The sequence below is a fragment of the Schistocerca cancellata genome, chromosome 1, assembly GCF_023864275.1.
Source record: "Schistocerca cancellata isolate TAMUIC-IGC-003103 chromosome 1, iqSchCanc2.1, whole genome shotgun sequence".
NCBI lineage: Eukaryota > Metazoa > Arthropoda > Insecta > Orthoptera > Acrididae > Schistocerca > Schistocerca cancellata.
In genome coordinates, this window is record NC_064626.1 from 684,762,813 (window position 1) to 684,823,760 (window position 60,948).

Sequence of the window (60,948 nt, forward strand, 5' to 3'; positions counted from 1 at the left end):
CAACGCAGTGAAGAGCCAGGCAGTGATCTTCAACCGAAGAATGCTGCTGCCAGATCTCCCTCCCGTCGAAATCATACCCCACGGAGCAAGACGGCTGTCACCCTAGAGCGAAGGCTCTCCTGGGCGCCTCATATCCGAGACATCAGATTCAGAACCACAGGGCGCCTTCGCCCTCTCTACCCGCTTCTGAACACGCAGTCGACACTGCCGGAGCAACATGGCATCAAGCTGTACGTAACACTGGTCTGACCAGTGGAATACGCACCTGTGGTGTGGGGGAAGGCTGCAGATTCGCTCATCGCAACGCTGCAAAGGACCCAGAATCGAGCTCTGAAGGAATACACTCGCCTGCTGCACGTGGGCACAGGCATCCCGCTCCTGCGGGACAAATTGAGCATCATCGCGAGATCTTTTTATGAGAAGGGGGGATACCCTGTAAATGGCCTGGTCCACCAACCACATCACAACACGTTGGCCTGACCTGCTGCGACAATAATTTTCTCGTAGCAGACACAGGATATCATCACCCAAGGACAATTCGTATAGGTAAGGCTGTTTCCTTTTCTCCCCACAGGAGCAGCTGGAACATCGTTTTTATGCTTAAACTGCTCAATGTACCGAGCAAGGAAAGCTCGCCAATGCAGCGTCAGCTCAGAAAACCTGACACTTCGCCTGAAGATGACAAGTAGGAAACTTGTTGAAACGTGGCGACAGAACGACGGCTTTGCTCTGCTCGTAATATGATCTGCTGAATGGAACGAACATGCTAATGAAATATGGATCGAGAGCAAATAGAAGAAAGCCACAAGTCATAAAAACTAGCAGAAGTGAGAACAGCGATAAACCTAACATCTGGATTAATGATCACGAAGCAGATGAAGTTAAGGAATTTTGCTACCTAGGCAGCAAAATAACCCTTGATGGATGGAGCAAGGAGAACTTAAAAAGCCGACTCGCACTGGCAAAAAGGGCACGCCTGGCCAACAAAATGGTTCAAATGGCTCTGAGCACTATGGGACTCAACTGCTGAGGTCATTAGTCCCCTAGAACTTAGAACTAGTTAACCCTAACTAACCTAAGGACATCACAAACATCCATGCCCGAGGCAGGATTCGAACCTGCGAGCGTAGCGGTCTTGCGGTTCCAGACTGCAGCGCCTTTAACCGCACGGCCACTTCGGCCGGCCCCTGGCCAACAGAAATCTCCTAGTAAAAAACAAAGTTATTCTTTTGAGGAAGAAATTTCTGAGAATGTACTCATACATTTGGAGCAAAGTATTGCATGACAGTGAAACACGGACTGTGGAAAAACCGGAACAGAAGAGAATCGAAGCATTTGAGGTGTAGTGCTACGCCGGCCGAAGTGGCCGAGCGTCTCTAGTCTGGAACCGCGCGACGCTACGGTCGCAGGTTCGAATCCTGCCTCGGGTATGGATGTGTGTGATGTCCGTAGGTTAGTTAGGTTTAAGTAGTTCTAAGTTGTAGGGGACTGATGACCTCAGAAGTTAAGTCCCATAGTGCTCAGAGCCATTTTTTTGTGGTGCTACATGCAAATGTTGAAAATTAGGTGGACTGTTACGGTAAGGAATGAGGAGGTTCTCCACAGTGTTGGAGAGGAAAGGAATATATGGAAAACACTGATAGGAAGGAAGGACAGAATGGTAGGACACCTGTTAAGACATCAGGGAATAACTTTCATGGTACTAGAGGAAGCTGTAGACAATAAAAACTGTAGAGGAAGATAGAGACTATAATACATCAAGTAAATAACTGAGGATGTAGGCTCCGAGATGAATGTGTTGTAATAGGAGAGGAATTCGTGGCGAGCTGCTTCAAACCAATGAGAGGACGATGACTTAAAAAAGTTGAGAGCAGGGTGGATGTCTGTTGTGTTTCGTGATGACAGCTGTTTCTGCATTGGTGCCTGTTGTGGACTGGCAAGACAGCCAATCCACTAGGAGGAAGCCGAATGGCACGCGTTTAAGCTCACGCAGGCTGGCGCGAGGTCTGGAACAGGACAAGGAATTTATAGTAGCAAAGAACGTACGTAACTACTGGAATACTTAACTTTAATCCATAATTGGTGAACATAGCTCTTGACGGTGCATGTTTTACAGCATCAATAGTTACTGGTAATGGCGCCTTGCTAGGTCGTAGCAAATGACGTAGCTGAATGCTATGCTAACTATCGTCTCGGCAAATGAGAGCGTATTTTGTCAGTGAACCATCGCTAGCAACGTCGGCTGTACAACTGGGGCGAGTCCTAGGAAGACTCTAGACCTGCCGTGTGGCGGCGCTCGGTCTGCAATCACTGATAGTGGCGACACGCGGGTCCGACGTATACTAACGGACCGCGGCCGATTTAAAGGCTACCGCATAGCAAGTGTGGTGTCTGGCGGTGACACCACAGTGCCAATGATGGTGGTGCGCTGATTAGACGGAGGCCAGTTGAGGGCTTGCCACCAACTTACCTGCGTGCTAAGCACGCTGCACCTATATCTGGAGTTAAGGTCTGGGGTCGGATTTCGCATGGCAGCGGTAGCTCTGTCGTGGTTATCACACGCACCCTGCAAATTTGTACGTCAGTCTAGTGATACAAGCTGTTGCCCTGCCTTTGATGAACAGCATTCTAGGGAGCGTTTTTCAACAGGCTATCGCTCGCCCACATATCGTGGTTGTAAGCAACATGCTGTACAGAGCGGCCTGCTCGATCACCAGATCGGTGTCCAATAGAGCACATGTGGGACATCTTCGGACGACAACTGTAGTATCATCCATAAACAGTTTAACCGTCCATGTACTGACCGACCAAGTGAAACAGGAAAGGAACTTCATCCTCCGTCACCTGTAGAACACAATGTATGCACATTCACATGCTTGAATTCAATATTCTGGCGGTTATTAATGTACCAGAATTTCACATCTGCAATGGCTTTTCTCGCGCTTACATTAACCTGTGATCTGACAATCTTAATAACTAAAGGGTGTTACTTAGACAAGTGTATTCACGAAATTTCATTAGTCTACATTAGATATTTTTCGTGTATTGATTTTTTTCCCGTCAGTCTATATATAACGCGCGACTGTCAATGCGACAGATTTTGTTTACCCCCTTGTTCGATTACAACAAACAGTTGCGCTTGGAGCGTTGGCATCGCTTCACACGATCAGAAGATATTGAAAGCGGTGGTAGCTTTTCCAGCACGAAAAGGAAAATGTAATTAAAATAATAGCCGGTATCCTGTTAATGTCAACATACAAAATAAAATAGTGCAATGTAATATTAGTATATATGATACACAGTAGCAGAGTCGAAATCGTTTAATACGGGAAGTGAAAACTGACCTGATCTGTTAAAGTTGAGTGGAATTGATAACGAGTATATCCGTGTGCTTAGACGAAGTTTCTGAATTCTGATGCTTTGCGTCGATTGTAATTAGTTTCAAAAGTTTTTTGCCGATTTTAGACACATCCTGATACATTTAAAACTAGACACGTTTTTTTTACAATCTTCGAAATATTTTTTTACTGCCGCTACAGTTCAAAGAGGCATAATTAAATTCGAAATGCTCATTTGCGTTTTGAACGTGCTTCTACATTCAACATACGCGATACACAAGCGTTTCGCAGTGTGTTTATACGTGCCAGACGCTTGGCAGCGCTGCAGTGGCGGTTACAAAAAAATTGCGAGAGTTTCGCGACTGTTTCTGATACAGCATCGTTGACAACCGAACACCTAATATCAGGAGTCTGCCAAGAGATGAGTGAAGCCGGTGCAGTGTTGACTTGTACTACTCTCACTTGGAGTGAGTTAATGCCGAGACTGTGTGTTGTGGAAAGTTGTTTACAGTTGGGACCGTCAGGTATGGCCGAATCACGATTGTAGGAACTGCGCGGATTGTCAGAGGAAGAAATGTGTGAAACTGGGCACAACAATGAGCAATATTGACTTCTCATTCCAGTCATATTGTACCAAACGTCGCAAAAGTCTACTATTGGAAAAAACAAGTGGTTTGATACATGTAAATTAACGTTGCAGCGAAGTGTTATTTTAGTGTCTGGCCGGGTTAAAGAAAATACACTGCCGCATTTCACACATTTTGATACATTAAAAACTACACACGTGAAAACGTCCAGGGCGAAGATCTGAATAACGAGTAAGGTAAGTTACACTGAATTTAATTCCATCACTGTGCGGAATTCATCTTTTTTTGTTGTTGTTGTTGTCAGCGCTGTAAAAAAACTATATAGTTCATCTTTTGTCGTTGTTGTTTCCAACGCTGTAAACATAATCCATATGTGACGCTGTGACAATTACGCATTCGATGTGTATCGTTTGCAAGTGATCTTAGAAATGACCTACGACTGTACCATTTCAATACTTGGAAACGTATAAGAGTTTCCAGTGTCGTAGAATCATTTTATTAAATAACGTAGTGTGTGTGTGTATGTGTGTGTGTGTCTGTATGTCTGTGTCCGTGTGTGTGTGAGAGAGAGAAACTTCAATAATTAGCTTGTGTTAATGGTTTTCCTACATTATTAATAGCCTACCAACAGTAGAATCCTTTTCCTATCATGTTCTTAAAAGAGAAATAGACTTCTCTATACAGCGTGGCAAAAAGTAAAACTGAAATCTTGCTCTTACAATGAAAAGATTAACTTTACTAGCTGAGTGAAAATATTACGTCACTTTTATGTTTTAACTATATTCATTGTCTTTTTGAGACGAAAGTTCGTTAAGTAGCTAAATCAATAATTATGGCAAACTGTAGCAAAAGTTTATACAGTGAATCAACTGTTTTATTCAGTTGTATGTATTTATTGCTCTTCTGTTTGCTCTCTGCATTTGTACTTCCGGTGTTGCCTTATCTAACTGCTGCTGACTGCGACCTTTTTTGTGTTTAAATGTTATACTTCCTGGTAACGAACTTTAATCATTAGGAAGAGATGGTTAGGGAAACACGTTACCAGTGAACATTATTCTGAGATCAAGTTTCGTAATTATTATCGCATCACGTGCTGCAGTTGGTAAGTCGGTTTTGGTTTTTGATGATTTTTAATGTTCAATGTAATGGTAATTAATTATGAAAAATCTTCTAATCACTTGCAGATTTAGCTGAGCTCCCGTATACTTAATGACTATTGTCACCGACGTACTTTCATTAATGGTTACGTACGTTCACTTTCAATTAACACAGACAGTTTCATGACTATTGCCTCTAACCGGACTGGTGACCGTAGTATTTCATTTAATAATTACAGTTTCACTATATTTCAGTTTCATAATTAACATAAAACTTCAGCAAACTAATCAAAGTTAATCTTCAAATTATACAGTTTTGTTTCTGTTCACTATCAACACATTATATTCCTTTATCGTTATAACGGTCAGCAGTCAGTAGTACACTAGTCTGTATTATGTCGGTTCGTATTTTAGCGTTTTCGTACTTTATCGGATAATTACATACGTTTGAATCACGGTCGATCGTTAACATACGGAAAAGTGCAGGCAGATTACACACTCTTAGCTTCCCTGTTTGTTCCACAACAGTTCGCCCAACTCTCAGGAGTGAGTACTGCTTCACACCAGATACGTTTCGCTAGTTGAAAAACAACGATGATGTTACTTTAAGCGATATTTTATTTTATGGAGATGTAAGGTTTCGCAGGTATCCATTCATAATCGGCGATTTCCTTTGTAGCAGGCTGCCAACGTTTTGTTATATCTGCCAACGAACTGCCAGTGCTCGTTCATTGGAAGACAATGTACCCTAATAGGTGCCGAGTGGCACGTCTTCACTGGAACATGTTAAACAGTCTTTGGCATCACAATATTTTGCGTGACATGAATTACCGATAAAATTGGCGTCAAGTTTATCGCAAAGTCTGTATTGGATTCTTCGAAAGCACACAATTATTTGAGGAGTCAGAAGTATCTTTCCACTGCCGTTCAGCGCTCCAAACATGAAAGACAGAGCATAACTATAGGAAAAGGAGAACTGTCGAAGACCTAAGAAATGGTCACTTTCGATTAAAAAGGTTGATAGTCGAACAAAGTATACGTGCTACTGTGATGCGTCAGTTGATGGTGGCACGCGGAATATATCTGGCAACCAATATATTACGCATACTACGTTACAATGATAGCGAGTTCTTAAAAAGAATAATAAAAGTAACGGAAGGAGCTGCATTACGTATTGTAGCTGTGGTTTATGACTTCTGAGCAAAAAAGTTAAGTGTGGAAGCGGCTTGTGCTATCGACAAAAAACGTATTTTTCAATCCAAGCTAATGGCGCCAGAATAGTATCAGTATCCTGTTTCCCACTCATTGCTGGAATTGCCAAGAAACCATCTACGAGACGAAGGGGTAGTATTTTTCAGGTTCTTGTATTTTTCCTGTTTTGTTCAGAAAGTATAAAATATAATATGTTTAAATGTCGACCGATGTTCTATTACTATAAAGAGTATATAGACCAACAAAAAGCAGAGAAATTTCAGTTTTTGCTAGATTCTTTGTGTAATTTCTAGGGAATCTTGTTTTTGCGCCGCTCAAATATTTGTCAATAGTTCAATATCGTACTAATGTAACTTCCTATTGACAATTGACAAACTGACATTGGTAGCAGCAGCTGTTCGTGAAATATTTCAATATTCCCTCAAATTAGTAATTAAGAAATTAAATCTCTTTTTGCAAAACTATATTTTGTGTTGGTCAATTCATACCCAGTTTGTCCATTTCCCAATCTCCATTTGGTGGTGAAAATTCGACAAAATTACCTGAGATCAGTAACCACGTTTTTCTTAATTACTCTGATAATATTCAAGCATTTAAAACAGTTCTTACTTACAAAACTAGACCACACGTTATTCACTTTTACACTCCACTTTTCCATTTCTCACTCTTCGTTTTCCTATGAAAATTAGGACAAGAATCCATTGCATAAATTCTACCTAGACTTGTTTTCGCTACGCTCAAATATTTGAGCAAATAAAAAAGATGTAGAAAATGAAATCGACGAAAGGGAATACAGACGCTTAAAAAGCATTGTCGGGAAGTGCAAAATGGTTAAGCAGTAATGTCTAGAGGACAGATTAAAGGTTGTAGAAGCATACATAACTAGGGAAAAGACGGATGTCGTTTATAGGAATATTACAGAGACCTTTGGCGACAAGATAAGCAACAACATGAGTCTCAAGAGCTCAGATGATATGCCTGCAATAAGCAAAGAAGGGAAAGCTGGAAGGTGGAAGGAATACCCGAAGAGGCTCTACAAGAAAAACTGACTGGAAATTATATTGTAGAAATGGCAGAGGAAGTAGATGAAGATGACATGGGAGATAAGAAACTAAAAGAATTTGACAGAGTAGAGAAAGATCTAGGTAAACAAGGTCCCTGGACTGCACGAATTTTCCTCAGTATTATTGGGATCCTTATGAGAGATAGCCAAGGTAAAGCCATTCAACCTGGCCTACAAGATATATGAGACAGGTGAAATACCTTCATATTTCTAGAGGAATGTAATAATTCCAACTCCAAAGAAAGCAGGTGCTGAAAGGTGTGCATACCCACCAAACCATCAGCTTAATAAATAAAGCTGCAAAATATTGGGACGAATTAGTTACAAATCAATGGAAAATGGACCGCCTGTAGAGGAAGATTAATTTGGGTTCCGCGGAAATCTGGATACATGAAGGGCAGTACTGATCCTACGACTAGGTTGAAGAAAGACAAACTTCCGTAAGTAGCATTTGTAGATTTAGAGAAGTCGTCAGAAACAACATAGATTGGAGGACGCTCTTTGAAATTTTGAAAGTTGCAGCGATTAGATACAGGGAGCAGAAGGCTATTTAAAACTTTTACAGAGTCCACACTGCAGTTATAGGAATCGAAGAACATGAAAGCGAAACCGCAATTGCGAAAGAAAAGAGTTAAGATTGTAGGCTACATCCGAGGTTATTCAGTCTGTAAATTCAGCAGCCTGTGAAGGAAACCAAGAGGTGATTTGGAAAGAGAATTCAAGTTCAGGGAGAAGAAATAAACTTTGATATTTAGGTATGATATTGCAGTTCTATCAGAAACAGCTAAGGACCTGGGAGAACAGTGGAAAAGATGGATGCTGCCTTGAAAAGGGATTATAAGACGAACAACAATCAACGTAAAAAAAGGGTAATGGAATGTATTCCAATTAAAGGCAGGTGATGATGAGGAAATTTGATTAGAAAATAAGACACTGAAAGTAGATGATGAATTTTGCTGTTTAGGGAACAAAATAACTGATGTATTGTAAGATATAAAATGCAGAATTGGAATAGCAATAACAGAATTTATGAAAACGTGGAATTTCTTAACATCTTTTACAAATTTATACGTTAGGAATTGTGTTGTGAAGGTATTTGTGTGGCGTGTATCCTTGTACGGAAGTGAAACACGGACGATAAGCAGTTCTGACAAGAAGACAAAAGCAGCTCATGAAACGTGATAGCATAGACGAATGCTGAAGATTAGATTGGCTAGATCTAAAAAGAAACAAGGAAGTGCTGAATCGAAATGAGAAAAAAGGAATTTATGGCACAACTTGACTAAAAGAAGGGATCGGTTGATAAGACAGCAAGTAATTGTCAAAATATTAGTGAAAGGAAGTGCGTGGAGTAAAATCTGTAGAGGGAAATAAAAGACTGAACAGAGTGATCAGATACAAGCGGATGTGAGCTGTAGGTGCAGAGATGAAGAGGCCTGTACACGACATACCAGCATGGAGAGCTATATAAAACCAATCTCTAGAATGGCGACTATACCAATAACGACTTGTATAAACGAAGAATTGCAAAATCGTGTGAAATTAAAGAGACTGATCCTAGATAAATTGAAGGAATCAGAGGCTGCTCAGGGTTCAGAAGGAGCGTTAGGCATTGAACTGAAGCAGAGGAAAGTAATACAACAGAGGACGAATGGGTAGCTATGAGAAATGAAGTGTGAAGGCAGTTGAGGTTCAAAGGGGTAAAAGCCAAGGCTTAGTAGAAATTGAAATTAACTGGTGAAAGGAAGAAATATAAAAATGATGCAAACAAAGCAGGTGAAAAGGAAAACAGACGTCTAAAAACTGAAACTGACAGAAACCACAAAATGTCTAAGCAGGAAATGTTAAAGGACACACGCTGTAAAAGCAACTTGGCTAGTGGGAAGACAGATGCCGTCTACAGAAAGGCAAACGATATTTGGAGAGAAAAGGAGTACCTGTATGAATATTAAAATAAATATTAAATAATAAATGTCGTATGACTAGGGCCTCCCGTCGGGTAGGCCGTTCGGCGGGTGCAAGTCTTTGGATTTGACGCCACTTCGGCGACCTGCGCGTCGATGGGGATGAAATGATGATGATTAGGTCAACACAACACCCAGTCCCCAAGCGGAGAAAATCTCCGACCCAGCCGGGAATCGAACCCGGGCCCTTAGGATTGACATTCTGTCGCGCTGACCACTCAGCTATCGGGGGCGGACAAAATAAATATTAAAATAACGTGAATACCCCATACCAACCAAAGAAGGAAAGGCTGAAAAACGAATCAGTATGTAGAGGAATATATAAGTGAAATAAACTTAAAGACAACATTGCAGAAAGAGAGGAGGAAGTAAATGAAGATATTGTGGAAAATTTCATACTCTGAGAACAATTTAACAGAGCTCTGAATGACCTAAATTGTACTAAGTCCGACAGAGCAGACGACGATCCCTCAGAATTACTGAGATACTTGGTTGACCCAGCCATGACACAATTGTTCCGCCTTGTGTCAGATAGCGGGAATAACCTCAGACTTCAAGAATAGTGCAGAAATTCCAATCCCTGTTTCATCAATTAATAAGTTAAGGTTGCCAAATAATGACAAGAACTAATTACAGAAGAATGGAGAAACTGACAGAGACCGGACATGAGAGAAGATCAGTTTTGGTTCCGGAAAAATGTAGGAAAACACGAGCTGTACTGACCATAAGATTTATCTTCGAAGATAGGTTAAAGGAAGGCAAACTTCGTTAATAGCATGGGGAAACTTAGAGAAAGCTTTTGATTGTGTTTACTGGAATATACTCTTTAAAATTCTGAAGGTAGCAGGGGTAGAATACAGGAAGCAAAAGGCTATTCACATATTATACAGGAAGCAGACTGCTGTCACAAGAGTGGGAAGACACAGAAGGGAATAAGCGGTTGAGAAGGAAGTGAGGCAGGCTTGTAGCTTATCTCCAATGTTAACTAATCTGTACTTTGAGCAAGCAACAAAGGAAACTAAGGAACATTTAGAACGCAAATTTAAATTTAGGGAGAAAGGATAAAAACTCTGAGATTTGCTGATGTCATTTTAAATGTGTCAGAGACAGCAAGGTCTTGGATGAGCTGTTCGGAATAGTCTCGTAATTTTGCTTCTCATATTAGCTACATACATCGTAATGTTTATTTTTGCGCAACCTCCAAATGATTTCATGTAGCCAAACAGTATAACAGAAAACAAGCAATATGGACAGTTATAAGTGAGTGCTTAACTTGCGTAATAACTGTCTGAGCAATTTGTGATTCTTTGAGCGGAGGAATGTTATAAATAATTTCCGGTGAAAAACTAAGAGCAAGCATAATATTGTGTTGTCACTCACTGGAGCAACGTGGTTTGTAAAACGCAGGATGTTATGTTTAGACATTTTCTGGAAAATATGGATGTATTTACCGTTTCAGCCGCATTAATAATAGAAAAATAAAATGAGGATCACAGGCTACAACTAGTAACAGTTAAGTTAAAACTCTTTATCTCATCATATCTTCCAAAAGTACAAAATGAAATAATATAGTGTTAGTAACGACATACAGCAATTTTGACAGAGTATCAGGACAGGTTCGATGTTTATTAAGAAGGATTAAGCGTTTTACGTAGACCACTGTGTTTTCCCTTTGTTCATATGTCGATGAAAGTAAAGACAGATTTCTCACTTCTTTTCTCAGCAACTATACCACCACCAGAACCGAACGTGGCCCACTTCCGGAGTTATGAGGACATCCTGTTCTTTTACTATGAATGTCTTGGAACTGTTGCGGAATATGCCAAGACCACGAACTCTGAAAACACAATCATAGTTAATCTTGACTAAACCTGAGAGTCAGAATGCAAGACGCTTTCATATTCTTATGTCGTTAACTAGACGAATGGCTAACTTCGGAGATGTAAAAACTCTTTATTAAAATGCTTCGAAACTTTACTTTGCCAATACAATCTAATTTATGGCCTTTACTTCTCGTTTTAACAAGTTAACTACTCCTGCGCCAGTACAATAACCTCGAGAAAGGGCTCTCATCACCACGCTGTTAAGCGCCCAACAATTTTTATTCTATCAATCTATCCATCCGCTTCACTGCTTTCCACTATATCTAACTTCATGCTATCAATTCCCTCTCTTAAATTCTCTAACCCACCTATCACATTAAGGGGTCTAACATTAAATGCTCTGGCCCGTAGACTGCCAGTATTGTTTTTTCTGATGATAACCGCTTCCCGAGTAGACCCGCTGGGGGATCCGAATTCGCTGTTATTTTAGTTCCGGAATATTTTACCGACGAGGATACCATCACCACAAAACCATACTGCAGTGACACACGCCATCGGGAAGAAAATCACGACTGTAGTATCTCCTCGCTTTCAGCTGTTCACAGTACCAGATCAATGAGGCCCTCTTGGTTTATTTTCCAAGGCCACATCAGTCAGTAATCCAGTCTGTTGCCCCTGCAACTACTGAAAAGGCTGCTACCCTCTTCAGGAATCACATATGAGTTCTGGTCCCTCCACAGATACGCCTCCTTTGTGGTTGCACCTTAGATACAGCTACCAGTATCGTCGAGGCATGCATGCCACTCCATCTTGGAAAAGTCCATTCTTCATGCTGGTTGTAGAAGTATAATCTGAGAAAAGGACAAATTATGCATTCTCTGACAGTTCAACTGACTGCTCATGTATGTACATCATAAGCAACAGATAGCTCAAACTGGACGATTTTAGTAAACTACTGTGATTGGTTCGCATTCCATCTTTTGTTATGTACGCAATTGTAACAGAACTGATACACTAAGGTTTACATAGTATAGATATGTTGAAAACCATGAACCTGCTTTACTTACTGTTCCGGAAGAGGTTAATTCTGACATAATGAAATCATGTTTCATAGAACCATAAACTTCAGCTCTATAAAAATGCAGTCCCAATTGTAATAATTTATAATTCAGTGATATCATCTGTGAAGCCAGTTCTGCTGTCTGCCCTGTTTGAATGTTTTCCTGTACTAAGTCTGTATAAATTCTACGGTACACGATGTTGACGAAAATTTTTGGAACTATTGGCGATAGTGAAACGTCTCAGTAATTCTTTACTAGTATTTTATCTCTCTCTTTGTGAACAGTATGTCTAATTCAGTCTGCAAAATGACATTTATGAAAAGACAAATTACATAACATATCTCAAAGTAACCTAATTAACCTACAAATGAAGACCTAAGCTGTAAACAATGAGAAGGAACAGTCGATGATAAACATAGTTATTACATGCGAAACATGTTAAGTCATGTGCTTTATTCATATTAGCTGTAGTACCACGATAAGCTGAAAAAACGACAGCTTTCTCTCAAATGTCAGATTTTCCTAATTGTAACTTTGTCAGAACGTGTGCATGTAAACAGTGATAAATGGCAAAAACATGTCTGCTAGTAGCAGTAATGCGTTCATGCCAGGAAAATGCTTTTCAAGGACGATTTGTATAAATCCGAGTATGATGTAACTATGACTCAGATGAAAATCTTGAACATGTTCCTCTAAGGAAATGAGACTAAAAAATTGTTACTAATAAGGGAAATATAGATAAGTCTTTAAGGAAATAAAGAATGTTAAGCTGTGTCCCTTAACACTGTTTATGTGAATTTACGTGTCAAGTTGATGGCCGAGATGCTAAGGGCCTTGGTTAACATTGTTCATATGGAGTAGCAGGGTATCTTGTAAGAATAATTTCGTTTTCTGCTGAATCATAGATTAATTTTTGGGATTGTCAAACTTTATTATTGATATAATTATCTATTCAAATCTTAGTATCAGAAACTGAAACAATTTGGGCCTTTTAAATTTGTATTTTTGAGAAGTTTTGTGGTACAGCATCATGATTCGCTCAGCGAGTCAGTGCGAACTCATTTTAATTGCACGCAGTTTGCTGGTAAACAATGTTAAATATAGATTGACAAATTTTGAAGCATAAAATTTTTGGTAGAATTTACCATTTTAAAAATATATTGTTAGTATAAATGTATTTATAACAATAACTTATCTCAATAAAAAAATCATATTGCATGTACTTGACATATCTTATTTATGAAATTTTATTGATACTTTACTGCGCATTTTTTCAAAACAAGCAACTTAACTCTTACCATTATGCAACTACCACTTTTTTATTATAACAATTAGAACACTTTTTAAGAGATTACATTGAAAACTTGTTTTGGAGGTTTTTGGCGTTTAGTTTAATATTACTAATGTAGTTTTGGAATCCTTTTCTTAAAAATTATCCACTATCTACTATGAAAATGTTCAGATATAAATCATTGGCTTTATTGCAAATATAATGAAAACAGCAACTTACAGTGTACGTGAAAGCATACCATTAGTTGGTCACGTCGACAAAATCTAGGAGATCACATAAAAAATGTCTGCAATTTTGAGTTAGATCACTCATTGTTTACCTGTAAAGAAATTTATTCAGTTTTCCTGATTTGTTTTTTCTTGTCTTAATGCTTACTATATTGCAAATAGTACTTACTGTGTTGCTGGAGGAATTTATTATTTCTTCAGAATGCGTTATCTTGATGCTTTGACGATTTTGCGGATAATTTTACAACACAATTTGTGATCTTGTCGCCATTCGTGTTTCTTGATGCTAGGTACAGTTGTTACATGACACGTTATATGTTTTGTGAGCACTAAATATGTTGTGTACATCTTACCAGTCCATTATTTGCAAATACATGATTAATTCCTCATTTACTTTTTCATTTATTGTCCTTATAGTTTTCATGTTCTTTTTATTTGTATCATGCACGTAAACAGTTCAATATCACCACGTGAAAGACAGTGCCCATAGAATTTTCACAATAATTTAATGATCTCAATGTATCTACAAAAAAGTTATCACTAACATTGCTGCTGGTTCTCCCAACTTTTGTTGCTAAATGTAGAAAGGGATTTAGATTATTGAAATGGCAGGGGACTCAAGTACAGCTCTAGAAAATTTAACTTAAGATATTAAGTAAAGTTATTTTTATTCAAATGGACTGTATTTATAAGTCTATCATAATCGGTTGGTTGAGGCATCTGTGGCCATTATCAAAGGAAGAATATGTTATAAAAATTCATGTAAAATCCAGATTATGAATTTTGTTGATTCCAGTCACCCTTCAGGTCAGGAATTTTAGTGGATGTGGAAGTTGAGTAGGTGAGATGGTGATGCTGCTAGTGTAGGAGACTGAGCTCTTGAGCTGGTGTGGATGGCTGTCATATGCTCTAAGGTGCTAGTGAAACATCTCTATTATCAGTGGTTTTACGGTACAGATTGTCTTCTCCAGCGCCGCAATAGGTGTGCTTATTCGTCTGCTCGACTGCGACAAGGAAAGCAGACATAGGAGTCTTGCATGCTGCACCTGTGGTGCATGTCAGGATCCAGCAGCGATGCGATGCAGTGGCCAGTACAAGAGTCACTACCAGCTAGTGTTGCCTTCTCCAACGATCTTGAACAGTAATATGCGCTTAAGCGAATGTTGATAATAAATCACAGACAGCGGATGTCGTGAAAGTTGAAGCCCAGGACCGTGTCAGCAACACAACATACAGCCAGAGAGGCAGTTTTACGTGCAGTGAGGGATGAAGTCTCTGGTGCCACGCCCAGCAGGTTGTAGGCGTTAGTTTTGCAGTCACTCGGTACAGCCTTTCTGCAAGGGAAAGCCCAGGTTTGCCCACATCTTCTTCAATCACAGTGGCGACCAGACAGCAGTGGCAGCTTGTAGTGGGTAAGTGTCATTACAGTGGCTGGTTGTGGTCTCGGAGGCAAAGTCTTCTCTCGGCAGCATGGAGCACATCATGATTCGCCAGTCGGGTTATCCCGTACCTAGCGAGACTGTCAATCCGTCAGAATAAGAGTTGTAGACTGAGTGATCAAACACGAGGACTGAGCTTCAGAAATGGTCGTATTTAAGCTAGCCTTAACGTTATTGTTATTGTAGCTGGAGATGCAGTCATTTGATCTCATTATCCGGAGATGTTAGCGGACTTTTCCCCACTGTGGTGTCTCAGTTATTGTTATTTCTCCTTGCCTTCGCAGTTTCCGCTCGTGCTAGTAGCTGTGTAGCAGGCAGCTCGGATGTTGCATGTTATGTCTCTGCAAGGCAAGGCTCGCAGAATGACGCATTCGGTGCCGTCATGCTGCGTCACTTGCACTTGTTGACTACGGCTCGGATCCATGTGACAATATAATCGTTATACGAGCGGCGCCTCTCTCCTGCAGTAACGCAGGTTCAGCGTGCCCCAGATACGCTGTGAGACGGATCTGATTCTCTGCCACCTCCGCCAAGTAATAAGTTTAAAAATTACTGGGAAATTGAATTTGCTGTGCAACAATTCTCCCTTATTCAAGAAATTCGTCCCGAATATTACTTCTACATATATACTCCGCTAGCCACCAAGCGGTGTGTGGCGGAGGGCACAATTCGCGCCAAAGTCATATTTCCTCCCCTCTGTTCACTGGCGGATCGCGCGTTGGAAAAACGACTGCCTGAACGCCTCAGTACGTGCTCTTATTTCCCTTATCTTTGAATGGTGATCATTGCGCTATTTGAAAGTTGGTGGTAATAATATGTGCTCTACATCCTCGGTGAAGATCGGATTTCGGAATTTAGTGAGCAGCCCCTTCTGTTTAGCGCGCCGCCTATCTGCAAGTGTGTCCCAGTTCAAACTTTCTATGTACCAATAACGATTGCAGTTTACTTAGATTACATTGACACTAGTTTATACCGAGAAATCCCAGTTAACAACTCACGAAAATCAATTACGTTACTTGTTCCCGGTTAAATCTATGTTTTACTCTCCAGTATTGTCGAGATCTGTCTCATTCTACTTGCTATAATTTAATAACAGTTATTGGTACAGTCGGTTTCAGTTCCTTTATTACGGTGTCAAGCCATTCTGTGGGGATCTGGTGCAAACGTAGGTATAAAGGATTGGCAGCTTTACATATCAAGTGTAAGTAGCGTACACAAGTTGCTATAAGAAACATGGCAATGCTAGTGGGAGATACACTTATAATTATGATCGTCTGACGTCGTTTTTCCTGGAAATGTAGGATGTGTTCAGACATCTGTTCCATACTAATACGCTGCTTTTCTGATGCAATTACGTTATCACTGGAGTGTAGGAGTTTCAGATTCAGAGTGGCGTTAAGAACGATTAGATTTTGGGTAGCTAGCATATTCGAACGCTTTTCTGGCTTGTATAACACCGGCATTGATAACTATATCATGGCCATACCGGTAATGATATAGCCTAGGCTATATCACAAGTTGTGGTAATGATCAATATACCGCTGTTCTGAAGTTCCATTCTTTCTATACCCCTAGGTTTTCCATCTTCATAACAGTTGATGATTACGGCTTGCGGATCAAAGACTAAGTAAAGGCACTGACATTTTTGAAAATGTGGCTTAGATTCTTGCACTTCCATGTGGCATTGTCCTGTGTCAAGTCTACAATTATTCTTTGAGCTGTCTGTGCTAGCATGTGAGCTGCGGGAAAGGAACCTCCATAAATTCCATCTCTTTTTCAAAAAGAGTGCCCACACGCCAACACTAATGAGTGAATGACTTTCATGCTCACCCCTAACACATATTATAGTATAAATGTAAAAGTACACAAAAATGAAAACAATAAGGAAAATATACTTAACATTACGTAATTATGATCTAATTGTTTCATGACCTCAGTGTGTATGTGCTTGTGCACAGCACAAGTGTTGGGTGGCGTATTCCTCTTAACCTTCCTTGGATTCCTTCTCTGCTGTGGCACTGGTACCCAAATTTGTGGTAAGGCACGGTCTATACCATGATATGGTTTTACCCTATCGAAATTTACAACGAATGTTTCAACTACCAACTGGATCTTAATTCTGACTGAGGAATCCATTTCTATGATTTGATATAGACTACTGTACTTCGTCAGAAATCTTTTGGTTTTCCCCTTCATTGTTTTAAGGATTGATAAGCACACCCACTGGCTGACCCTACAACGTGGAAGTGGTTTAGCGGCAAGATGGCCCAGTGGACAGCCCGTCAAAAACTGAACACAAATCAAGCATGAAAGCCATGAAAACAGGAAGGGAGTGAAAAAAGAAGCAAAATAAAATCAGTGAACGGTCCACACTCAAGATAAGCAACATCGAGTGATTACAAACACCCACGGCGTTGTGGTGATGTGGGCGCGGTGTTGGACTCCGAAGGGGGAGATCCGTGTTCAAATCTCCCTCGTACTCCATATATATATATATCTGCTCGCTGCATTCAGATTTGCGTCTATGCCGTGACGAAACGTCCAAACGTCCGTTTGCCACAGCAACATATAAGGAATTGACCTCCAGAAGCACGACCTCCTATTTGCCACATGTTATGACCATTGTGTTCCGTTTAGGACGTTTAGACCTTTGAATTTCTTTGTTGTAATATATTTCACACCCTTTTTTTGGTTGCTCCCAATTCTGTAAGAGACCTATGCGGCATCTCACCTGCTCACACTATTCATCACATTTATTTGCGACAGTACATCTACATCTACATTTATACTCCGCAAGCCACCCAACGGTGTGTGACGGAGGGCACTTTACGTGCCACTGTCATCACCTCCCTTTCCTGTTCCAGTCGTGTATGGTTCGCGGGAAGAACAACTGCCTGAAGTCTCCGTGCGGACTCGAATCTCTCTAATTTTACATTCATGATCTCCTCTGGAGGTATAAGTAGGGGGAAGCAATATATTCGATACCTCAGAAACGCACCCTCTCGAAACCTGGACAGCAAGCTACACCGCGATGCAGAGCGCCTCTCTTACAGAGTCTGCCACTTGAGTTTGATTAACATCTCCGTAACGCTATCACGGTTACCAAATAACCCTGTGACGAAACGCGCCGCTCTTCTTTGGATCTTCTCTATCTCCTCCGTCAACCCGACCGGGTACGGATCCCACACTGATGAGCGGTACTTAAGTATAGGTCAAACGAGTGTTTTGTAAGCCACCTCCTTTGTTGATGGACTACATTTCCTAAGGACTCTCCCAATGAATCTCAACCTGGTACCCGCCTTACCAACAATTAATTTTATATGATCATTCCACTTCAAATCGTTCCGCACGCACACTCCCAGATATTTTACGGAAGTAACTGCTACAAGTGTTTGTTCCGCTATCATATAATCATACAATAAAGGATCCTTCTTTCTATGTATTCGTAATACATTACATTTGTCTATGTTAAGGGCCAGTTGCCACTCCCTGTACCAAGTGCCTATCCGCTGCAGATCTTCCTGCATTTCGCTGCAATTTTCTAATGCTGCAACTTCTCTGTATACTACAGCATCATCCGCGAAAAGCCTATGGAACTTCCGACACTATCTACTAGGTCATTTATATATATTGTGGAAAGCAATGGTCCCATAACACTCCCCTGTGGCACGCCAGAGGTTACTTTAACGTCTGTAGACGTCTCTCCATTGAGAACAACATGCTGTGTTCTGTTTGCTAAAAACTCTTCAATCCAGCCACACAGCTGGTCTGATATTCCGTTGGCTCTTACTTTGTTTATCAGGTGACAGTGCGGAACTGTATCGAACGATGTTCTTTTCACACGACTCATGTTCTGTAACAGATGTATGGCGTGACAGTTGCCAAGACTACAGAAGGAGAACAGACACGTCAACGACCGGACGGAAAGTTCATAATTTTGTGAAAAAAAAAAAAAAAAATTGGATACGAGGGAGATTTAAACACGGATCTGTCGCTTTGCATTCCAACACAGTTCCCACACAACCATGACACCACGGCGGAGAACATCCGCTAAATCTTGCACATCGTGAGCTTGTACCGTTCACTGTTTCTATTTTGCTTCTTTTTTTGCAGTTCAGTACACCTTCTTCCTGTTTTCATGTTTTATTTGTGGTCAGTTTATGACGGGCTATCCATTGCGCCATTTTACCACTAAATCTCAGGGTGGTGCGATGCGAGTTAGGCTTGTAAGAGCAATAGCCAGCATTACAGTGTTGTAGCGTGATCAGAGTTGAGACGTAAGACGCTATTGAAGACAATGTCTCCTGTATCGAACCATGTTGATTGGTCACCAAGTAAGAGGAGTGACGCAATATCACAACTTGGAGAAGGTTATACTTACGCATAAACAGCAAAAAGTTTCGGTGGAGGCGCTACGAAGTAGGGTATGAGGAAAATATGCAAGCGGTTCGAAGAAACTAGGTCAACCTAATTCCTCCAACAACCGCAGAAAACCAGTACTGACTGGTCAAGACTGTCGCCTTTCTGTCGCTGGCGTACCGCAAAAGATGGAAACTCGACGTGCAGCGCGACCTTCAGCTGGGGTGTACCGCATGCCAAAGGAGAAAATCGCAGCGCCGGAGACAAACTGGTGGAAATTCAATGACTGCCGAAATGGAATGGCCAGAGAATAATACACGGTAAAATACCACTAGAGCCATTTCAAAGATAACTTTCGATAATTTTGGTGTAAATAAAGCCCTCTTTCTACAGAAAGTATTCTAGAAGATGTACACGTTCGAAAGATTGAGGGAAAAATATGAACTTAAAAACATCAAAATCATAGTTATAAATACACTCAAATATAGCTGTTAAGACATGACATAAGAGTATATAGAGGGGTAACTCTTAGCGATCATTATTTGGTAAATTCCAAATTTTTATTCCCCTTCAGAGGAAAAAGCACTGAAGAAAATCGAAATTGTCCTATAGAAAATATACAAACAGAAATCAAAATTCCTAAATATAATCTGAATATTTTGGAGAATGAAAGCACAATATTTTTATATCAAAAGAGATTAGATGAAAAACTGGTAGAAACAGAGTTTGATAATACAGAAGATCAATATCATTATATTGTAAATAAACTACATGAAGCCACCAAGGAAGCTTTAGGAGAAACAGAAGAAACACGTACAAACCATCCATTATACTACTGGAATGAAGAAATTAAAAAGGAAGTGAAATTAAAGAAAGAAAAATATTTAAAATTGTTAAATACCAGAAATCTTCAAGATAAAATAGAGCTTAATGCACAACAAGCGAAAATCCGGAAAAAGGTTGCAGAAGCAAAAAACAAAGTTTGAGAACAGTCATGTCAAAAAATTGAATCCTATATTGGTGGTAAAAGAAACACAGAAGCATGGAAAACTATAAAAAATTTAAGAAGGAATTCCAAAGAAACAACACATATTAAATATATTACTCATGACTCTTGGGAAAAATATTTTAAAAGTTTATTAACAGAAAACAGGGAAGAATACTTGGGAAACCCTGAATATAATGAAATGATAGATCTACAAGCAGAGAATTACATCCGTTTGGAAATAGAGACAGTAAAAACTGCAATAAAATCTTTAAAGAATGGAAGGGCTGCAGGCATTGGAGGTATTCCTGCAGAATTATTAAAATTAGGAACAAAGAAATTAATGGAAGATGTTTAAATGGGGAAGATGTCCCAAATGATTTGAAAGTAGGATATATTTCAGTGATACATAAAAAAGGAGCGAAAGATGAGTGTAAAAATTATAGGGGAATAACAGTGACCAATACCTTCAGTAGATTATATGGAAGAATTATTAAATATTTGTTAGAACAAGAATACAAAGAAAAGGAGGCTGAAGAACAAGCAGGTTTTAGAGCTGGAAGATCAACAATTGATCATATCTTTTGCCTACAACAAATTATTGAAAAAAAAATGGTTCGGGCACAACCTATACATTTAGTATTCATAGATATAGAAAAAGCCTATGATAGTGTGCCTTTATCCAGTTTATGGAAAGCTTTAATATCAATAGGAATAAATCCAAGAATAATTAAAGCAATTCAAAATTTATATAAAAATTCTATTTCAAATATAAAAATTGGTAAATATCTATCACATGGATTACAAGTCACTAAAGGATTACGTCAAGGATGTAGCATCTCACCTACATTGTATAAAATATATACAGAAGTAACTTTACAGAATTGGAAGAAAAAATGTCACGCTATGGGAATACCAATAAATGATAGAACAATATACTCGTTACAATTTGCAGATGACCAACTGATTATAGCCCAAGACTATGAGGACATAGAGTATATGACCAGAAAATTGATTCAAGAATATAAAAAATCAGGTCTAAATGTAAACATGAATAAAACAAAGTACATGGTAATTGGTGGAGTGAATGGAGACTTAATATTAGAAGAAGGGATGGGAACAATAACGGCTACTGAGGAATATAAATATTTAGGTGTAAAAATTACAAATGATGGGAAACAGGACAAAGAAATTAGATCAAGAATAAATTCTGGAAAGACGACAATCTCTTTATTAAATGGAATTCTCTGGGACAAACACATAACAACTGATAACAAAATAAGGATTTTTAAAACAATAGTTAGGAGCATTATTACATATGGTTCAGAAGTGTGGACAACAAAATGGCAACTGAAATCAAAAATATTAGCCACAGAAATGGATTTCTGGAGACGTTCAGCAAGAATATCAAGACGAGAAAGAATAAGAAATGAAGTAATCAGAGACAAGATGAAATGTAAAAATTCAATTATTGATTTCATCGAGCACAAACAACTTAAATGGTATGGACACATCAGACGAATGGAACAGGAAAGGCTACCAAAATGCATAATCGACTGGGTACCAGTTGGAAGAAGAAAAAGGGGACGACCACCTGATACATGGAAACAGGGAGTTCAGTCAGCAATGAGGAAGAACAACATTCCTGAAGATTTAGGGACAAATAGAGAAGAGTGGGGAACAATAATTAGTGACTTACTGTAATCTAGAATAGGTGCTGGAAAAATGTAGTCACATTGTAAATCCAGAATAATAATAATATACCTGTTAAGAAGCGCTATCAAATGTCAGTTAGACAAGCACCTTAATTACAACAATTTAGCAAAGAAAACATACAAATAAATATTCAAGTTAATAACTATTTCCATAATTAACATTGCAACACAATGCAGATGGTAGCAGTGATCAAGATATATCAATGAGAGTTAATGCTTGTTATGGTTCTTGTGTGGTGTATATTTTTTGATCATATGACTATTTTCCTAATTTAGCAAATGGATGAATTAAAAACAGTAGCAAACGAGATAAAACCAGCTGCTTTCCCTGTTAAAGTTAATGGACCAGTGCAGCATGCAATACGAGGGTAAGTCAATTATTATCAGCAATTCAGTTATATTTTTGTTCATTTTGGTAGTACTCTCGTTCCACGTTGGTGACGCATGCTTTGTTTATTTGTTATTATATCTTTGTAAGTTTCAAGCTGTTAGGTTAGTTTCGATATCTCTGCCGTGTTGTTAATCATGGCTGCTCCGCTGTCTATTTGCACCAAAGAAGATCCGTTTTTTGTGTATTTGCATCAAAGAAGATCCGTTTTTTGTGGTCGGAAGGCGTATCAGGGGCGGTAATTCATCGAAGACCTTCGGTGCAGTACGGGATAAGTGTTTTGCCACAACGGAGTGTCTACGAATGGATTGAAAAATTCCGAAATGGTCGCACAAGTGTTACGCACAATGAAGGAGCCAGACGAACGTTTACCGTCACAAATGAAGAAACCATTGAGCTTTCACGTGAAATGATTCTCTTGCACAGACGATTAACTACTCACGAAGTGGCATATAGTCTGCAAATTGGTCACGGTTCTGCCTACGAAATCAGCCACAACAGACTTGGGTTTCATAAAGTTTGTGCAAGATGGGTCCCAAAACAACTCACACAGTTGCATAAACGAACGCGCTTGGACATCTTCAGAAAACATTTGGATCGCTATGGTAACGAAGGGGACAACTTCTTAGACAGGGTCATTACTGGTGACGAAACATGGATCCATCATTATTAGCTGGAGAGTAAACGGCAAAGTATGGAATGGAAACATTCAAATTCGCCGTGCAAGAAAAGTTCAAGGCTCAACCATCCGCAGAAAAACTGATGCTTACGGTTTTTTGGGGCGCACAAGGTCCAGTACTGGAACATTATGGGAAAAGGGACACAGCAATAAATAGTGTACGTTACAGTGAGACGCTTACTGCCAGGCTAAAGCCTGCAATTCGAAGCAAACATCGAGGATTGCTGTCAAAATGTGTTGTATTGTTGCACGACAATGTCCGTCCGCATACTGCTGCCCACACTGTTGAAACGCTCCAGAAACTCAAATTTGAAGTACTGGATCGTCCTCTATACAGTCCCGATCTTGCCCATTCTGACTATCACTTGTTTGGTCCACTCAAATAGGCATAAGCAGCCGTCGATTTGCCTCGGACGAAGCATTGAAAGAAGCGATGCATTCCTGGCTCACAGCTCAGCCGAGAACCTTCTTTTATGAGTGCATCAGAAAGCTTGTACAACGATGGACCAAGAGCGTAGAAACGCAAGGAGACTATGTCGAGAAATGATGTTCTTGTAAGTTTCCTGTTTGATTACAATAAAATTTTATGACTTCTTTGCGGATAATAATTGACTTATCCTCGTAATAAAATTTGGAGCGCCGTTATAGTACAGTTACTGAAACGTGAGTTACCGTTTACATCAGTATGTAAGAATGTTTACCACAGTGGTTTTAGATTATGCGTAGCTGAATTAGCATTAATTTTGTGAAATGACTGGAATCTGCTTGAAGTCAGTTAAATATCCTGTGTACAGTGGATGTGCATGAGGGCGTGTTGAAGGACCGGCGCTTATTTATGAGGAGGCAGTTCTTTAGGCAATGTTTGGACGAGGCTTGAACGTCCAGTTGTGGAGCTGAGTCGAACCTCTTGCATATATCTTGCGGTAATCAGTTAACAACACGTAGAAAAATTCGAGTCTGCACAATCGATTTTTCGAAAGATTTCCCCGACCGTTCTGCACTTGTGAATTTCACGTCAGGAGAGTGCACACATAACAAAATATGTGAAGATAAGGCATTCGACTTGTACGATGTTACTATGAGTAGTAAGGAATGCTTGAACTATATTGCAGAGTTCATGCAGATGCATCGAGTGATGCACTGTGGATCGAGTTTGGCACCTTTCCACTTTACTTTCGACTTAACGGAACATTATCATATGTTTAAAGGAGACTTTGATTTGCCACGCCTAATCTGCGAATATTTGAAGCAATCAACTCCATACTCGGTCCTGTATGAAGAGATAATTTTAGCGTATTCAGTTTGAGAATATGTGTACCATTTGTTAAAACTGAAAACACCTGTTTAAGCGAACATTACTTGGTGTAAATAGTTCAGGAACCTATTGTATGAACGTTTCAGTGATATCGCTGTTTGAAGAATTTCATTGGGGCACTTTGTGGCAGTTTGTAGTCAGCTTCACGTCTACAGTAGAGGCAACTAATTTTGCAGGCCACGCTTCGCCTCACCTGTACGACAGTAGCTTCGATATTTTGGGGATTATAAGATCGTGAATGGGTTAAAAAAGGCCGCGACAACACCAAATACACCTTGTTAACATACACTTATCAGTTAATTACACATCGTATGCTTGGTTTTGAAAACTTTTTAGGTTCTCAAAGTACCCTTGCTCATGTTTACTTTCACGTTCCCTTATTTCGCTGACCATCCAGTTGTCTTCAGCTGCCCTAAATACAAAACTCAACATCTAATTCTATGACTCCCTTGCTGATCTGTACAATAACCCTGTCTTTGCGATCACCGTATATTATTTTAGTGGACGGCCGGGGTGACCGAGCGGATCTAGGTGCTTCAGTCTGGAACCGCGCGACCGCTACGGTCGCAGGTTCGAATCCTGCCTCGGACATGGATGTGTGTGAAGTCCTTAGGTTAGTTAGATTTAAGTAGTTCTGAGTTCTAGAGGACTGATGACCTCAGATGTTAACTCCCATAGTGCTCAGAGTCGTTTGAACCATTTTTATTATTTTAGTACTATTATAATTGAGTGTTATGACTACATTCAGTAGACGTAAGAGAAATATAAATTTATTTGAAGTACAATGAACTTATTAGATACATTTTGACTATCTCCTTTAGTCATAAAAGAGGACTTCTTTTATTAATGGCCTAAATGTTCAAAATATTTAGTATGTTTTATTTACAAAAAAGTGAGCTTGTTTGTTCGACTATTAAGTTAAAAACTATTTCAATTGTACAGTTAGGTATAAATACAATGAATAATACAAATACACTATCTACATGCTTCTGATGTCACAGAATTGGCAGCAACGAAGCTGTGAGAGAACGTTTTCTAGTGTTGAGATCGCTTATCTTCTTCGTTGTGTTGACTGTACGCCAATACCTGTAACATTGTGAATGATTACAAATACTGGTTTTGTTGCTCGTTTATGTTCGCAACGAGTTTTACTGATACGACTAAATCACAATAGATAATTTATTGTATAAATATTTTCTACGCATCACTGCTGATTAAGCAGTGTCAAAAGATGCAGAATAATAATAATTAAAAAAAAGAAAAACAGAACACATACCATATCGTTAAGCGCTGCTCGTAACAACCTTGACACTAATCTGGAAACATGCCATCGGGTCTGCATTATCATCTTTCAGTGTTAACCGGACGGGAAGAGTCAACTGGAAAAAAAAAGAAAACAGAATTTTCGACGGAGTCACAAACAAATGTCGTATATGTTGCCTTCTCCTTTCATACTTCCATGTTTCACAGAGAAATAATGGAAACCTGGAGATTATTTCCTTGTTAGGAGCGCTCTCTTAGAACGAAACTAAACCGTTTTCAAGAAAATATCACATTGTTATCGCTACAAAGGAGAGTAAAATTTCTCATAATTGTTCCTAACAAACTGTACTTGTATGTCGGATCAGGATTCGAACTCCTTTGTTGCTTATTGTGAGCAGAGAACAGCATCTGGACCACCCGAGTGCATATCTGTAACGACTCAATAATGTCTCAAAAATGACTCAATAATTAGCTTATAGTTATCTTTCTCTAATTTCTTCGGAGTAAGAATAATAAGGGTTCGACTATCATGATTTTTAAACTGCTAGGAACAGCACACACTCTGCTCATAGCTACAGCTACATTACGCAAATGTCACGTTCTTTCAAGTGCTAGGCCAGAACAGTGATTGTGTTCTTTTCGAAATCCTTATTTTCTAGTACCTAAGTTGTACATAAACAAGGAAATCAGTCTAATTCCACGATTAATGCAAAGGAAGATGTGACGCTGTACAAAGAAAAAAAAATTGTTCCGAGTCCATCACTGTTCTGTCAAGACAATAATATAATATTACTTTTACCCATTATAGACATATAACATAACACGCGACTATGGGTTACAGTTTTAGATATTAGTATTGTTACTTGTTTCAGATTCGTAACTAGGTTAGTGGATAACAGTTGATCTTCAGCTGCTCAGTAGATGTGAATTTTGCACAGGTTATTGTTGTGGTCATCAGTCCGAAGTGTTGTTTGATAAGCTCTTGACGCTACTCTATCCTGTGAAAACCTCTTCATCTCCGAATAACTACTGCAACAAAAAATCCTATTGAACCTGCTTACTGTATTCATTTATTGGTCTTCCTCCATAATTTTTACCTTCCACATTTCCCTCCAGAATTCAGTTGGTGATCCCTTGACGTCTCACAATGTGTCCTGTTAATCGATCCCTTCTTCTAGTCAATTATGCCACAAATTTTTTTCTCCGTAATTCTATTCAGTGCCTTCTCTAATCTTAAGCATTCTTCTGTAGCACCACATTTCAAAAGCTTCTACACATATCTGTCCAGAAATTAATGCTAATAACAATCCCACAGGACGAAATCGGGAAGAGTCAAACATTCACGTGTTTAAGCCAAATATCTTTGAAAAACGTGGGTCACACATGATTGTAGAGTGAGAAACGTTCATAATAATGTTTGTTAACTGCGTCGTGAAAATTCAAGACGATAATTTTTATCAAATCGTCTTCTGGCTGCAAAGATACATAAAAAATAAAAACAAAACACTGAACTGAACCAAAGTCAAGTTATCTTATTTACGTTAAAGATTTCACTAATATGAAAGGTTACTTCCTCGTTTCGGTATTTACCACGAACTTTAGGACACAATGTTCTACGCATATGAAGGTTAGTTCATTCTAAACTCGTTATGAATGCTAAACAATTTTAGTAGGCTATCTATGGCGACTCTACCCACAGTTCAAATTTCCGATACTGTTCAGTGCTGCAGTGCTGTGATGCCATTAAGATGGGGCTGATGGGAAATTTAAAAATCCAAGTTGACGAATGGCAGGAGAATAAAAATTAAAGAAGGTTTATTGTGGGAAATTTAAAAATTAAATATGACGGAAAACTTAAAAATATTTCGAAATTAATTTGCTGACTGCGAATTTCTTGACTTCAGTTATATTATGTATAGATCTAGTATCCGGAAGTGACATATGAAAACTTGTACCATACAGGGATGCGAACCTAGATTTCCCACATACCGCGAGCAAGCGCCTTAACGGCTTTGGCTATCCGGATACTAGATCTATACACTGCGCAGACGGCCCCAAAATTCAATACAACACGCTGTCAACATCCTCATTTCGTAGTGCACTAAATTCATCGCTTGAGGATCGTAACATTACTTGAAAATTTGGGACATTCGGGGAGCGTGCACGGATAGCAAATGTGGTTAAGGCGATCGCTCGCAGTAAGTGGGAAACCCGGGTTCGAGTCCCCGTATGGTACAAATCTGCATGTCACTATTGCGTAGTAGCCCTATACTTAACAAAGCTGAAGTCAAGAAATCCGCAGATAGTAAATTGATTTCAAAGTATTTCCTACGGTTGTGAGTCGTCAGAAGTGTTTGTTATTGCAGACATGCACGTAAATATTGAATTCTATGCGGGCACACAACGATAACACTTTGGTCTCGGGTCTTTGTTGTTTCATTCTCACTGTTGCGAGAAGTCAAATAATGTCGCTGGCCGGAGTGGCCATGCGGTTCTAGGCGCTACAGTCTGGAGCCGAGCGACCGCTACGGTCGCAGGTTCGAATCCTGCCTTGGGCATGGATTTGTGTGATGTCCTTAGGTTAGTTAGGTTTAATTAGTTCTAAGTTCTAGGCGAGTGATGACCTCATAAGTTAAGTCGCATAGTGCTCAGAGCCATTTGAACCATTTTTTGAGATGTCGAAGTTCGGGTCAGTCTGCGGAGCATGCATGGATAGCAGGGAAAGTGGTTAAGGCAAACGTTCACGAAAAGCGCCAAATTCTGATTGTTACCCATAGCGGAGCATGTGTAACCTACCTCTACGAAACAGGTTACTGAAGAATATGCTAAACCCTTAAAATATGTACAAAGATGTTACACTCACTCGTTGGTGCAAACAGAAGTCTTTTAGCGCTCCTCCTCTACAGAGAGACAGTTAAGTTTAAAAACACACAAAGGAAAATTAACAGGACGCACACGAAGATGGTTGACTTTTCCTTTTATCTAAGGATAACATGATGTGGCAACCGACTCACAGGAATAATAAAGCTGCCAAGTACGTAAATGTACTCGGTCTTCTTGAGCAGGCCTCAACCTTTGCATACAGTTTCGTTCTTAAATTAGAGAAACCTTTGAAACTAAGAATAACTCCGTAAAAAGCAAGGTAATTGATAGAGAACATTGTCCCACAGTATCCCGTCATAAGACTATCACTAAAACGAATGATATTGCAAACAGCTTACTTAATCTCATCATTTTAGGCAACTGCAAGTTTAAGAACAATAACTTGAGAGAGTGAGCTACTCAAATACTGTAGATTATTGTTTACCAGGCGAACTGCGGTGGATAATCGTAGGCGGATTAGAGCAATGTCAGGTTCAGTGAGAGATGGACAGACAATTAACTGCTGTGTGAACGGTGTCAGTAATTAATCGCCAGAGGTTTGGCGACCACACGGCTAATCCAAATACCTTAGCAGTCTACAATGCATGCTGATGACATATTTGCTGTTAAACACTGGATGACGTATCACTACGGTACGTAGTAACGGTGTGTTGGGTTTGAAGTTAGCAGAAAGATGATATCATTGATATATGGGCAGAAGGCACTGTGAAGGCGCAAGTACGCAAGACGGCCAAGCACATATGCATCACTCAGCGGTTGTCAGAGGGCGCCCTTAATACGGCGAGCTGCGTCCGTACCCCAGGCAGGCCTTTGGGCAGCGACATCTGCAGGCGGTAGGTCACGTGCTCGCCGTGCTCCAGCGGACACTCGGCCTGCACCAGCGACTTGCAGCCGTCCGGCTCCGGCAAGGGGTACGTTACCGTGGCGCCGAACACCACCGCCTCCACAAGCGTCGACACCGACTGCGTGGCCTTCTCTGCACACACAGACAAAGTAAAAGTCCGGGCTGCCTAACCTCAGGGGCTCAGTTACGTCAGCGGAAGTTTGCACACTGCACTACTGACCATTAAAATTGCTACATCACGAAGATGACGTGCTACAGACGCGATCGTTAGCCGACAGGAAGAAGATGCTGTGATATGCAAATGATTAGCTTTACAGAGCATTCACACAACTTTGGCGCCGGTGGCGACATCTACAACGTGCTGACATGAGGAAAGTTTCCACCCGATTTCTCATAGACAAACAGCAGTTGACCGGCGTTTCCTGGTGATAGGTTGTTGTGATGTCTCGTGTAAGGAGGAGAAATGCGTACTATCACGTTTCCGACTTTGGTAAAGGTCGGATTGTAGGCTATCGCGATTGCGGTTTATCGTATCGCGACATTGCTGCTCGCGATCCAATGACTGTTAGCAGAATATGGAATCGGTGGGTTCAAGAGGGTAATACGGAACGCTGTGCTGGACTCCAACGGCCTCGTATCACTAGCAGTCGACAGGCATCTTATCCTCATGGCTGTAACGGATCGTGCAACCACGTCTCGATCCCTGAGGCAACAGATGGGGACGTTTGCAAGACAAAAGCCATCTGCACGTACAGTTCTACGACGTTTGCAGCAGCATGGACTATCAGCTCGGAGACCATGGCTGCGGTTACCCTTGACGCTGCATCACAGACAGGAGCGCCTGCGATGGTGTTACTCAACGACGAGCCTGGGTGCACGAATGGGAAACCGTCATTTTCTCGGATGAATCCAGGTTCTGTTTACAGCATCATGATGGTCGCATCCGTGTTTGGCGACATCGCGGTGAACGCACATTGGAAGCGTGTATTCGTCATCGCTATACTGGCGTATCACCCGGCGTGATAGTATGGGGTGCCATTGGTTACATGTCTCGGTCACCTCTTGGTCGCATTGACTGCACTTTGAACAGTGGACGTTACATTTCAAATGTGTTACGACCTGTGGCTCTACTCTTCAGTCCATCCCTACGAAACCCTACATTTTAGCGGGATAATGCACCACCGCATGTTGCAGGTCCTGTACGGGCCTTTCTGGATACAGAAAATGTTCGACTGCTGCCCTGGCCATCACATTCTCCAGAAATCTCACCATTTGAAAACGTCTAGTCAATGGTGGCCGAGCAACTGGCTCGTTACAATACGCCAGTCACTACTCTTGATCAACTGTGGTATCGTGTTGAAGCTGCATGGGCAGCTGTACCTGTATACGCCATCCAAGCTCTGTTTGACTCAATGCCCAGACGTATCAAGGCCGTTATTATGGCTAGAAGTGGTTGTTCTGGGTACTGATTTCTCGGGGTCTATGCACCAAAATTGCGTGAAAATACAATCACATGTCAGTTCTAGTATATATATTTGTCGAATGAATACCCGTTTATCATCTGAATTTCTTCTTGGTGTAGCAATTTTAATGGCCAGTAGTGTAGATACGAAGTTACTGTCTTATAAAACATTCAAACTCTGGTAACATATATTCTCCATACCAGTATAGATTGTCCTAAAATGACAAAATCTCTTTTTTTATTAGGCTACCTTCAGCTCGTACTATTCTCCAAACATATTCTGTTGCTTCAGTTATTAATACATGCTATTTACTTGTAATGTGAATTACATAGACGGTTATTCAATCACAACTATTAACAGTTTAAAATGAGTTTGTTCTTTTCCTACATTAAAGTTGCTGTACCAAAATAGAAAGCAATAAATAAAATTTTATTTATTATATTTGTACAGTGTAGTAGCAAGTCGGCTTGATTTAATTTGTAGAATGTTGTACATAGTGCAAAATTGTTCTAATCCGGTCAGGCATCGAGTCAAACTAAGCTTGGATGGCAGACACTGGCAGGTAATTGCACGCTGTTTCAACTCTAAACCAGAGTTGGATAATCTTAGTGACTGAATTCTGACGTGTCAGTCTCTCGGAATCCTGTGACCGAATGTTACCAGTGAGTGAAAGATGGGGCGAGGACAGCAGCCGAACGCCCCCTACATCGAGGTAGGTCTACACAGCACGAGCATTGTCTAGTGCTCTGCTATGTTGTTGAAGAACACGTTACGGTGGCCTCGAAGATAGAACTCAGCCACCAGCTGCCCAAATTACGGACTACGCGAACTAGAGGTGAGTATGTTCAGAACCCAATGGTGCCTCATACCATAATACCACGTGATGGCCCTGTAGGGCGACTACGGAAGCTGTCTCACAACGTTCGTTTTCCTTGGAGCCTCCACATGCGAATACGTCCACTGGAATGCTGTACGCAGAACCAGGACGCGTCTGAAAACACGGCGTGGTGCTACTCCTTCGTCCAGTGTCGTCGTGCTTCCCTCTGCTGCCAACCCAAGCGAGACCCTCGACTCGACGGTCTCCGTGCAGACAGTCTACGGTGCTACAGACGCCGTCGCACTGTCCTTGCAGCAGACAAGCCCCCTTCCAACCTAAAGACACGTGACGTGCTTATACGAACATTTGCGGCCTGTCCCATTGGCCGCTACTCGCGTGGCGCCGTTGAGATCCTGTATGGCGTTCAGTATGTCCTTTCTGACCCTACCTATTTCGCATTTGCATGTCAGTCGTGGGCTTCTGACCAATATCGCGAGATGATTAGCCGCAGTCTCGGTAGGCCACGACCCTGCCGCTGCCGAATTCGGGCACGTGCTGATAGACATCCTCCTTACAAGAGGAATAGCACGATCATCTCACAAACAACCAGCATTCAAATAGGGTGTCTGATTGACCAACCCGCTCCGAAGTCTTTCCTTTCATACAAGATGCAGATGACGTTACTCCTACTACTTGAAGCGGTTGCGTAGAAATGCTAATCATTTTCATATCCAAGCATGTAGTACATTTCATGCCAATTTCACATTTGTTACATGCCACCTTCAAGGTGCTGCAATTTTAACGGCCAATAGTGCAGCTAAATTATTTATGCACAATGTACCTTTCCAGAACAGTATTTACAATAAAGTTTTCTTATTTATTTATTTAAATACTTTACTTGATCTGATTAGCGTCATCCGACCCTCTCTTACATAGGACCAGGGTTTCACAATAACAGTATATATTACACCACAGTTACTAAAGAAAATAACAGCTTTAGCAAAACTACTAGTATTAAGATGATCTGAGTGTCTGCAGTGACGGTGAAATAAATTATAGGGACTATGAACTAACGAACTTAACACCGGCATTACTTGTACTACTGCAGCTACTAATAATGAAATAGCAATAATAATAAATAGCAAACTTATTTAAAAAGAAAAATATCACAGTCAGCTTTTCCACAAATAGTAAATTACAACAGAAAGTAATCCATGATGTAAATACCTCGAAGAGTCCCTACGGTAAATCAGGAATATATAAACTCAAATGCGATACATGCACAAAATTCTAGATTGGACAGACAGACAGAAGTTTTGAAGTTAGATACAAAGAACACATTGATGCTTTAAAGCTTGGCAACTTGAACAAATCTGAATTTGCAGCCCATACTGCTGAAGAAAACCATTCAGTGAGAAACACTGAGAACAACTTAAAAATTTTACATCTAGCAGAAAAAGGAGAAACTACGAATATATTAGAAGAAATAGAAATACACTCATACAAAAACAGCACCCCAGACTATATCGTTAATGAACAAACCGAGTTAGCTAACACCCCTTTCCTGAAAAATTTCCAAGAATTATTTTGCACCCTCCAAAGCAAATAATATTCCTACACCTATCTGAAGATCAAGTAGGAAATTTATATGTTACTACAATTCTCATGATGCTAAATGTAAATAAAGAACGTACTGTCTTACATATACAGTACATGGAACATCTTTATAATTAATGTAACAGAATTCACTCTAAAACTCACAAAATCATTGTCTCTCTATACTAGTGTAAAAGGCATGTCAGTTGCATAAGTGAATATATGATCTTTTTCCAAACATGGTACATCTTTATAATATTACGATATATCATAGCATCTTTAACACTCATATGTTTGTAAGCACTTTGTATGTATCAAAACATGTGGTGCACGTTAGAAATCTATTCTGTGACAAATCTAAAGTATTCAGGGAGAAAAATTTACATGTGCATCGATAAGAATGCAGTGGGAATGTATTCACATCTGTTGGACGAAAACTATGAAAACAAACACTCCAAACCGACAGTTCACGTAAGTCACATCCAGTGCAAATCTGTATCGCAACCATCTGTGTGGCCTGCTTATAATTATGTATTATTTATATTTTCGACAATTAATCCGTAAACAACGCACCACATGTTCTAATGAAAGCATGAAAACCGTCTGAAAATGAATCGTAATGATTCGAAACCGGTAACGGTACCTTTTGAATACAGGAACTAAAAATAAACTTGTGGTTGGTTGCTGTCTCAACACCATCAACACTTGTCTCTCGATATAATTTTTATTTCATTGCGTTGATCGCAAAGCTTTTTTAATACAATTACTGGTTTCGGCTACATGATATCCGTCTTCACAATCTAAAATAAACGAAAGTTATTAACTACGTACTGCATTAAGAAATCACAAACAAATAACAGTAGTTATGACAAACTTTACTCCAGTCCCTGATACGTTTTCATTATTATTGCTTACTTTTAGAGTCAAAACATAAAATGGAATATGAGAAACAGGACAATATGTAGATTCTCGCGTTTTATTCAGTTTTCTTCCTCTATAAGACTAATTTTGGAGCCATCACAATGCGTACAACTTTAGCCTGATTTCCATAATCAGCTTTTATTCTCTGAACATTGTGTTAAATTAAGAGCAGCTTTAAACTGTCAGAAGATGAACACATTTTCATACGATAAATCAGTTTTTAAAAATCCCACTTTTTTACGAACAGCTAAAATATCTTAAGGGTATATACTTTTCAATGAACTTCCTTTGAGTTCCATTGTATGAGTGTTTGTGCGTCATTCATGCATCAAAGACCTCTAGGATCACTTTGCACCCTACATATAGCTGGATGAGGCTTGCATGGCACTTTTGACTCCTGTTGTTTTTACATCTTTTGACTTGTTGCAATGCAACAGAATGAGTGATGTACCGTGTTTCTGTTATAACTACTGTTAACATGTTTTTAATTTCTTAATGTAGTAGGCAGTAACTGACTTTCTTTGACATTTATAGTTCATTCTAAAGACAGCCATAAACGATAATTTTATTAAAAAAAACTCTGCGATCAAGACAACCAAATAAAAACTGTGCACATCATGACCGCTCTCCAGACTGTCATTTTATGCTAAATTCTGTTCCATTTGCTTAATACATTTTTAATTTTGCTTCCGGACAAAACATTATTTCGGGTGATCAAGATAAATGGGACACATTGTATATTAAACAGAGTGGGTCAAAGGCCACAGTCGTCTTTAATGCCTCCATTAGTTTTAATTCATTCTGTCATGTCATATTATCTTCTGACTTTTATTTGTTGTGTCATATATGAATTACTTATTAGTCTCATTTCTTTACTGTTAACTCTAGCCTGCTTCTGGATACCTGAAGGTTTAGTCGACCTAACTCTATGGAAGGATTTAACCAAGTATACAAAAGCTGCACAAACTTGCCTACGGTTTTCTAGGTATCCTTCTGCAATTATTCGTTTAACAGTCCACTTGCATCTCTTACACCTCTGCTGCATTTTTAGTACATTACTTCTCAGCTTTTGACAGTAGTAGTCTACAGATCATTCTCAGCAGAATTTTTGATGAAGGAGGTATGGTTATTAAACGTTGTTTACTATCGTTGGTCTGTCATGTTTGGTCACAGCAGCAAATTAATTTTCACAGTTTGCAATTTCCACCTTTCTCATTGGATTCTTTCCACAAATCAAAGCATCGAAATGTCTGAATACTTCCTATCCACGGCGTACATCAGTATTTTCTGGCGTGTGTGAGTTGAAATGTATGTTAGTGTATTGACTTGCTCTTCCCCGACGGAAAGGCCGAATGTTTCACTGTGTTTCCGGTTGCAGTAATGTCCCAGTGAATACTTTTCATATAAAAATTAACTACGCGACAGGCTAACAGAATCGTACTGCCTTTTAGATAAAGCAAATAAAAAAACCGTTCACCACGAAAATTTTAATCGATGAAACATTTTGTTTGTATGAATAAGAAATGTGGTAACTGTTGGCACGACGAGATAATGGGCCGCATCGGATCACGTTTAGAAATCTTAAATTCTGCAGCGGCCCCGGTGCACATCTAAAGCGAGAGGTGGAGACATGTCATTAATTCGAGTGGTTAAGATATGCACACACTTCGTCTGTCCAAGTATTTATTTCTTTTTCTTCTGTCTAAAATCAGCCTGTCTTCTTCTACCTATCTATCTTTTTGTTTTATCTATCACAGTAAATACACACAGTAATTGTACCATAAATACACCGTTAATTTCCGAACAAATTAACGCTAAATACAGTATGTTTAAATCAAATATTCTACGAGTTATCGAGATTTGTAGCATTTGCATAAAGTACGAATCTTTGAACAGTTGAAATATATCTTAATTTTATGTTGCTAAAACAACTATACGGTCTTCGAGATGGGTAAAATTCATCGCTTTCCAATTATAGACGCACAATTGAGCTAGCACTTCTGGTTCTCAAATAACTTAGTGTGATCTTATTTTAATTTTAAACTAGAAACGAAAACTAAATCTGAACTGTGTTTGTAATGTAATATCGAAAAACTTTCATTTTCATATGTTCGTGAAAACAGCTCTGAAATTATGAAACAGTTTCTATAGCTGGCCCAGCTTCTTCGCGTGTCTACAGCATCATTTTGTAAAAGTTTCTTTGACAACGCTTCTTCATAGCTCTATCGACGGCCATTTTTGCGCCTTCAGCCGTTTCAGCTTCACATTTGAAAGCTGTCAAAGTGATGCTCGGTATCAAGGATTCCCTTAACTTGACTCGACTGTAGGAGTGTCTTAGTAGTAAAGAATAAATGTACTAAAACTTAATGCATGGTGCGACATTTTTTTGCGCACGTCAGTGTTTATGCAGTTCTATGTCTTGTACTATGTGTCGTACAATGACATTATTTTCTAGGTACTTTCAGCTGAATATGTGGACACTGTCTCCGAATGCGTCGCGAACAAAGTTAGTAGCAAAGAAGTAATAAATTTTAAAGTCATTTACACTGCGGCACTCTTTCACGCATCTCAATGTTTGCGAAATCACATCTCCTGAAATATGTCTGGTAGCATGATATAATTTTGTATGTGAATTTAACGGCGTACGTTAATACTATCTGCGAAATTGATTTAAAATACATTTAATAGCACAGAAGTAATAAATTTAAACGTCATGCATGATGTAGCAGTTTTTCCCGGGTCTCGTTGTTTATGACCGCATGTTTGCTGAACAGCGATTATTACCTGATATTAAGGGATATGTGTACCAAGTTTCGTTAAAATCGGATCATTGGCTTATGAGGATATGTGGAACATACATACATACATATATATCTATTTTTATAATATGTATGGATTACATAAAGCTTAGATATTCATATTTTTTCTGATAGCTATGTCTTAATAGTAGTGTATGCTCCTGCAAGTAACGTTTTATAAATTATGTAGCTTCTAAAAAGTGATTAAACGATTATGACATTTAGTGACGGATTCCAGCCAACTAAACAAACGCGTTAATCGAGAATTTTCATGAGAACTGGGTCCGACCCATAAAATGATTATTGACTGTGGTCACTCCTCGTATGGCTGTTAAAAATGTTTATTGCGATTGAAATTTCGATGTTTTTCATTTTCATGCATACTGAAAGCAAACGCTGTGTTCCTAAGGACAATGTTCCAAAAATTCATAATGCAGTACCTAGTCAGGTATAGGGAAAGATAAAAAGTTTAGAAGAATCATAACGAAAACCATGAAGTTGAACATAAAAAAAATTCAACAAACTTTACTTGTAAATATGTTGAAATGGACTACAGTCCTGATTGTGACCAAATTAAGTTTACCACATATAAAACTAAAGTAACAAACTTTAAAACTGAAAATATAAGAGAAGTTGGCATTTTATAACCCACCCTACAACGTTAAGAAATGCTAGAACACAATTCCTAACAGTTTGAATCGAAATACGTATGTTGAATAGGTGAACCAGCGCTTCCGCAAACCATGCGAGCATGAGGCACGTGGCAAGCACATTAACAGCAATCAGTTTGTACAAAAACAAACACTGCTACAACAATACAAACAGAAATTAGTTTACTCGTGTAACCAACGAGGTGGCTGGATAATAACAGCCGCAAAAGCTTTAAAGACATACACCGTGTGAGCTTCAGAGTACAAAGACATTAGTATCTGGAGTGCATCTTTACTTTTAATTTTGGCTTTTTGAACCGCCTCATTTTTAAAGTTGTCGTTACCGATGAGTAGGTAACTCACTTCTTTTTTATCATATGACGTATCAGTTGCGGTGTATGTAGGTGTTACCTACTTTTGATTTGCGTCCACGGTTTAACTTGTTTTATTCCCTTTACATTAACATATGTACACGGACCACATTCGTTCCTCATGGGGACACATCTACAGACCATAAGATATTGTACTCTCAAGCTCACTTTCTGTATGTGTACATCCTTGTCATTTTACCGTTCTTGTAACCGAGACTCCACATTGGCTACACGAGCGGTTCATTGCGGTGTATATTATGGATTCAGTTTCTGTTTGTATGCAGGCTGAGTGCTCTTACGGTCCTCACCACACAGTTCATGCTCACCTGCTACGTGGAAGCGCTGGTGTACCTCTACCAATGTACGTATTTAGACTTAGTTGGGAAGTATGTTTCATCGTGTCACGACTTAACACTGTAAAGCAGGTTTCAGCCTACCTCGTAAGTAGCCTTATGTTTTCGGTTTTAAACTTCTCTTTCTTTACTTTTTGCATCAAGTGTATTTTATTTGCCGACAGTGTTTGCTTTCAGTATGCTTGAATGTACCAAAATGTCGATACTGCATTCGCAATAAACATTTTAACAGCCGTTTATGTGATGATTCCATTCGAAAAACACTAGAATGATGTAAGTGAATATATTTGCACGTAGCTCATAGTTTAACTTAGCAAATGGCACTTATAATACTCTCGATACGATGGGACACAATCCTATGAATACTAATATAGGCGTGATAGATTAAAAGCAAGAGACACGTGTTTTGTAGCCTGAAGGATGCTGTTCTGTAGCAGTGGATTCCCACTCTCACTCACCTACTGCAAACAGGACGTCGGCGATGATCTCGGTGCCGGCGACAACTGGGCAGGGCGACTCATTGCATCCCTGGACGTCTAGCGAGAGAATAGCCGGCTCGCCGTCCGTGCCTGCCAAAAGTAAGACAGGCAAAGTATCACGCACGAGTCGGTTATGCAGCCACAAGTACGAACAGATTCAGGAAGTCAGCTGCTTCAGTTTGATGGTTCACTTAAGTTACGTAATTAAGCGCACCCTTGCAAAGAAAACCAGCCCAACGGCTATCAACTCAGATGCGGTAGTCGAAATGCACGTGAAGATGAGACAGTACACCTTGAAATGGCTCGTGCAATGTTAATAAACAAAACAGTGTGTCCTATTCGTTGCTTTTATAGTTTTTAATTATCTTTGGTAGTTTCTGATTTCTTAAGTCAGCTTCATCTACATCTACATACATACTCCGCAATCCACCGTACGGTGCGTGGCGGAGGGTACCTCGTACCACAACTAGCATCTTCTCTACCTGTCCACTCCCGAAGAGAACGAGGGAAAAATCACTGCCTATATGCCTCTGTACGAGCCCTAATCTCTCTTATCTTATCTTTGTGGTCTTCCCGCGAAATGTAAGTTGTCGTCAGTAAAATTGTACTGCAGTCAGCCTCAAATGCTGGTTCTCTAAATGTCCTCAGTAGCGATTCACGAAAAGAACTCCTCCTTTCCTCCAGAGACTCCCACCCGAGTTCCTGAAGCATTTCCGTAACACTCGCGTGATGATCAAACCTACCAGTAACAAATCTAGCAGCCCGCCTCTGAATTGCTTCTATGTCCTCCCTCAATCTGACCTGATAGGGATCCCAAACGCTCGAGCAGTACTCAAGAATGGGTCGTATTAGTTTTTCTATTGATTTAATCTCGTCCACCATATCTTCGTACGTTGTGCAAACCGTTCCCCTCTGTACATACCTTACACCCTTAAAGTCCTGTATAACGCGACCGAATACAGCGAGGTGACATACGATACCTCCTTATATCGTGTTGGACCTCCTTTTGCCTGACGTCCTGCAGCAAATCGACAAGGCATGGGCTCCACAAGTCGTTAGAAGTTTCCTCCAGAAATACTGAACCATGTTGCCTCTATAGTCGTCCATAATTACCTGTGCAGAATTTTGTGCACGAACTGATCTCTCGATTATGTCCCATAAGTGTTAAATCGGTGGCCAAATCATTCGCTCGAATTGTCCAGTATGTTCTTCAAGCCAATCGTGGACCGGTGACAATGCGCACTGTCATCTATAAATTACCGTCGTTTTTTGGGAACTTAAAATGCATGAATGGCTGCAAATGGCGTCCAAGTACCCGAACATAACCATTTCCAATCAATGATATGTTCAGTTGGACCAGGGTTCCCAGTCCATTCCATGTAAACACAGAAAACAAGTTAGCACAGTGCCCTGTTGACAACTTGGGTCCATGACATCGTGAGGTCAGCGCCACACTCGAACCCTACCATCAGGTCTTACCAACTAAATTGGGACTCATCTGACCAGGCCACGGTTTTACAGTCTTCTAGGGTGCAACCGATATGGCCACGATCCCAGGAGAGGCGCTATTAGAAATGGCACTCGCATCGGTCGTTGCTGCCAGGGTCCATTGACGTCAAATTTCCTGCACTATCCAAAGGGATACGTTCGTCGTACGTCTCACATGATTTCTGCGATTATTTCACGCAGTGTTTCTTGTCTATTAGCACTGACAATCCCACGCAAACGCCACTACTTTCGGTCGTGAAGTTCGTGAAGTGAAAACCGCCCGGCGCTGCACTGTCCGTAGTGAGAAGTAAAGCCTTAAATTTTTGACACTGTAGATCTCGGAGTATTGAATTCCCCAACGATTTCTCCAATTACCATTCCGCGTTCAAAATATGTTAATTCCCGTCGTGCGACAATGATCACCTCGGAAGCCTTTTCACATGACTCACCTGACTACAAATGACAGCTCCGCCAATGCACTGCCCTTTTATACGTTTTGTACGCGATACAACTGCCATCTGTGTATGTGCATATCGCTATGCTATGACCTTACCCCGTCCTCATGTATCTGATAGGACTCGGCTGATGTGCAGATGAGAGGTTCTGTCTTGCTCGTGTAGTATTTTTCCATCTAGACTGCTACAGTTAGCACTTGATGGAGCCGTGCATTGGTTTACTGAACGTACAGGTCATTGTTGTTGGTCTAACTTTAGAATTCATCGTCTTACAAGAGTGCAGTCATGACGTCACTCTCGGATGGGACTTTTTGAAAGCTTCTCAGGCAATTATAGATTGTGGTCGCTCGAAGATTATGCTAGACGAGATGAGGTACTGTGGACAGGAAGATGCGCATCCGAGTGTGTGGAGACTATGTGTGCTGGTTGAAGTGATTATTCCTGCAGTCAGCGCTAGAAAAGTAACTGTCATGTGTCATGCCATGCATCAACCCACGGATCTTGTAGTGGAATGTAAGAGAAGCAAACCACTGAAGAATAATTTAGTTATCCCAGCCTCTGTCGTGTCGTTTAAGAACGGATTCGGTGAACTGTGGATGGTTAACTGTCTCCGAGAACCGCAGATCCTTCCAAGGCGCATGTGAGTAGAAAACGCTGAGCAGTTAATTACAGAACAGCTGAGCGTCATAGAAACCTCCCGTGCCAGTCTGTGGGCGAAATTAGCGCTGCCACTACGAGACAAGATCTTCTACCTCGACTATCAACAGATCTCACCAAGGAACAACAGAAGAAGCTACTGGCTACTGGCGGCCGGAGTGGCCGAGCGGTTCTAGGCGCTACAGTCTGGAACCACGCGACCGCTTCGGTCACGGGTACGAATCCTGCCTCAGGCATGGATGTGTGTAATGTCCTTAGGTTAGTTAGGTTTAAGTAGGTCAAGTTCTAGGGGGCTGATGACCTCAGAAGTTAAGTCCCATAGTGCTCAGAGCCATTTGAACCATTTTTTAGAAGCTACTTGCCATTCTTCAAGAGTTCGCTGAATGCTTCAAACCACAGGTGAAGAGCACATTAGACAAATCGACGGGGAAGCACCGGATTATCACTGGAGACCATCAACCAATAGGCCAGAGAGCATACCGCGTGTCAGCAACGTAACGTCGAATACTTCGCGACGAGATAGAGAAAATGATGATGAATGACATCATTCAGCTTCGCAGAGCCCATGGTCGTCACCAGTGGTTCTCGTCAGGATGAAGGCTGGCATTTGGCGCTTTTGTGTTTATTACAGGAAGCTTACTAAGATAACTAAAAAGGACGTTTACCGTCTTCTACTGGATTGAAGGGGACAAAGTTTTTCTCAATCATGGACATGTACTCGGAATACTGGCAAATCGAAGTAGATGAGGCTGATAGTGAGAAAACTGCATTCATCACCGCTGAGGGCCTGTATGAGTTTAAGGTAATGCCGTTTGCTTTGGGTAATGCACCAGCAACTTTTGAACGGATGATGAATTATCTTCTAAGTCACCTGAAGCAGACGATGTGTCTTTGTTATTTAGATGACATTAAAATGTTCTCAGAGACATTTTATGAACACATAAAAAGACTGAGGGCCGTTCTTAAGTGTCTCCAACAAGGTGGACTCAAACTTAGCCCGAGAAAGTGTTTTTTTGGAGCAAAAGAAATCAAAATACTTGGACACCTTGTGTCAAACGAAGGTGTGCGGGCAGACACGGAAAAGGTGAGATCTATAACGGAATTTCCTATTCCTGAAAGTATTAGAGATGTGAGGAGCTTCCTCGGATTATATTCTTATTACCGTCGCTTTATCAAAGACTTTTGTATCAAAGCCAGGCCACTCCTAGAGTTGTTAAAAGCTGATGATAAATTTATCTGGGGTGGTGCTCAACAAGATTCTGTCGATGTACTGCAGAAAGCTCTGACTTCTGACCCTTTACTTGGTCTGCATGATGAGAGAGCACCTACAGAACTACACACAGATGCCAGAGGGTATGGGATCGGTGGTGTTCTGGTGCAAATTTCGGGTGGAAAAGAGAAGGTTATAGCCTATGCTTCTAGGACACTTCCAAAAGCCGATAGAAACTACTCAACTGTAGAAAGAGAATGTCTTGCCTTGATTTGGGCCATGTGCAAAATGGCTCTGAGCACTATGGGACTTAACAGCTGAGTCATCAGTCCCCTAGAACTTAGAACTACTTAAACCTTACTAACCTAAGGACATCACACACATCCATGCCCGAGGCAGAATTCGAACCTGCGACCGTAGTGGTCGCGCGGTTCCAGACTGAAGCGCCTAGAACCGTTCGGCCACTCCGGCCGGCGGCCATGTGCAAATTTCGACAGTATCTCTGTGGAAGGCCATTCAAAGTTGTTACAGACCATCATTCACTTTGTTGGTCGACGGGTCTTAAGCATCCACCAGGACGACGTCAAGAATACGACATTACCATATTGTACAAAAGTGGAAGAAAACACCAAGAAACCCTGTGAAAGACCATCAAGACTATGATGAAGATAGTGAATGTCTCGCTGTACTCCAGGATTTCTCTGCTGAGCAGAAGAAGGACGCCAAGATATCTCGAATTAGCTTGCCTTAAATCGTTCCGAGGATGTGAAAGGACAATTTAAGGTAGTTAATGCATTACTTTGCGTCAAAAACTTTGATCCATTTGGAAAGAGGTTGTTACCAGTGATTCCTAAACACATGCGCTTAGATGTTCAACAGAAATTCCATGACACACCTGAGGTCGGACATTTAGGATTTATTAAAACATACGACAGAATCTGCAAGAGATTTTTCTGCCCGGGTTTATTTAGGAGTGTTCGTCACTATGATTCGCATTGTCGAGAGTGACAGAGGAGAAATGCAGCTCCTCAGAAACCACCTGGCCAACTCATACCAATTTCGCCAGCCGAGACGCTTTTCCAGTGTGTTGGCATTGACCACCTCGGACGATTTCCAACGTCTGCTAGTGGCAGTAGATGGATTATTGTTTGCACTTATTATCTGACATGCTATGCCATTACAAAAGCCATGAAAACAGCCGAAGCGTTCGAGGTATCCAAATTCATTGTGGAAGACATTATATTAAAACACGGTGCCCCCCCCCCCCAAACCCTCGGCTACCACCGGCAAACTAACGGGCTTACTGAACGCCTTAATAAGACATTGGCCGACATGCTATCAATGTTCGTCGGTGTTGAGCAGCGCAACTGGGATGAGGTGCTACCTTTCGTGACATTTGCTTACAACGCCGCCAAACAAGGCAACACAGGATTTACGCCATTTTTCCTGGTGCATGGGCGTGAAGCGACTACGACGATGGACACTGTGTTTCCGTTACATCCTAATGACGTGGATGACGACTACATCGGCCAGGTGTTAACCAGAGCTGAGGAAGCTCGGCAGTTATCACGACTACGCACGCTGCAGGCTCAAGAAAACGATCGCCACCCTGTTGTCGACCAGCCTGGTGACCTCGCCTGGATCTTCACTCCTGTCCGGAAAGTTGGTCTCTCTGAGAAGCTCCTCAGGCGCTACGTTGGACCTTATAAGGTTGTAAGACAGTTGTCTGATGTTACTTATGAAGCTGAAGATTTCGACCCCGACACAAGACGACGAAAGATCAGAGTACGGTCCACGTCCTTCGATTGAAGCCCTATAAGGATCCTGCAACCCAAAGAAATTTGAAGCTCCAGCGAACGGCAACAAGCGGAAAGGTGACGAAGAGCGTAGCGGCAAAGGAAGTTCTAAGAAGATCACCGCCAGGGCGAACATCAGTCACCGGAAGTCGGAGTATGCAGACTGATGACTCGTTCCCGGACTAGGAGAACGTAACACCGAGACGCTGTTCTCTTAACGAGGGAGCAATGTCACCGAAGAAGCTGGGTGGTACCGTCACTGTGTTGTAGCGGTTATGCTACTAGACCGTTGCATGGAGGGTTGTGAGTTCAACACTCACCTGAACTGTAAAACTTTAATTTATGTATTCGGCTGGAGGACATTCTAGTAGTATCCACAAATAGCAAGAATCATTGTACTGGAATATTCTGTAACTGTATATTTACCTTATGTGTCCTGGCCGGAGGCAGTTCGCTCCGATCTTTTGTATGTGCAAGTGCTGAATAAACGTTCGTTAAGTGAAGTTAGTGTTCGACATTCATCTTCTTCTACGTGACAATACACTGACATGGTTAACGAAGATCTCTTAATATACAATATACAAGATCTCTTTCTAGAGCCTTCCGAATTTTTATCTTCAAGACCGAATTTATTCCTACGAGGCTGAGAAGACACAAATCTGTTTGAATCAAACTGACAAATTTTATGATTAGAACTGATATGGCCTGGAAATCATCTATAGCAACGATAAATGACATACATTAATCTATTATTCATTAAGTCCCATAACATATTGCATTACTGGGCCTCAGAGACACGTGCCTGAAGAAATTAAAACTGAAAAAATTAATAACCAATAGTAAATTTTGATGAATGTTTACAAACGTTTATACAGTTTGCCGAACCGGAACTGTGGCATTTCCAGGGTGTTGGAAGACATATATACTTCAGATTTTGAGTTCTTATGCTCATAGTTAATTTTGGTTCAGTCTACCTTACACAGCTTGTGTAGCCGTGCGTGTCCTTGTATGTTGTTTTCCATTACTCAGATACAAACAGTGTAAGTCAGGTGACACCTCTAGTTTAGCTTAGCTGATAGTATTTTAGGTCAATTTCTGGGACAGGCCGATGAGGATATCTGTCAGAAAGTAGTTATTATTGAATGCCATAACAATGGCAATCGCTGCTGTTGTGGTATTATGCTCTACCGCACCTGTAATTAAATTTGATTTCTTTAGAAGTTTCAGGAATTTATTAGCCTGTTTTCCTTTAAATTATTTCTGAGAATTGTGATAGCATGAAAACCATATCTTCAAGATTAACTCTATCGAATGAGGCAACAACTATCGCCTTTATAAGATAACTGGAATTACGCCAAACCGCAAACGAATTTTAATAATGTCGGTTATGTATTCTCACAGGCCACGAACGACAACTGTATTTTATTTTTATGACGCTCACGTGTCTTGAAAGACTATTGTACTTTACTTTTATGATGCTATAGTGACAGTGAAATTTGTGGCTAGTGTTTACTCTCTTCTTTGAGAAGAAAATTTGTAATTTACTTGTAATATTAGAAAAATAGCCATATAGGCAATGCATTCTCATGCGTCGTGAACGGCAATTGTATTTTACTTTTATGACGCTATATTGATAGTACAACTTGTGGCTGGTGTTATGTCTATTCTTCGGGAAGAATACTTGTAACGTAATTATAAAATTGGAAAAATAGCGATACAGGCAAGTACTAATTGCTTGGAATTTTTAGTTACACTACCTGTATCTTTTATCTGTGTGTTAGCAGGATTACTTTTTTCTTTTCCTGTCCTGTTTGTTGTAGCATTCGATACAAGTCAGTTGTTTAGTGAGTTACATCTGTTAACGTGATATCATGGTTCTTTTTTGTCAGTAAGCAGCACAAGGTTGTATCGGTTTTGGAATGAATGAGTCGGTGCTTGAATAACTCTTGGCATTTTTTATGGGACAGTTTTTTTAGGGCTACAGGTGGCGTTTGGAAGCTCGTCGTTATCCTTTATTTTCTACTGGACGTTCCGCAGAATACAATATCTTTGAAGTTATTTTCTCAAAAATTGGATTACTTAGAAAACCTATTTTTATCACAATAAGCCCCCAAGATTTGTTCTTAAATTAAATTAGCTGGATTGAACAGTCTCAAGCTTTGAAAGTTATTATTCCGCCACAAGCCTGCATTATGACAATACTTTACGATGTACATGTAAATTTATGTCATGGCTAATATGATGTGATATCCAGACCTATATTTTTATAGCTATTGGCATCTTCATTTTTAGGCGTGATGATCTATTACTCCTACTGAACGTGAAGGTCACATTTTTTTCCTTCTTCTTTAATTTTAACGGGCTTTAAAAGGCCGTAATCGTAGGGAATACTATGGAAGATATAAATGGCTTTTTCTATGAGACAGATATTGATATTTACGTTTCTCATAAGAAAACTCAAACTCTGATGGTTGAGACTTTATCAATAAATTTGACTTATTTATAGAGGTATTTCTATAATAGCACTAGACGATCTAAAGTTGTGTAATGTGATTAACTATTGGTCGAAGTCAACAAAGATAAAAAGTCAGTCATGAGCTGCTCAAGAAAACCTTTATTTGATTCACTTTACGAGTATCAACAGTTTAAACTGTCATCGTCAGAAGTGACACAGGCTCAGATCATTGGTGTACTTTTATCTTTGTTGAATATTCTACAGCAGCTGAACTACAGCTCTGAGTAAAATCGTACATTGACTGAGGTTTCGACCAGTTACTTCAACGGACGGTGTACTCAGAAAGAAACCACCGCACTCCAGAAAGTGGATGCAAAACATGGAGGGTCATACAAAAAAAATGCTTCAAATGGCTCTGAGCACTATTGGACTTAACATCTATGGGCATCAGTCCCCTAGAACTTAGAACTACTTAAACATAACTAACCTAAGGACATCACACACATCTATGCCCGAGGCAGGATTCGAACCTGCGACCGTAGCGGTCACGCGGTTCCAGACTGAAGCGCCTAGAACCGCACGGCCACACCGGCCGGCCGTCACACAAAACTTTTCTAGATACGAAATCACTACCTCACTTACAGAAAACACTCATCTTAAGAGCAGAATCTCAAGACAGTAAAAAGGCTCGCACATATGAACAGTAAATAGTTTCACTCCCAGCTGTAACAGTTGCAACACCGTGAAGGTGTCAAGCAACAAAAATCAAACTGGCACGAAATGTACTACTTCCTTGTATACGCAGATTTATTAACATCTCGGCAGAACCTCACGAAACAGGTGGTAATAATGCCACCCACATTTTGTATGTACGATTACGCTGAAAGTTCCTCATTCAGAAATAGCATCTGAGTGTTGGTTGTTTGTGAGAAGATCGTGTCATGCCTCGTGTAATGAGGAGGAACTTCCACCATTGCATGTCGGAATTTGACAGCGTCACGGTCGTGCCCTATCGAGACTGCTGTTTATCGTTGTGCGATATTAGTTATTGCATTGGTCAGGATTACACATCTGTCATGAAAATATGGTATCGATGCGTTCAGGGGGGGAATATTCGACAAACGTGTAGGACCTCAACGCCCCTCCCCCAAAGCGACTAGCGACTGAGAGCATAGATTAATTTGGTAGATCAGCTGAGTGGGCTTGTAAGTCAGTATCACCTACGCGGGTCAGGAAATGGGCTATTTTCTACAAGAAGAGTATCCACATGGATAGTGTGACGATGTGAACAGCACCACGATCAGCGTGCCCACCAATCTTCCCGCAAACTTATGACATAATTTACCACCTGATGTTTTCTCCACAGTCTTAATTGTGTGGCGAAGTAGTTTATGTCTGACAGTATAGGCTACCCAATTGGCTTTCACGTGCTCACACTTCAATACCTGACCTGCTGCCCAGGGTAAAATAAATGTTAAGGGCTTGCTTGTGCCACACGTACTTGGAGGTACCAACCAACCTAAAAACATACCACTCGTAACAGCTATAATTATCAGTCTGCAAATGAAGTAAATACTGATGTAATGTTGTTCAGTAGACTGTCCTCGAACATCAGTAGAAGTATCTGCACTTATGCCCCTAACACCCTTATTGTCAGGGGTTGCCGGTCGCCGGCTCTAGCCCAGAGCTGAAGCAGAATGAAACCGTTTACCTGTATTATCTGTTATCCAAACTCAGTTTGATGTGATGTCTAGCCAGTTTAGAGCCATTATTGCTGTGGAAGAAGGCTGCTTTGTGGAATAAATTTCACAATCCGGTTACTCCCTTATCATCTACAAGATTACTCATGCATTTTTTCCACATTACTGTGTTGCACTATAAGGGCATTATTTGATATCCTCTCTAATGTTGCCATTCTTATAGACATTACCCCAGAAAGTAAAACCTTCAAAAATTTGCTATATTGGCCACTTACGAGTGATTTACAATAGGAGTAACCTAGAAATGAGACGCAAATCGTGACTGCAAAAACTGCAGGTATTTCTACTCACAGTTACTGTAGGGCGTAGCAGCAGCTGCGGCCACGAGGCAGCATAGCGCAAGAGCGACGGCCGCCGGCATGTTCCTCAGGGCTCTGCCACGGGCGCGCCTCTGGCGTCGCAGATAAAGTCAGCTGCAGGTGTCCCGATTACGAAACGATACTCCGGATACCTTCCGAATGATCGCAGGTTTAACTGATAAGGCGACTCACAATCGCTCTGTGTCACAGCGACCGCGGCAGGTGTGAATGTGTGACTCAGATAATTCGTAAAAAAATATCTGTCAGGTGTGCTTACAATCGTGCACACCTGGAAGCGTGCAACAACTGAAATAACAAACGCCTATAATCTGATAATGATACTGTCGAAACCACTACAGATCAGACGTCATTTAGGGCAGGATACTTACGTTCCAGTGACCAGTAGCTGCGGTCGAAAACTGCGGAAGGATTTGATCGCTGTCATTCCGAATACGATTTAATGTGGGACCATATGACAAAAATGCGGACACTTCGTTGCATTAGATTCTTCACAGAGATCACAAAACCAATGTAGATTTTTTTTCCTCGTATGAGCTGGTGCAGTATGCATCTGAATCTTTCTCTTCTTCTGTTCTACTGTAAGTACCGTTTGTACCTAAATGAATTAATATTTAACATGCATTCCACTGGTGAAATGGAAATTATTATTTCACTAATGGTGCATAGTGACACCCAGCCTTCACATGGCATCGCTGGGTGTGAGAAACACGTCACATGGATGTACCACGAATGCAGTCCACGATGTAAAACAGAATTGAATCCAGCTAACGATAGCATTCGTATTGAAATGCGAAATGGTCGAGCAAGGCGACGCAGTGGCTAGCACACTGGACTCGTATTTGGGAGGACGACGGTTCAATCACTCGTCCTGCCATCCTGACTTTTGTTGTCCTTGATTTCCCTAAATAACTTCACATCAATGCTGGGATGTTTCATTTGAAAGGGCTCGGCTGATTTCCTTTACCATCCCTCCATAATCCGAACTTCTGTTACGTCTCTAATGACTTCGTTGTCGATGAGACGTTAAACACTAACCTCCTCTCTTCCTGAAATGCGAGGTGGACTTAAAGACTGATGTAGAAGATCTATGGTATGTTATCCTACCTGTTAGTTGTAATCAAACAATTTTATTTTATTACTGCCGCAGGTAAATGCAGGAAAATGTAGAACGTTTTGGATCATCCTTTCAGTTGGTTCAACAACGTCTGAAACATTATTTGAAAACAAACACGATATTGCTGCAACCATTTCTGCTTCACCTCGTCGACGACAGAAATGAAAAAAAATTCTGAAATACGACAAAGCACAAGTAGGGAGAAATATTAGTCCTAACGTCACAGATAGTTTCAGATACATGTATGTATCTTTGTTAATCCATAGATAATTGGATGAAATTGTAAATTGATTTCTAATGTCTCTGAAGCTGAATTATCTAATGGTGAATACAATATTATGTAGTGACAAATATGCTGACAAACAATTTTAGTGAGTTAATCAGTAATAGTTTGATATATGGTCTAATCCATATCTAAAAAGATGGGTTAACAATCTTCACCATAGATTGATGGAAACAAAGTGTTACCCAATGAAGCACCAGTTCGATATTTATCAAACGTTGACGAAATGTTTATCAAAAGTCGAGTAATGAATGATTAAACTTTCATTTCAGTTGTGCTGAAAGCCTACTGGAAATCAAACCTGCTGAATGCTGAACACCTCTCTGTACAATACTTAAGAAAATGTTATGCAAGTGTGTATTGTTGTTCAATCTGGTGTTCACTGAATGCAGTTTCTTCTCAATGGGTCAACATCGTCAACAACAAATTCCACGATGGTAAAGTAGTGGTGGATATGACAGTAGGAATGATTTAGTAATTGCTTACTGGTTGCCTCAACGATAGCCACTATATGGCAACCACGTTTCTCGTACCATTCATGACCAGGGTACCAACTGGCACATTCCAGTAGGATAATAAAGGACCCTACAGTGCAGTTTACGCTACAATACGTGCAGGGACTGCAGAGTTAGAATGCTAAGACACCTGAACAACAGCCTACACGAAGTTCGCGAATTGATACCACAGATTAATGATGAGTTTGCGAAAAGTAAGTTCTCAGAATGTTTCTATATTGATTCTGATCAGTTACTTTGATTGTTGAGACGGAGTCAAGTAAAGTTACCTGTTCACAGAGAAGCACCACTCCATTACCATTGCAGAGTAATAAATAGCATAAGGGAATTTTGTATATATTACTGCAGCTATTAACGAATCAGACTTTTAATACAGTTTTTGAATGTTCCTCTCTTCTACATCACTCAGTAAACTGCTGAGCCTAGACACACATCCTTGCATTGCGCTACACGAGACTTCTTTCTTTAGCTCGTCTGCCCTGCACCCAATGAAATTTGCACCCAGAAAAGCTATTTACCACCAGATCTTCAGAAAATACATTAAAACTTAATTGCAAACACGGATTTTAAAAATCGTATCTTTTCTAACCAACAAAGCATATTTTAAAATAAATTGTGGTATATACCCGTGGGTCAGCATATGGTACATGTAATATACACAAGACTCCATTTTGCGTGTCTACAGGATGAACTACATCTCATCCTACAAAATTTCTGAGATAGCCCCAGGTATATTTCCGGGGTATTTTGACATGAGTGACCTGTGGTCCCCAGTGGTTCGTTGCAGATTAGTTACATTTCGTTTGATTCCCTAGCCCTTGTATCGGTATTGGATCGAAAATACCTGCACAACAGTGAAAATGTCAACGGTAAGTGGTCACCTGTGTTGTAACAAACTTGTTTCATTCACACATGGTACTTACTGTTAAACAACAGTAGGGCCTACTTTACTCTTTCTCCAAAAGTTTACGTTCAGTTCTACTCGATACAGTCTCGAGTTGGTTTTTCAGCAGTCATAGTTGCACATTAACAGCAATGCACGGCAGTATGAACAAGTTTACCCATGAAAAATCGGCCCTCGTCTATTGGTTCAATGAATGTCATGGAAAAGCGGCGCGACGACGATACGCTCAGCTGTTCCCGCAGCGACGACAGATAACTGCACTTTTGCATCTCTTACGCAGGCGCCCAAGAATCCTTTCGTGTTGTTATGTTTTGATGATTGCATGTTAAGGCCTTTGTCAAGGTAGTGAAAGTATTTTCCTAAAAACAAAAATAATTCTGGCAACAAAGCCTATTAAGTCATTAAGTCAGTGTCGTCGTAACTGCCGTCTGCTTCACATCCCCTGTGCAGCAAACCACGTAAATTCAAGTATTAACTGTATTTTTCTTACTTGTCACTTGTTTTTGCGTGTGTTTTTGCTTTTAGGAAGCTTTCATTTTCGAGCAATAGTAATAGTGTTCCATAGATTTCGTGTTTGTTTTAAATACAGTCCAGAGAGGGTTAGTGCTTATTTTCATTGTTTCCAACAAGAAGTGTCTAGTAACCACAGTTTAGTCAGCTATCAGCCGCCTTTAGTGAATTAGCAGTCTAGTTAAAAGTTGATTACTTAACTCTGTACAGTAAATTGTGATTTCTTAGGATGGATAGGATGTGTGACTGCTGTGTAGGGACGCAGGAGGAGCTGGGCACTGTTCGCGAACAGCTGAACGTGCTGATGGCCGCGGTCAGCCGTCTTCAGGCTGCTGCCTCGGAGTGTAGCGGCAGTGGGGAGTCTGGTGCGCCGCATGGTACTCCCCAGGTGTTACTTGCTTCACCCACGGTCCCTGCTGTCGAGACATCTTCGCGGGTACCGGGCGTGGTTTGGCCACCCTCTCCCCAAGGGGAGTGGCGGGTTCAACGGCGTTCGCGTCGCACGAGGCGGAGGGTCAATGTGGAGGCTGGCCGTGTGGTATCGCCCGCTCTGCCGAGTGGACATGTGGCCGCTCCTTCAGCAAGGTCCGAGCAGGCACACGGAGGGAGGGGTTTATTAGTGATTGGGAGCTCCAATGTTAGGCGGGTGATGGAGCCTCTTAGGAAAATAGCGGAAAGGTCGGGGAAGAAGGCCAGTGTTCACTCTGCTAGCTGCGGGATCCCATATGATTTTGTGGAGGAGGCCCTGCCGGCGGCGATAGAGAGCACTGGGTGCACCCGACTGCAAATTGTTGCTCATGTCGGCACCAATGACTCCTGCCGTCTGGGTTCAGAGGTCATCCTCAGTTCGTACAGGCGGTTGGCGGAATTGGTGAAGGCGGAAAGCCTCGTTCGTGGGGTGGAATCTGAGCTAACTATTTGCAGTGTCGTTCCCAGAACCGATCGCGGTCCTCTGGTTTGGAGCCGAGTAGAAGGTTTAAACCAGAGGCTCAGACGATTCTGCGGAGATCTCGGTGCAAATTTCTCGACCTCCGCTATCGGGTGGAGAAATGTAGGGTCCCCCTGAATAAGTCAGGCATGCACTACACGCAGGAAGCTGCTACAAGGGTAGTGGAGTACGTGTGGAGTGCACATGTGGGTTTTTTAGGTTAGAGAATTCCCTCCCTAGGCCCGACAAGACGCCTCCTGAGACGCGACAAGGTAGCGGTAGGCAAAACGCAATCCCTTGCCTGTTAATGTGCCTTTTACAGTGTTGTCCTTTTTAGTTGCCGTTTTAACATTGTGCCTCGCAGTGCATTCATAATTTAGTCTGGGCGCTAATGACCACTGTAGTTGTGCGCCCTAAAACCACAAAAAAACAGGGAATGACAATATTAATGTTGTAATAGTAAACTGCAGGAGCGTCTATAGAAAGGTCCCAGAACTGCTCTCATTAATAAACGGTCACAATGCCCACGGAAAGTTGGTTGAAACCAGATGTAAACAGTAATGAAATTCCAAACTCAGATTGGAATGTATACCACAGAGACAGGCTGGACAGTGAAGGGGGAGGCGTGTTTATATCGATAAAAAGTGCAATAGTATCGAAGAAAATTGACGGAGATCTGAAATGTGAAATAATTTGGGTGAAGGTCAGGGGTAAAGCAGACTCAAACATGGTAATTGGATGTCTCTATAAGCCCCCTGGCTCAGCAGCTGCTGTGGCAGAACACCTGAAGGAAAATTTGGAAAATATTTCGAGTGGACTTCCCGATCATGTTATAGTTTTGGGTGGAGATTTTAATTTACCAGATCTAGACTAGGAGACTCAAACGTTTATAACGGGTGGCAGGGACAAGGAATCCAGTGATATTTTTTTAAGTGCATTATCTGAAAACTACCTCGAGCTGTTAAACAGAGAACCGACTCGTGGCGATAACATATTAGACCTTCTGGTGACAAACAGACCCGAACTATTTCAAAGAGTTAACGCAGAACAGAGAATCAGCGATCATAAAGCGGTTACAGCATCGGTGATTTTAGCCGTAAATAGAAATATTAAAAGAGGTAGGAAGATTTTTCTGTTTAGGAAAAGTGACAAAAAGCAGATTTCAGAGTACTTGACGGCTCACTACAAAAGTTTTATCTCAGTACATATAGTGTTGAGGATCAGTGGACAAAGTTCAAAAGCATCGTAAAATATTTATTAGATGAGTATGTGCCAAGCAAGATCGTAAGAGATGGAAAAGAGCCACCGTGGTACAACAACCGAGTTAGAAAACTGCTACGGAAGCAAACGGAACTTCATAGCAAAAACATAAACATAGCCAAACCTTGCAGATAAACAAAAATTGCACGAGCGAAACGTAGTGTGAGGAGGGCTATGCGAGAGGCGTTCAATGAATTCGAAAGTAAAGTTCTATGTACTGACTTGGCAGAAAATCCTAAGAAAGTTTGGTCTTATGTCAAAGCGGTAGGTGGATCAAAATAAAATGTCCAGACACTCTGTGACCAAGTGGTTCTGAAACAGAGGATGACAGGCTATAGGCCGAAATACTAAATGTATTTTTCCAAAGCTGTTTCACGGAGGAAGACTGCACTGTAGTTCCTTCTCTATATTGTCACACAGATGACAAAATTGTAGATACCGAAACAGATGACAGAGGGATAGAGAAACAATTAAAATCGCTCAAAAGAGGAAAGCCTGCTGGACCTGATGGGATACCAGTTCGATTTCACACAGAGTACGCGAAGGAACTTGCCCCTCTTCTTGCAGCGGTGTACCGTAGGTCTCTAGAAGAGCGTAGCGTTCCAAAGGATTGGAAAAGGGCACAGGTCATCCCCGTTTTCAAGAAGGGACGTCGAACACATGTACAGAACTATAGACCTATATCTCTAACGTCGATCAGTTGTAGACTTTTTGAAAACGTGTTATGTTCGAATATAATGACTTTTCTGGAGACTACAAATCTACTCTGTAGGAATCAGCATGGGTTTCGTAAAAGACGATCGTGTGAAACCCAGCTCGCGCTATTCGTCCACGAGACTCAGAGGGCCGTAGACACGGGTTCCCAGGTAGATGCCGTGTTTCTTGACTTCCGCAAGCCGTTTGATACAGTTTCCCACAGTCGTTTAATGAACAAAGTAAGAGCATATGGACTATCAGACCAATTGTGTGATTGGATTGAAGAGTCCCTAGATAACAGAACACAGCATGTCATTCTTAATGGATAGAAGTCTTCCGAAGTAAGAGTGATTTCAGGTGTGCCGCAGGAGAGTGTCGTAGGAGCGTTGCTATTCGCCATATATATATAAATGACCTTGTGGATAACATCGGAAGTTGTAGTATATCGAGAGGTTGTAACAATGGAAAATTGTACTGAAATGCAGGAGGATCTGCAACGAATTGACGCATGGTGCAGGGAATGGCAACTGAATCTCAGTGTAGACAAGTGTAATGTGCTGTGAATACACAGAAAGAAATATCTTTTATCATTTAGCTACAATATAGCAGGTCAGCAACTGGAAGCGGTTAATTCCATAAATTATCTGGTAATAGGCATTAGGAGTGATTTAAATTGGAATGACCATAAATAAATAATAATGAAATAAATCGTCGGTAAAGCAGATGCCAGACTGAGATCCATTGGAAGAATCCTGAGGAAATGCAGACCGAAAACAAAGGAAGTAGGTTACAGTACACATCTTCGCCCACTGCTTGAATACTGTTCACCGGTGTGGGATCCTTACCAGATAGGGTTGATAGAAGAGATACAGAAGATCCAACGGAGAGGAGCGCGCTTCGTTACAGGATCATTTAGTAATCCTAGTAATCGCGAAAGCGTTACGGAGATGATAGATAAACTCCAGTGGAAGACTGTGCAAGAGAGACGCTCAGTAGCTCGGTACAGGCTTTTGTTGAAGTTTCGAGAACATACCTTCACCGAGGAGTCAAGCAGTATATTGCTCCCTCCTGCGTATATCTCGCGAAGAGGCCCTGAGGATAAAATCAGAGAGATTAGAGCCCACACAGAGGCGTACCGACAATCTTTCTTTCCACGAACAATACGACACTGGAATAGAAGGGAGGACCGATAGAGGTACTTAAGGTACCCTCCGCCACACACCGTCAGGTGGCTTGTGGAGTATGGATGTAGATGTAGATGTAAATGTAGATAATTACGTTACTACTTCTTAACGCGCCACCGGAGACCAAGGGTCCTTGTACCAAAATACTCAGAATTCTCAAACTTCGAAATTTTGTCCGCGGAGTTCTGGTCCACCCTGTACAAATCACTTGAGCTGTACAAAGCTTCTTACCCAGTCCTAGCGTTAAGTGTGTGCGATGTCCAACTGTGACTTAAAATATGAAAACAATTATGTTTGTAGCAATAATTCTATATCTGCATCTGTTGTTGTTGTGGTCTTCAGTCCTGAGACTGGTTTGATGCAGCTCTTCATGCTACTCTATCCTGTGCAAGCTTCTTCATCTCCCAGCACCTACTGCAGCCTACATCCTTCTGAATCTGCTTAGTGTATTCATCTCTTTGTCTCCCCCTACGATTTTTACCCTCCACGCTGCCCTCCAATACTAAATTGGTGATCCCTTGATGCCTCAGAACATGTCCTACCAGCCGATCCCTTCTTCTGGTCAAGTTGTGCCACAAACTTCTCTTCTCCCCAATCCTATTCAATACTTCCTCATTAGTTATGTGATCTACCCATCTAATCTTCAGCATTCTACTGTAGCACCACATTTCCTCTTGTCCAAACTATTTACCGTCCACGTTTCACTTCCATACATGGCTACACTCCATACAAATACTTTCAGAAATGACTTCCTGACACTTAAATCTATACTCGATGTTAACAAATTTCTCTTCTTCAGAAACGCTTTCCTTGCCATTGCCAGTCTACATTTTATATCCTCTCTACTTCGACCATCATCAGTTATTTTGCTCCCCAAATAGCAAAACTCCTTTACTACTTTAAGTGTCTCATTTCCTAATCTAATACCCTCAACATCACCCGACTTAATTCGACTACATTCCATTATCCTCGTTTTGCTTTTGTTGATGTTCATCTTATATCCTCCCTTCATGACACCATCCATTCCGTTCAACTGCTCTTCCAAGTCCTTTGCTGTCTCTGACAGAATTACAATGTCATCGGCGAACCTCAAAGTTTTTATTTCTTCTCCATGGATTTTAATACCTACTCCGAATTTTTCTTTTGTTTCCTTTACTGCTTGCTCAATATACAGATTGAATAACATCGGGGAGAGGCTACAACCCTGTCTTACTCCCTTCCCAACTACTGCTTCCCTTTCATGTCCCTCGACTCTTATAACTGCCATCTGGTTTCTGTACAAATTGTAAATAGCCTTTCGCTCCCTGTATTTTACCCCTGCCACCTTTAGAATTTGAAAGAGAGTATTCCAGTCAACATTGTCAAAAGCTTTCTCTAAATCTACAAATGCTGGAAACGTAGGTTTGCCTTTCCTTAATCTTTCTTCTAAGATAAGTCGTATGGTCAGTATTGCCTCACGTATTCCAGTATTTCTACGGAATCCAAACTGATCTTCCCCGAGGTCGGCTTCTACTAGTTTTTCCATTCGTCTGTAAAGAATTCGTGTTAGTATTTTGCAGCTGTGGCTTATTAAACTGATTGTTCGGTAATTATCTTATCTGTCAACACCTGCTTTCGACTCAGGTCTTTCAGTGCTCTGTCAAACTCTTCACGCAGTATCGTATCTCCCATTTCATCTTCATCTACATCCTCTTCCATTTCCATAATATTGTCCTCAAGTACATCGCCCTTGTATAGACCCTCTATATACTCCTTCCACCTTTCTGCTTTCTCTTCTTTGCTTAGAACTGGGTTTCCATCTGAGCTCTTGATGTTCATACAAGTCGTTCTCTTATCTCCAAAGGTCTCTTTAGTTTTCCTGTAGGCAGTATCTATCTTACCCCTAGCGAGATAAGCCTCTACATCCTTACATTTGTCCTCTAGCCATCCCTGCTTAGCCACTTTTCACTTCCTGTCGATCTCATTTTTGAGACGATTGTATTCCTTTTTGCCTGCTTCATTTACAGCATTTTTATGTTTTCTCCTTTCATCAATTAAATTCAATATTTCTTCTGTTACCCAAGGATTTCTACTAGCCCTCGTCTTTTTACCTACTTGATCCTCTGCTGCCTTCACTACTTCATCCCTCAAAGCTACCCATTCTTCTTCTACTGTATTTCTTTCCCCCATTCCTGTCAATTGTTCCTTTATGCTCTCCCTGAAACTCTGTACAACCTCTGGTTCTTTCAGTTTATCCAGGTTCCATCTCCTTAAATTCCCACCTTTTTGCAGTTTCTTCAGTTTTAATCTACAGGTCATAACCAATAGATTGTGGTCAGAGTCCACACCTGCCCCTGGAAATGTCTTACAATTTAAAACCTGGTTCCTAAATCTCTGTCTTACCATTATATAATCTATCTGATACCTTTTAGTATCTACACTGCGCAAACCACTGTGAAGTGCATAGCAGAGGATATTTCCGATTGTACCAATTATTAAGGTTTCTTAACGTTCCATTCTCGCACGGAGCGCGGGTAGAATGATTGCTTGAACGCCTCAGTGGGCGCTGTAATTAGTCAGAACTTGTCCTCGCGATCTCTACGGGACCGATACGTAGAGGATCTAGTATATGCCTAGATTCATCATTCAAAGCTAGTTCTTGAAACTTAATAGCTAGGCTCTATCCTGATAATTTCACTTTCAAGAGTCTGTCAGTTCATTTCCTTCAGCGTATTCGTGACACTCTCCCACACGTCAGAAAACCTTAAATCATTACCGTTGAACTTCTGTTTTTCCTTGGGTACACTCTCTTAGACCAATCTGGTACGGATCCCACACACGTGAGAAATATTCTAAGTTGCGTCACACCAGTGTTTTACATGCAGGAACCAAAGTCTGCCAACTGCTGCACCGACCACCGAGCCTATGTAATCGTTCCATTTCTACCCCATAAAATCGTAACGCCCAGGTATTTGTATGAGATGACCGATTCCAATTGCTACTCGTTGATACATTAGTCATGGGGTAGCACGTGTTCGGTTTCTGTAGTGCACAATTTTACATTTCTAACATGTTGCAGTAAGTACTGGGAGATGAAAAAGCTTGCACAGGATAGAGTAGCATGGAGAGCTGCATCAAACCAGTCTATGGACTGAAGACCACAACAACAACATTTTAAGCAATTTGTCAATATTTTCACCATTTTGAAATCTAATCAAGATCTAACTGAATATTTTTGTAGCTTTTTTCAGATGGTACTTCATTATGGATTACTACATCATCTGTGAAAAGTCTACGGCTACTAAAATGTTGGCTGCAGTGTCGTTACTAAAGAACATTAACAATAAGGGTCCCAAGTGCAGTTCAGGTTTCAGTTTTTATACAAACATTTTAATTCTTACAGAGCAGGTTATATTCAAATGTGTCTCGTTTAATGGCTGGTATCCTATTTAGTCAGTTTGCGCACGTAAATTCGTAGGGCATATTTCACAGCAGCATCTTGGGCAGACATGCTTTCAAAACTCGATTTATAATTTTATGTAGAATTTTAATTCTGTTAGCTTTGATTGTTCGAACTGCAGGTCACGCACTAATACGTCACCCATTGTAATACTGCTCACTGCTTTGCTCACTACAGAATCTCGCAGAATAACTTTTTTAGGATACAGTTTTCCATTTTCTAATTATTTTTGGTGAAAGTTAATTGCTACACAGTTATACAGTTTTAGACATTTGGAGACTTTTATCAGGTAGTATTTACGTAATTACTCACTTGCATTGTTCAAGATCATAATAAAGACATACACGAAGTCAAGAACTGGGAAACAGCACATTTCAGTTCAGTTTTAGTTCTCAGTATCAATCCTTTTTATTTTTATATAAACACACTACATCATCATTTATATTACGTTCCACTTATTTCACAATAACACTCGTGTCATCAGATCATTGATATATATCAAGAAAATCGACGATCTCAGAAAATAACCCTTTGACAGTCCCCTCCTCCCTCCCTATACCACTTTACATAACGCCAGTGAGATTAAAATTTCTTCCCTGTTCGTTAACACTGTAGCAAAACCTTCTGCCTCCTACTTTGCAGATATAAAGAGTACCATTGTTGGATTTTTTTCCCTTTATCTCATAACGTTCTACTTATGCAAAACTATAGTATCGACACACAATCAAATGCTTTTGTTAAATCAAAGATAATGCCTCCCGTCCTCATGCTACCGCCTAACCCTGCTAGATTTTCACATATAAAAGAATAAAGAGCATATTCCGTGGATATTCCCTTTCTGAGGGAAAACTGAGAATGTGACAGCGAATTATGTGTCCTGAGGTGTGCCACTGTTCTCCTGCACATTGCTTTCTCAAAAACGTTGAAGACACTGGCAGCAAAGAAACTGGTCAGTGATTGTCAACTTTATATCCTTCACTTTTGTTATAAAGT

The 60,948-nt window shown here is 40.7% G+C and overlaps 1 protein-coding gene across 1 annotated transcript; it reads right to left on the reverse strand.

The window, feature by feature from the left end:
• Positions 1–25,320: 25,320 nt before the first annotated feature.
• On the reverse strand, positions 25,321–49,233 carry LOC126162102 (NPC intracellular cholesterol transporter 2-like). The gene is made up of 5 exons (XM_049918380.1): positions 49,094–49,233; positions 38,961–39,071; positions 29,487–29,665; positions 25,820–25,922; positions 25,321–25,629 (listed from the first exon to the last, which is right to left on the reverse strand). The coding sequence occupies exons 1-4, from the start codon at positions 49,161–49,163 to the stop codon at positions 25,827–25,829; spliced, it is 456 nt and encodes a 151-aa protein (XP_049774337.1). The 5' UTR covers positions 49,164–49,233; the 3' UTR covers positions 25,321–25,629; positions 25,820–25,826.
• Positions 49,234–60,948: the final 11,715 nt, after the last annotated feature.

What these genes read in the sequence shown, in the direction of transcription:
- LOC126162102 (XM_049918380.1), bottom strand. Translation starts at nt 49,163, where the DNA reads ATGCCGGCGGCCGTCGCTCTTGCGCTATGCTGCCTCGTGGCCGCAGCT. An exon ending in CGACGTCCTGTTTGCAGTAG is followed by an intron (nt 29,666 to 38,960) that starts GTGAGTGAGAGT and finishes CTGTGTGTGCAG; the next exon opens with AGAAGGCCACGCAGTCGGTG. An exon ending in TGCCCAAAGGCCTGCCTGGG is followed by an intron (nt 25,923 to 29,486) that starts GTACGGACGCAG and finishes TTTTTTTTCCAG; the next exon opens with TTGACTCTTCCCGTCCGGTT.